The 60,948-nt window shown below is 32.9% G+C and overlaps 3 protein-coding genes across 16 annotated transcripts; 1 reads left to right on the top strand and 2 right to left on the bottom strand.

Annotated features, from left to right (window-relative positions):
- Positions 1 to 2,871: 2,871 nt before the first annotated feature.
- On the bottom strand, positions 2,872 to 34,727 carry LOC133202470 (protein hu-li tai shao-like). Of its 13 annotated transcripts, XM_061338300.1 has the most exons (22): positions 34,577 to 34,721; positions 29,738 to 29,800; positions 27,338 to 27,415; positions 22,969 to 23,220; positions 20,262 to 20,410; positions 19,612 to 19,842; positions 19,265 to 19,408; positions 18,987 to 19,085; positions 18,610 to 18,780; positions 17,028 to 17,173; positions 15,977 to 16,106; positions 15,289 to 15,402; positions 14,663 to 14,755; positions 14,209 to 14,223; positions 11,718 to 11,913; positions 11,269 to 11,412; positions 9,796 to 9,903; positions 8,774 to 8,878; positions 8,127 to 8,198; positions 7,878 to 7,937; positions 6,630 to 6,742; positions 2,872 to 5,192 (listed from the first exon to the last, which is right to left on the bottom strand). In XM_061338300.1, the coding sequence occupies exons 3-22, from the start codon at positions 27,396 to 27,398 to the stop codon at positions 5,073 to 5,075; spliced, it is 2,523 nt and encodes an 840-aa protein (XP_061194284.1). In that variant the 5' UTR covers positions 27,399 to 27,415; positions 29,738 to 29,800; positions 34,577 to 34,721; the 3' UTR covers positions 2,872 to 5,072. The 13 variants fall into 13 exon arrangements, with proteins under 13 accessions (XP_061194284.1, XP_061194283.1, XP_061194285.1 ...); XM_061338299.1 differs by lacking the exon at positions 29,738 to 29,800 and having other exon boundaries at positions 34,577 to 34,727; XM_061338301.1 differs by lacking the exons at positions 29,738 to 29,800; positions 34,577 to 34,721 and adding an exon at positions 28,707 to 28,731.
- An 8,335-nt stretch (positions 34,728 to 43,062) lies between these two features.
- Positions 43,063 to 56,296, bottom strand: LOC133202402 (mushroom body large-type Kenyon cell-specific protein 1-like). The gene is made up of 7 exons (XM_061338219.1): positions 56,165 to 56,296; positions 51,432 to 51,500; positions 50,902 to 50,981; positions 48,932 to 48,992; positions 45,127 to 45,316; positions 44,694 to 44,898; positions 43,063 to 44,485 (listed from the first exon to the last, which is right to left on the bottom strand). Exons 1-7 carry the CDS (start codon positions 56,256 to 56,258, stop codon positions 43,229 to 43,231), a joined length of 1,956 nt encoding a protein of 651 aa, XP_061194203.1. The 5' UTR covers positions 56,259 to 56,296; the 3' UTR covers positions 43,063 to 43,228.
- LOC133202403 (MORN repeat-containing protein 4-like) lies at positions 56,252 to 59,576 on the top strand. 2 transcript variants are annotated; one of them, XM_061338220.1, is made up of 4 exons: positions 56,252 to 56,364; positions 57,376 to 57,562; positions 58,853 to 58,962; positions 59,241 to 59,575. In XM_061338220.1, the coding sequence occupies exons 2-4, from the start codon at positions 57,390 to 57,392 to the stop codon at positions 59,393 to 59,395; spliced, it is 438 nt and encodes a 145-aa protein (XP_061194204.1). In that variant the 5' UTR covers positions 56,252 to 56,364; positions 57,376 to 57,389; the 3' UTR covers positions 59,396 to 59,575. The 2 variants fall into 2 exon arrangements, with proteins under 2 accessions (XP_061194204.1, XP_061194205.1); XM_061338221.1 differs by having other exon boundaries at positions 56,291 to 56,353; positions 57,354 to 57,562; positions 59,241 to 59,576.
- The last annotated feature ends 1,372 nt before the right edge of the window (positions 59,577 to 60,948 follow it).

Genomic DNA, 60,948 nt, shown 5'->3' with positions numbered 1-60,948 from the left:
GGTTATTACCTTGTTTCACTCCTCTATTTGCTAAAAATTCTTCACTCATTTGATTGTCCTTTTTACAGCAGTAATAAGTATTTGTATACATACATGTATTGTATAAAAGTTTTAAAAAAATGGCCACCAATGCCTTTTTTTATTAATTTTATATAAAAGTGCAGATCTCCAAACTGTGTCAAAGGCTTTGGAAAAGTCTACAAAGCAGGCAAATAGTTTCTTTTTTTTTTTAAATGTATATTTGCTAATAAGTGTTCTTAAGGTCAGACGACACGTTCCTCGAAAATATATAATTTTTCCCAAGAATTTGTCATTGAAGTATAGGTACTAAAACAAGTTTCCTAACAAAAAATTAAGGTACCTTACCAGGCATTTGGGCAAGATACCAGAAGGTGATATTTCTTATATAATCCTTATGAGTAATCTTTTGAATTGCCAATGTCACAATTTTTGGTATACTTATTTTATAAAACATATTGAAAACAATTTAGAAATCACAAGAGAATGACAATTATGAATAATTTTTGATATAATACCAAGGTATACAAAACATATCTTTGAGGAACGTGTCGTCTGACCTTAAAACAAAGACATTGTCCGTAGTTCTATGGTTTTTTTCTAAAACCAGACTGATATTGACTGAGAAGATTATTAGATTCAAGATAGTAATGTAAGCGTTGTTGTAAAATTCCAGTAAAGAGTTTCCCAAGACAACTTGTAACACTAAGACCTCTGTAATTGTTTGTATCGTTTGGATCACCATTTTTGTAAAGTGATGTAATAAGTGAAAGGCTCCAATCCTTGGGCATTAAACCCCATTTTTAAGTATAATATTGAACAATTTTGTGAGAACAGGCAAAAGTACATCACTACCTGCTTTTATAAATTCATTCAAAATCAGATCTGGACCTGGACTTTTACCATTTTTTAATTTCAGTATACTTTTTTTAACTTCATCTTGGGTGAACTCATAATCTAATGGATGGGGTTCTAGATTAAAATTCTCAAATTTGTACCTTTCATTTTCTTCAGGTGAATATTCTTTATTGAGCAGGCCTTTATAATGATCAACAAAATCTGAAGTGTTAATGGATTCTGCTTCTGTCATTTTAACTTTATTTTCTTTGATTTTATTCCAAAAATTTTGAGTTTTGTTTGGTGTTATTGAATTTATTTCTTCAGCAATTTTATTGTAATACTTCGATTTAAGATGTTTTCTCAGTCTGTTGTAATTTTTCCTAGCATTTGAAAAAGCATGCCGCAACTCAATGTTGTTAGGATATCGTGAAACTTTTTTGCCTAAATTTTGCACTTCTTTTCTTAGTAATAAACAGTCATAATTAATCCACTTTGGTTTTTGTTTATTTTTCTTTTGGAGGTTTTTCTTATTTTTGTAGTTTTTTAAAGGTACACTTTTGTTAGCTCCAGTAATAATAATATTAGTCATCTTGTCAATTAACTGATTTGTATCTCCTGTATTTTCTTTATTTGCATCATCAAGCATTTTGTTAAACATTGATAACTCCTTTGATATTTCTTTCCCAGAAAGATAATTTATGTACTGTATTTCATAGATGCTTGACCAGAGAAATTTCCCTTTCATAGTGTTCAAGTTATATTTTTCTTTACAAAACAAGTCTGTATTCATTAGTATTCTAGTGTTAATAAGGCAATGGTCAGAAAGCTCTGATGGAGGCAATATATTAAAGTGCTGAATTCTGTGGTATAAATGACTAGACGCCAACATATAATCAACTGTACTAGAGCCATTAACATTATGGAAAGTAAAATAGCCACAAGAGTCTCCAAGAAATCTTCCATTAAGTATGGATAATCCATAATTTTTGCATATGGTATTTAACAATTGTCCATGCAAGTTTGATTTTGTATCAAGTTGGTAACGTTTACATGATATTCCACTTTCATATATGTTCTTAAGTAAAGGACAATCAGAAAAGGTGTCAGTTATTGTATCATGTTTTATATAATCTTGAAGCCCTCCTGTCCTAGCATTAAAATCTCCATATATTAATACTTCACCTTTGCATCTAAATCTTGCAATTTCATTTTCTAGAGCTGCAAAAATTTCCTCTGATTTAGTTTTTGTTACATATGGTTTGATATAACAAAAGCAAAAATAGTGTGTTTTTATTTCTTGACTCTGATTTGAGATTTTTAAGTTAGTTTCAATCCATATGCTATTTTCACTTTGATGTACCTTTCTGAAATTTTTATAAATAGTAGGTTTAATGTATATGTGTAGACCACCTGAAAGTCTGCCTCTTTTCTTGAACTTTTTTGAGTTGAGCACAAAAGGTGGAGAAAAACCAGGAAGATTTCTTGACGAGTCTTTCAACATTGTTTCTTTTAATTAAAGGTCAGAGCAACATACTTTAAATGTGTGACACACCCTCTACCTAAGAAGTATCAGCTGACAAAGTTTGATAATCCTAGGCCTAATAGTATTAAAGTTATGAGCCGGACACGAAAAAGCTAACAGACGGACGGACGGACGGACATGAAGGCTATAACATAATACGTCCCGTCTTAAGACGAGCGTATAAAAAACTCTTCCAAGTCTGAAACAGACACCTTCAAATCAAGTAAAGTTTTGTGTGATGCACACTTAGAAGTGTAATTTAATCCACTGTAGACAGTATTCCCATAACACAGACTTTCAATTTGGATGGTTGCAAAAACTTAACCATATATCTTTGCCATAAGGCCCTATTCTTGTTGCATTCTAACTTCAAGCAAAATCTGGAAAGGTCCACATTTTTATTGTACCTTCTTTCATTGCATGACCATGAAATTCTGCAATTAATGTCATTTAAATTGAATAGCTTATTGAGAAGTAAAACAACACATAAAAAAGCTACCATAAATCTGTATTATTCTGTTCTACAGTCAAAATGAGAATGCACATACAGTATAATCAGTAAGTCATTGACATGATAGCAATAAGATATATCCACTTCTGCAGTAAGGCTCCTATACACATGGTTGTATTCATACAAAATGACTATATACATGGCATTGAACAAATTAAAAAAAATCACAGGCCTAATTTTGGTAAAAAGAAACACAAATAAACAAAAAACATTCAAAATCTGTAGGTCAGCCAATATCCCCTCTCTTTTTCTTTTTGTTCAGGAAAAACCCCTTAGTACAAGCTTAAGAAAACATAAAATATTAAGCAAGAAACTGGGAATGTTTTTGTTTCCAATATAGACCATAAGTTACAAAAGCTGGATAGCATGCTACATAAAGCTAGGGAGGACTCTTTCCAAGGGTATATTTACATGGATATTTCACGGACATTCTACAATCCTGCAATGAAAATCAAATTTGACAACCTGCCATTCATTTCAGACTGACACTATCCTGACCTACCAGTAACTTATAAATAACTTAGGGGGAAAAATAAATCATATTCATAATTTTCACTTTGTAAAAGCTTGAAAATATTAGTCAAATTATCAATAGCAGCTATTTTTTCTACAGTTAACATCTAATATTTTACAAAAATAATTATAATGTTGTGTACTTTATAAATCAGAAATAAAGTGACAGTGTTTACTGATATTTAATTAATCAGTGTTTAGTACACATATGTTTCAAGCTGTCCTATAAACTTAAATGTTTTTTTTTTAAAAAAGTGATATAACCTGATATGGTTTTCTATTTTAATGCCCAAATTACAAGTGTGGATTTTAACTGCAAGATACAGGCTCTGTTCTTTGATAGAATATTATGCTAAATTCACTAGAAAAGTAGGTTCATGACATTATTTTTTATGTGCATTACTTTTTTAAAATGTATGAAAATTGCATGGTCATTGTGTTGAGCAATTATATTTTAATCTGGGACTGAATATTTTTTCCATAAAAGCATCAGTACACTATGCTTTATTTAACATCAACCCTAAGCAGCATTTTGAAACCTGCCCTTGGTAATAAGAAAAGGGATTTGCACCAAGATGACCTACAACCTAATTCTATTGCAGTATCTTGCGAACACAGTGGTGAAAATAAAATTTTCCCATACACATTGCACAACACTCAAAGCATATAGCTAGGAAAAATCTATACTAAAGACTTGATAAACAAAAAAATGTAAAAATGTACATCAATTTTATGTTTTAAAATGTTTCCTCTATCTTAGTAGGATGTCTCTATAGGACAGATCCTACTGGAGAGCATTCCTACAACATGATACAGATAAAATGAGCAGACACAGCCTCTGAGAGCCAGCAATAAATATTCAGATCTTTGACAACAAGACGAGACATTACTCTTGTAAGTTAAAATGACATGTACAATTCAATATATGAATTTCCTAGTTCCAGTCCTAGCATAACATCCTTTCTAGACATGGGTTATATTTGTGAATAAGTTTACTCATGAAATCAGTAACTATTTGGATACTAAGAAAAAAATTAATATTACAAAGAGCATGCAATATTGCAATCGGTAATATAAAATGCTTCCTCGAAATAAAAAGCTCAAAATGGAGAAGATAAGCATAGCTTTGCATGAACATACACAAAAATTAAATATGTTAACCCACATTTAATGGCCCATGGGCTGTCACCCTCCCCACCGCCTCCAAAAGATCATAGCAATCCTGCTTTCTTCTCCAAAACTACATACTGAATATCGAAATTGATAACATGTCAAAGATCAAAAGCACATTTCCTTCACGGAAGCTCAATAAAAATACACATGCTGTCAAAGGCACAACATCTTAACCATCAGAATAAAAGATGCTAAAAACCACATAGCATAGGGGGTTTAAAGTATGGTATAGTTCAAAGATTATACATACAAATATTGCTTATATTGGTGGTCTTCAGTAGTACTACTATCTGCAAATGTTTTCACTTTAAAAATCAAAATGAATAAAGCAGGATATTGTTTGTAATGCATGTATCAATGCAGCCAATCACATTCTGTCAATGAACAAGCAAATCACTCAAGTGGCAAGTGTCTTGTTGTCTTGGTTTATTCCGCACCACGAAACCTCAGGATAAACTGTGTGGAAGGATGACGCTCTGGAATCATGGGATAGCTCTAGATGGTACTCTCTTTACTCTCCTTCTTTTTGGACTTGGAGAAAGATGGCATCCTGAATTTGTTCTTTTTCTTCTTCTTATCCTTGGTTGGAGACGGCTGATCTTTAGTTGGGGATCCCTGAGAAATAAAGAAGCAAGATTTAATAAAAATGAAAGAAACCATACCAAAGCTTCATAGCTACATATGGTTTAATCACTAGGGTCTTCTGTCTTCAGTGAAAGCACCTTCTGTTATTTAAGATTTTATTTCACCTCTATTATTTCCATTTTTTCTGATAATCTTAAAGTGGTTCTATGTTTATTCTTATTTTTTAGTCAAATTTAAGGTATCTGGTAATTTTCTGATTTTAGATACCCCTTTTCTCTACAATTTATCTAAGAAATAGTAGGAGATAACGAAAGCAAATATGTGAGATAATTTACTACACATATTGAAATATTTCAGAATGTTTTTCTGTACCTGCATAAAATTATGATTTTTTGAGGAGCATGCCACAAGTCCTTAGTCTGATTAACAAGACAGGAGTTATATCTACCTCTTCATTTAGGTCTGATTAAAAAGACAGGAGTGATATCTACCTCTTTACTTAAGTCTGATTAAGTGATATCTACCTCATAGTGATATCTACCTCTTTACTTAAGTCTGAGACAGGAGTGTTATCTACCTCTTTACTTAAGTCTGAGACAGGAGTGATATCTACCTCTTTACTTAAGTCTGATTAAGAAGACAGGAGTGATATCTACCTCTTTACTTAAGTCTGATTAAGAAGACAGGAGTGATATCTACCTCTTTACTTAAGTCTGATTAAGAAGACAGGAGTGATATCTACCTCTTTACTTAAGTCTGAGACAGGAGTGATATCTACCTCTTTACTTAAGTCTGATTAAGAAGACAGGAGTGATATCTACCTCTTTACTTAAGTCTGATTAAGAAGACAGGAGTGATATCTACCTCTTTACTTAAGTCTGATTAAGAAGACAGGAGTGATATCTACCTCTTTACTTAAGTCTGAGACAGGAGTGATATCTACCTCTTTACATTAGTCTGATTAAGAAGACAGGAGTGATATCTACCTCTTTACTTAAGTCTGATTAAGAAGACAGGAGTGATATCTACCTCTTTACTTAAGTCTGAGACAGGAGTGATATCTACCTCTTTACTTAAGTCTGAGACAGGTGTGATATCTACCTCTTTACTTAAGTCTGATTAAGAAGACAGGAGTGATATCTACCTCTTTACTCAAGTCTGATTAAGAAGACAGGAGTGATATCTACCTCTTTACTTAAGTCTGAGACAGGAGTGATATCTACCTCTTTACTTAAGTCTGATTAAGAAGACAGGAGTGATATCTACCTCTTTACTTAAGTCTGAGACAGGAGTGATATCTACCTCTTTACTTAAGTCTGATTAAGAAGACAGGAGTGATATCTACCTCTTTACTTAAGTCTGATTAAGAAGACAGGAGTGATATCTACCTCTTTACTTAAGTCTGAGACAGGAGTGATATCTACCTCTTTACTTAAGTCTGATTAAGAAGACAGGAGTGATATCTACCTCTTTACTGCTGTGATCCTCCAGGTTTTCCCCTCCACTGGCACTGTCTGTTGATTTCAGCGTGTCAGACTTCGAAGGAGATGCAGGCTTGTCATCACCATTGATCTTGTGATCTATAGATAATCAGGTGTATTGTCAAAAACCACCATATGTATTGATGCTTAAAGGTCTTACAGAATGATATTTCAAATGACATATTTAATAAAACTCTCTTGAATAAAATGTATCTAATAAATATATTTCTGCTAAAATTGATTAACAATGCTTGTAAAGATTTGAAAAGTAAACAATACCAAAACACCTGTTAAGTCTACAAAGTTTGTTTTTTTTTTAAATTAAAGCATTAAGCCGCTTGCTACCTAATAGAAGCCACAATCTTTGATGAAAATGAGTACATGTATAACATTAATTTATATAATAATACTATCATATATAATAGTACAGCTACCAAACAAATAAAAGTACTTTGTTCTTAGCACTGTCAGATTAACTATTTCCTCCTCAATCTATTAAAGTAATACTCAACTTTATGGTATGATATTCTGATCCAAAATGATTAATAATTGAAAATGTACGAGTTAATTTTCATTATACCTCAAGTAAATCTTTAAATATTTAAATTAGTAAAAAAAAAAAGAAAGAAAATAGATCACTACAGTAAAACTCGGTTAATGCGAAGTTCTAGGGACCTGAGAATTTACTTCACTATATCCGTAATTCGTAATATCCGGATAACAAATTCGTTTAAGTATACATTGCAACTTCGTAATATAGATTTTTTCCCCTTCATGTATGACTACCAAACATATTTAGGGAAGTTTAAAATACAAAATTTACCTTGGATTTCGAAAGTTTTTTGGATGAATAACTTTCTTAATACGAATATTTACAAAATCAATGTCAGTTCAATATCTTAAAAATTCGCTAAAAAAGATGTAAATTGTGTAATTTTTAATTTCTAGGGGACACGAAATCAGTTTGCTATAACCGTAAATTCGCTACATCCGAGTTCCTTATATCCATAATACCCCTTGGTATTTTACAAGGAATTGCTAAGAATTTTGCCAGTATTGTAAAAAACTTCACTATATCCGTAAATTCATTATATCGGTGTTCGTACTAAACGAGTTTTACTGTACCCTGTTTGTTATCATGTTAAATTTTAGAGTCATAAAAATAACATCTTGGAATGATACCTATATTAGTGCAAAGCATGCAGCAATCTGCTAGACGTGACTTAACACTTACCACGGGGCCAACGATCTGACTTAGATCGTTCAAAATTCTTCTTTTTTAACTCATCAATCACTAAGCAGAACAATTTGTAAAGTAAAAATGTGATTTTTTTCCCCCTTTTTCAGAATTTCATAATAGTCAAGAAATTTTAGTTCAATCATTTTTCTTTTATTTCAGAGATACCAAATAGTATTTCATCTTTGTTAATAACATACACAAGATTGGATACTAGTTTGGTTAACATGCATGAGAAATGCTTACATTCTGGACTACGGGGCGGCTCTCTAGCCGAGTCTGACCGCTGTAACTGGGATTTCTTAGACTCCTCAGACTCTGTTTACATGCAAAGCAAAACGGATACATACAACATCCAATATGTTAGCTACAAGAGTTATGTGTTATACATCACAACATACAAAGTTATAAATAACAGACTCTGCATCTATTGGATAAAATTTCTTCCTCTACCAAGACTGGCTGCAGAGGTTGGACACGTACATTATGCAAGACATCAGTGTCAATATTCAGAAAAATCAAAAGTGCAAAACAGAAATACACAAAATTATATATTCAAATGCAACTCTAATATTCTCAGTGCAAAACATGGACAAAGTATATTTCTTCCACAAAGAGATGGTGTGTAATATTAGGGTTATGCTGTTTCTGAGTTACACTGCCTTTGTGTGACTCATCTACTCCAAACAACAATGAACAGACAGGATCTTTGCTATGAACAGAAAAGTCCTCTACTCTGCTAAATTAATGTTGTTAATGTTATCATTTCCCCCAAAGAATGGATTGAAAGTCATTAGTCTCAGAGTTTTTCTTTCTGTTCACTACAGTTTGGATTATGCTCTTATCAATGAAACGATTAGGAACCATCAACCACCAGAAGTTTTGACACCAACCCTTGTTATTGCTAGGGCTCCTGTAGGAAGAGTTGAGTATGTCGTCCACATTTGTCTCTCTTGATGAACCAAGAGAGCTTCTAGAAGATCTTTTATTTCTGGTAACTATAAAAGCAGAAAATGCAAGGCATGCTAACATACATAGTATATAAAGCAAGTAAGGCTGAAAGTGTGAATAAAGCTATTTGGTTATAGAAAATGAAAATGACAAATACACATACAAATAAGGAATTATAGATATTCTGTATAGTTTGATCTTTTTAGAGGTCCGGCTTACTAAAATAAAGTTAATGTTCAACTGACTACCATCTACGCAACCTACATATAGTTCTGGTAAAAGTTGCAACCATAACAGTTGAATTCTTTCACAGAAAAGCCCAAATTCCCCCTCCCCCAATCCTTGTTTACAAGATGATTAGAAGTGCCCCCACTGTATGCAGATTCTTTTGATTTTTCCTAAATTCTGATGTAAATCTGAGGGAATGTTTAAAAGTAAAATTTACTCATGTTTCATAGTTGTACTTATATCGGATATGAATACTTCATTACATTCACAATGTACACTTTTCTGAGATACATATATTGCATTACAACAAATATTTAGTTTAAGAACAAGAAGGTAACAAGCTCTTGAGCAGACCAACCATAGTGTAAATATGAACATCCCAACTCAAATCCTATTCAAGTTATTGCATTCAAACCAAAAATTTACTTAACCAACAGAATCTATGCACCCTTGACCCTAAGAACAACCCCAAACAAGCTATTTAACAGATTAAGCTATGGGAAATATGAAGATCCTGAACTTAATCTTTCTCAAGTAATTCATCAGAAACCTAATTAAGTGGAACCAATAAACACGTCTATTGTACCCCCCCCCCCTTATTTTATACAGTGGGGGCAAAAAAATTTTTACATGTACATACACTGAAATGAGACAGGAAGAGGAAGTGGCATCCATTGCAATGAGATCTGTGCTTGCACATCTTGAAACCTACCTTGGAGAACTAATGACTACAAACCTTTGGCTGAACTATTAGTGGCAGGAGATAAAGGAACTGATGACTCATCAACAAAGACATCGTCGTCATCATCAGGTACAGGTTTGGGTGGTTCTACTTCATGTCTAACTACACAACAACAAAACATGCCAGGATATACACTACTACACCATTACCAAAGGCTTCATGCATTACAAGATCTTTGTACTGCTGCAGCTGTTTGAAATTACATCATATTTACTACACGGGAGAACTCTTTCCTTCAGTAATTTCTTTTGACAGGATGACACAGAACAGTACAAAAAACTTGAGAATAGATTGTGGTATTTTTTGCTGTAGCACACCAAAACCCATTAATCAATATAAAAGCAATGTTCTGTCAATGTAGAAGATTTGCAGGTAATAAGCCTTGAAATTAACCATTACATATATCTTCCCTTTACAATCTGTTTAATTATATTGGTAAAAAATCAGACCGACTCTGCAGCTTAAATTGTGTATCAACCAATCAGTGGTACTGTACAGTACATATATGATATTCTAGCCTGCAAAAATTTCAGATTGACAGATGTAAATACATCAGTTGGCATTGTTATTGGGAAATGGGTTTTATAATATAAGATTACACTGGATGACAACTCATTGTATATACTGCTAACTCTAATGGTAACTTGTGTAAGTATGCAGCACATACATGTATTAAGTATTGCAGTGCACAAAGCTTCTACCTAAACTTTCAAACAATGTCTCTTTATGATATAACAGTTTGGTTAATTTCTTTTTGTTCTATATACTATTATTATTATTGCATATTATCCTTGTGAATATATTTGTTTAATTTTTTATTCTATATACTTTTATTTGTAAGAAAAGCTAAATCCTAGTTTTCTGTTGGTTATATGTCAGTGGAAGGAATCAGTTTCCAACTGGACTGTGATTCAGTGATTCACTAGTCTATATACAAAATCTATTGCTATTTTTCCTGTTACACATAAACTTACCAATGCCATTCTAAATGGAGCATATAGACTGTGTCATGTTTTATTGAAAAATTGCATGATTTCTTTATCTAAATTGACGAGAATTTTCCAAGGAACAATAAAGGGTCCGAAAAATCTATGTTTGCATGAGTTTGATAGTTTTCTAGTCAGCTGTGATGGCAAGCTTCTATTAAAATTCAATCTAAAGGCATGCTCCTACAAATTGACACCACTACCAACCCTAGGCAAATTCAAACTGTTTCATGCACCATCAGCAACATATACCATGGACATTCATCACCCTTTCATCAACAAACCATTTCCACAGAATTTTTTTATAAAAAGATTTTGTTTAAAAAAGAACATTTTCAAGAAATCTTGGGGAGGAAAAATTTGTTGACAACAGGTACTTCATTTGTTCATTAATACTACATTAAAAGCCTCTAAGTTTTAAGAGCACTTTCCTCTCACTCCAACACTGCTAGGGAATAGATACACTGTGGAATCTCCCTACCTTCTACAGCAGGTTTGTTCTCTGGCTTTATCTCCGGAGTTGGCTCTGGTTGCTGTTGCTGCTGAATATTCTGCATCCTCTCCTCTGTTGAGATTAGTTTCCCATCAGGCCCTGGTTCTAGGGATTCCTCCACTGGAGTTGACACTGAAATATTTTGAGAATACAAGTAACACACTTCACAATTTTTGTCCATATCTTTTCTAATTCTTTCCATATCATAATAGGATAAAAATATTTTCCATCATAATGAAATAAACATACACTTTCTTAAAGTTCCTTATGTAGGCTAAATACGAGTATTCAAAATAGCATTTTTTTCAATTCCTTATGCAGAATAAGCGTTCAAAATGGCAATTTTTCAATCTCAAATTTTCGTGAGTAGATCATGTGAAACATTTTATATATCACAAACTTCCTTTCTGTCATCTTTTATCTGGTTCTCTACTTACCTGGTTCTCCTCTGGACTTTTTCTCCACCTCCACTTTGTATCGATCAATTTCATCCTGGGTCATGTTCTCAAATGGATTGGCTTGGTACTGTGATTTGTAGACTTGTACATTGTGCTGCTGGTCACGTTGTATGATGCCTTTGGAAGCCGCCCCAATCACAATCACACTGTCTCCAGCCATACTCAGTGTACCATCCTACATCAAAAGGCAGCCACATTATAATGTTCAAGAGAAAGAAGTTCACTATAGACAGAATGATGAGCTTTACAAGTAGGCGAACTAAAATACTGACTTTGAAATAAGGAAGAGATGACCATATTGAATTAAGAAGAAATGGTAAAACTGCAGAAGATAATTATTAAGTCAGGATTGGCATTTCGTACAGTATAAAAAAAAAAACATCAACAGTGACAAAATCACAAGGTGTAAATTCTGTTTTTCTGTAAAAATGTTTCTTTTTTTTTTTTTAAAGAGGCCCATGGGCCTTACCAGTAACTGTAGTTTCAGGAGCATTTCCATATACTCTCTAAAACACAAGTCAATCTAATAAAATTTTATGGTAAAATCAGAAACTGCGATTTTGTTTTTTTCTACTGGGTACATTAAAGTTTTATGTTTCTCTGTTATATGTATATCCTTAAAAAGTCACTTTATGTGGCTTGACTTTATCAATATGACAAAAAATCATTTATGTAAAAGATTCTTGGGTCAAAAGCATCCTCTCTGTGAACATCAAATATTCTCCATTTCTTAGATATCAGCCCGACAAAGTTTGTGATTAAAGAACAAGGTAATTCATATACTAAAACTTTAGACCATTAATTTTATGTTCAGAGGGTGTATTGTATAATGTATGTACACATACAACAATAATCTTTGAAAAACAGCCTTTGAAATTAAAAGATTAGTAATACTTTATTATTGTTTACATGATAGCCCCACCCTGGGGCCGTAGTCTCTGTCACACAGACAGGTATACTGCAACATTGGTAAAGGGCTCATTGCTCATTAAAATGAAAAAGTTTGCCTGCTAGGTGTGAAAAAGAGAGGTGAAGGTGAAACATAAGACCAATTTAATCTACCAAAGGGTCTGAACTCTAGACTCAGAGGTCCTGCAAACATGTGTTAGATGTAAACAATAATAAAGTCTCAATACTAAAGCCCTATCAATATTTGTTTAATTACCCTCATCCTTGAGCCCACACCCCGCCTTACTTTGGTATAGTCTACTTCTCATATGTAGCCATTTATGCAAGCTAAGGAGCTCAAATTTAGTTATATATTATATACCTGCAGACTTACAAGAAATTAATAACAAATTATTTTTTTTCAAACTGCTTTCTAGCAGGAAAACTAATCCTATTATCACCCAGTATGGCAGGCATAAGATAGAATTTGTCAGAGATAATCTTTAATTACAATTGTGCCATTGTAAACTCTAGAAATAACTTAAGTTGCAGTCCTAACCCTGTACATGTGCAGAATCTGCTTAGTGTACGAGTATGCTGCCTGTGTTATTTTGCAATAAGCTTGCTTGACACACCTTTAAAGTGTTAAATTGGACAATCTTTATGTGCTTCAAATATTCTATACAGATGTTATCTCACCTTGGAATATAATGCATAGCGTTGGAAGGTTTTAGAGAAATTACACGGATACAGTATAGAGAAAACATTTTAAATCATCAGAAAAAAAAAGCAAACACTTTTATCTAACGTAAGAAAAGCAACCTAGACACAAATTCTACCAAAAATCTGATTACATATTAATAATGAGATTTTGTAGGAAATTTTTCAATATCAGATATTTTCTCCATTCCTGTGGCTAATGTGTAAAGTGTGTTTTAAATTTCTCAATGATTGACAAGTTAAATGTTCCAGTCCTTGTAATCCTGATTCTGTGACTGAGTAATGTAAACGTTCAGGTTCGTGTGCATTAGTTCTTCATCTTAACCCATAAATGAAAAGAAAAAAAAAATAAGCTGCATCAGACACCATACCTCATATTTTCCAGCCTTAAAACAAAACATATAGCACATTAAATTAAAAAAATATATTAGAAATAAGAAGAATTCTAATGTAATTTACTGTTTATGTCCCACTGGATATTTCCTACTCTGTTTCTCAATTAAAAAAATTCCTTGTGGTCTTTTTTTAATTTGCACCCTATCCAATTCAAAATTGTGAACAGAGATCATTCAGTTTTGTGAAATGTCCTTTGCAAAAAGTCAATTTACTTTGAAATTATGCATTTTATCTTTTTATTTTAATTACGTTTCCCCAAAATTTGATCCAAATATCAAACTGATCCTTGTAGAGCTCAACTCATACAAATTACAGTATTAAAACATCTGGTATGTCAGTAAAATAAATATCAATTAACTACAGCTCCAACTGATCAGTAAATATGATGGTTTCTGATAAACATCATCAAGTTTAGTTTTCTGTGTTAGTACTATGAAAGTTAGTGATGAAGTAAATGATGACTTACTAGTTTGCCTTCCTCCTATGGTGAGAATAAAAAAAAGAAGCATGTCATATCACATCACAAAATTCAAAGCTAACAATAATTAATATTTTCATATGCAGAACAATAATTCAAGCTTATCACACAGGCATATAACACTGATGTTAGCAATCAGTATGGGCAACACAATAACACAATATATGTATTACAACTTCAAAACAATTGACACTTCATACAGAAACTTTTGAAGATTTTTTTTGATATATTGAAAATCAACAATTTTTTTTCATTGCCATTAAAGAATCTTTAGAGTAAAACATTTACAAAAAGCAGTGTGGGCAATTTTTTATGTGAAAGACATCGAAAGCTAACTGATGCATAAAAAAAACATTTTCTGAGTAAGTATGAAATTCTGATGTATTCATGCATTTTCAAGATCATAATCAATTAGTTTGGTCAATCAATATAGGATACACACCTGTAATTTCTGTGCCTCTTCCCATGTCAAGCCCTCCAGAACTCGGGACTGTGGCCCAGCAGTAACTTTGTCCTCATAGTAATCCTTCCTTATCTGTCACAACAAATCAGAAATCAGTTAAAACTCTGCTGAAGGCCAATAATTTTAGAAGCCTGCTTTCTGGGTTTATACTATAGAAAAATGACCTATACATATATTTTGCACAAAATGAATATAAACTGAACAATGAAAATGTTACATATTTTTTCTTATGGAAATGAATCACATTAACATCCACATCAACCACATGTAGACAAAGTTAAATATTTTACTGCAGTATAACCTGCAATTAATGGCTATCTATACTAGATAGCCAGGTCAGACAAGTCCTTGAAGAGGTCAGTAGCGACAGGCTTGATTGTAATAATACTAATAAATCTAAATGTATGGGTGAAAATATGATGCTTCAACATATATTGAACTGAGCAATGAATTACTAGCAATTTAAGTATTTCAACAATGAACTTTTTCATTAAATTTCAGGAATATATCTCAATAATTTCTTGATACAAAATGTGCATCACTTTTTCCTGCCCTTTTACATTCTTGTTATGATTGTGTAGAACTCTTTGCTACCTGTTACTTACATCTTTCTGTTTTTTCTTGAATTCTTTAGGATCTGATCCTTGTGGGGCAAACTGGTTGGGATTTTCCAGCTTTATAGGTGTACCTGAGTTTGATGGTGAACCCTCTTGTACCCACTGAAACAACAAATGTAAAGTCTATTGGTTCCATTAATTTTAGCTCTTCCTGACCCCACGGTCCTTAATTTAGAATAAAAAGCCTGAAAAGATTCCATAGTGTCCTATGTGAAAAGCAATAAAAAGTTTGGTCGGTTTTATTATAAATAAAATCCATTCTTTAAAACATGGATTAATAGTTGTTAATTTTAGAATTAATCTCATTAGCTGATATGATAAAAATTCCATATTTGTTGTACTTTAATATGTAGTATGGATACCACTGACAACTCAGGGCTCCGTTTTACAAAATAACTTAAGACAGTTCCCTCAATTTTAGATATTTTAGCAAAGTCCACCTTTGTAACTTTCTTTAAATTGCTCAACTCAAAACATCTTTTTTTCAAACTTTGGTATATAGGATTATAAATTTTGTCAAATTAATGAAATGAACAAAATAATTTGCAAAAATATATTTTCTAAGTCCTTATGTAAAACTGACCCCTGGTCTTATCTGCACATTTCACGGTAATCTTTCACTATTTATACCTCATTTACCTTTAAAGGACACCTGCTGAGGTATTTGATTGCATACCTTAGTGATCTTTTTAGGGTTGGTTGTTCCAGTTTCTTCCAGTTCTTTCTTGACATAGGTATTGGGAGAGTTTAACCATCCAGCCTTGTAGTGCTGCTTCTGTCTTTCAATGGCTACTTTAATTGGTGACCTGATAAAGAATTTTAACCACTCATTAACTTTTGACTGCTTTTTCATTTCTGTGAGTTAATTGTATACAAATCACATTTTATTCATTAAGATTTTATTTTCACAATTTTGTAATTTTTGATAATTACCCATTGTATGCATTTTCATGTAATGTTTGATAATTACCCATTGTATGCAGGATTTGCCAAAATAACATTTCGTGAGAAATTATAAATAGTCTCTTAAAATAAAGTCAGGCAAATACATTATTTACAGGATCCCTATTACATGATTTTAAAGCTGGGTTGATCATTTCAAAATCATCGTAAACCACAGCATATTTGAAGTGTTCCTAGTGTAGTGGGTTAAATATATAATTGGAGTGTTCATAGTGTAGTAGGTAACATTTATTTGGAGTGTTGATAGTGTAAGGGTTATCTTACATATATTTGGAGTATGCGTAGTGTAGTGGGTATCTTACATATATTTGGAATATTTTTGTTTTTTACATATATTTGGAATATGCGTAGTGTAGTGGGTATCTTACATATAATTGGAATATGCGTAGTGTAGTGGTTATCTTACATATACATGTATTTGGAGTTTTGATAGTGTAGTGGGTATTTTACATATATTTGGAATGTTGATCTTACATATATTTGGAGTGTTGAGAGTGTTGTGGGTATCTTACATATATTTGGAGTGTTGATCTTACACATATTTGGAGTGTTGATAGTGTAGTGGGTATCTTACATATATTTGGAGTGTTGATAGTGTAGTGGGTATCTTACACATATTTGGAGTGTTGATAGTGTAGTGGGTATCTTACATATATTTGGAGTGTTGATAGTGTAGTGGGTATCTTACATATATTTGGAGTGTTGATAGTGTAGTGGGTATCTTACATATATTTGGAGTGTTGATAGTGTAGTGGGTATCTTACATATATTTGGAGTGTTCGTAGTCTCCATCAAACACATAAGTAAATGAACTGGAGGCCGGTGGGATTTCTACATCATCATTGCATTTCTCTCGCTTGGCTTCCAACTTAATGATTGGTTGTCTGTATACAAAACCAGTCCTATAACCCTGTAAAAGACAAAGAAAATTGTGTGTGTATACAAAACCAGTCCTATAACCCTGTAAAGACAAATAAAATTGTGTCTGTATACAAAACCAGTCCTATAACCCTGTTAGGACAAAGAAAATTGTGTTTGTATACAAAACTAGTCCTATAACTTGTAAACAGAAAGAAACTTTTGTTTGTCAGCCCTATAACCATTAAGAGACAGCAAATTGTGCTGTCTGTAGACAAAACCAGTCTATAACCATGTAAGTGGGCAAAACCAGTCAAAAACTCAAAAAACAAAAGACTACACTCTTTTATACTAGGAATAGAGGTCAACAAGTTAACGATAAATATGTGTGTAACACTGCAAATGTAATTCTTTTACTATGTAACTATTCAACAATCATGTCTCCTGTTTTTCAAAATTTTCGGTATTCTCCATCTTGCAGACAACATCTGTGTAAAACATCTTACATGTAACTAAAATTTTATCAACTGGTTTAAAATGCAAATGTTTCAATATAGAAAATCTGGTGTTGAGTAAGATTTTGTGTAGCTGCAATAATGTAGCCCTCTCCAATTTTTTTTTTTTTTTTTTTTTTTTTTGGGAGAGGGCTACAACTCCTTAGGATCTCCGTAATGGTGCAAGTGCAGGAGTGATTCACTACCGCACAGATTTCGGCTCAAATTATCAGTAAGTGGGTATTTTATTAACATGTTTACTGACCTTGATCGATTTTATTTTGGGACAACCAATGAGAATTTGGGATCTAGGGGAGCGGATCTGTATGGAATTCCCTTATTATAAGCATAAATATCACTGTTTATGATAAAAAAAAATCACGTGGAATGCTTTTATTTATCGATGTTTAGTTATATCATACTACACAAACATTTATCAACACCGACATTTACATTATCAAGTGATTCTAAATTTCAAGCGCAAGTCTCAGTACATCACGCGAGAACTGTCATGGCTGCTGAGGTGAACGACTGGAAAACACGCAGATTTATTTTACTTGGTTTTCGCGTATAAAGGGCTATGATGTTGATAGTGAATAAAATTTCCGTCTTATTGGAAGTAAGTTGAATGCAAAAACAATTTATTTTGCCTGCAGTCGCCCGTATCTAAAAAATATATTTGCACCATTATGGAGATGCAGTGGAATTGTAGCCCTCTCCTGAAAATATCAGATTAAAAAAATCGGAGAGGGCTACATTATTGCAGCTAGATTTTGTGCAACAATACTCTGCTTTTTATTAATTAATCCAGGTTCTCATTGAATGTACTTCAATTTACCAATCCGACGGCCTGTACTGAAAGGAAACATTTTATTTTTTGACTGAATCAAACATCGAATCAAGGACCTTGAATCGTGGTTCAACTGCATCACAATTAATTGTTTCACCCCTATCTGGAAAGTATTGGGAGTGAACATATCATTATCGTTCTTACAGCATTATCCAGCTGCCTCATGAGTGCCTCAAACTCTAATTCCCCCGTCTTCCATTTCTTCCCACTGGTATCCACACCTCCACCTCCCTGACTTCCAACAGCAAATGTCTTCCTTCGGACTTCATCATCCACCAAAATTATGTTGTCTAAACCAGCTGGCAAAGCTTTAATCTACACAAATTAAAAGGTATAATTAATGATGAACTGATAATACTGCCTTTCTTATGCATGATTAAAATAGAAGTTTTCTGTTGAATCAACATCCTGTTTAAAAGCACTTGTAAAAATGAAGCAGTTTTAACCCTTTCAGTGCCTATGCATGATTTTGTGGGTTTTTAAACTTCATAATGTTTGTTTATCTTTACTTTTGTACCCACCTGTGATTCACAAGCTGCCATAACATTAAATGCGTAGTGGAAGGCTTCTTCTATTGTTGTACCACAGGCCACAACTCCATGATTTCTTAGAAACATAATCTATGAAAAAATTGTATATAGAAAAAAAAAGTATTAACTAAAAAACCTTCATTTCAATCTACTGTTGAGTCTTTCACTTTAATTTTGTATCATAGAAATGGAAATACACTGATATGATTGAACAACTCCTATATCATTTCTTTTTTATTTATTATACACTCTGTGGCAGTATTTCTTACTTTATTGTTTGGTCCTAGGTGACGCTGTAATGCGTCTCTTTCCTCTTGGTCGACTAGTATTCCATTATATTCATGGTAGCTGACTTCACCACAAATAAGGGCTTCCTGTGACATGGGCAGAAAACCGCATTTCAATGTAGAAACCTGAAATACAAAACCAAATGCAAAAACTGCCAACATTAAATCAAAATGCACCATTTTGATTATGAATTTTTCTACAGTAAGTTTTATAATACATGTAAGACTTTAATTGGCACATTCTTCTGATAAGTTTTATGACAGAATTTAGAAATCAGAGCAGGATTTGACTGCATTGGTTGTTGGCTATAGCAGGAAGACAGGCTTACAGCAACTGCTGCTGGGGTGTGGAGATGAATGACACATCTGAGGTCAGGACGTGCTTGGTGGATTGCAGAGTGAAGTGTGAAGCCAGCTTTGTTGATGCCTAATGTTGTCGTTCCTTTCTCAATCACATCACCCTGCATATCAACTTTTGCTAATGAAGAGGCAGTTATCTCCCCATAGTTCAATCCAAATGGGTTCAGCAGGAAGTGCTCTTGTTCTTGGTTTATTCTGACCTGTAAATAAAATAGCACACATTAAAAATACATGGAAAAAGAAATCTATGTCTTACAGAAAATGATATCTACAAAAAATAACATATTTAAACTTTTCTGCTTCAATTTTCCATGAATGAGCAAGAATAAATTTCAAAACTTGTCAAGAATCAGAAAGTTTTGATAGATATAAGCAACATCAGTACAAGGCTGTTGGTTTACTTACATTTTACACTGAAAGGCTGTTGATTTACTTACACTGACAAGGTTGTTGGTTTACTTAAACTGACAAGGCTGTTGGTTTACTTACATTGACAAGGCTGTTGGTTTACTTAAACTGACAAGGCTGTTGGTTTACTTACACTGACAAGGCTGTTGGTTTACTTACACTAAGTTGGCTGTTGATTTACTAACTCTGACAAGACTGTTAATTTACTTACACTTATATGGTTATAGATGCCATGTCCCCAGCCATACATATCCACCAATCTGTAGCAAGCTGCCAGCTTACATCGGAGGAGCTTCTCTCCCTTGGAGTACCCCAGGCCCTCTGTTCCTTTGATGTCATTGATGGGGATAACTGGGGCAGCTGGGAAAATTGACAGAGCAAGAAATATACAAGTCTGCATGAAGATGATAAAAATATCTAACCATATAAGAATGCCTATTATTTTTATTAGTCACACAATTTTTGGAAACATTTTTTAATAATAGTTATTTTATTTTTACTCGAATGTCAACTAATTTTAGAATATGTTTATGTGGGACAGAATTAAACACATAACAAACACTTCAATATCATGTGTTACCATGAACACTATACATATATTTTGCTTATAGAATTGAGATGTCATCTGAAAATATATTTTAAAAAAAGCCCAACCAGGGAATGAAAATATAGCCTGATTGGAGTAAATATTAAGATATGGGTAGCTTATATTTGTACAACTACACTCTTTACAGTGCTCTATCATTCACTATGAATAACTGTGCCTGCAGGTCAGAACCTTCTATTTTAGATCTGAACATCTCTGGGTGATAATTTAAGTTAATACAATTCAGCTCAAAAAATAACCACAATGATAGCACAATATTTTGGTTACTATCCCACACAAATGTAGTGAATCACCAACTACAAAAAAATCAAGTGTGTGTGTGTGTGTGTGTGCACCAAAATAGACAATTTAAGTCTTCCCTTATTTAGAAGTTGCTTCTAAAGCTGTTCAGTCTGGTGACATAATATTTTATTGATAGAGATCAATAAACAAACAGAAATACACATTCTTTGATCCAAAACCACATGCAAACCAACTAATGAATTATTCATATGAAATCAATATCTGAATGTTATGACCAGACAAAACAAGGAATTAGCCTACCACTTAAGGTGAAAGAATGCAAACAAGTTGCTGTGGAAACCAAATCTTCATAAATGAACACTGACTAAGTAATAAAGTCTTTTTAATACTTTACAATAAGCTCGCTCTTTTCAAGCTCTCTATTATTAGTCATGAAAATCTTATAAATTACATTACTTTCAGGGCCAGAAAAACATGCTTCAAAAGGATTTCACTCACGAAAATTTGAGTAAATTTGATAAATAGGATTTGACTATTTTCCTGGGCACGAAAAGAAAATGGCAACAGCTCACGTATCTTGTTTGCCCTGACATTACCTTTGTGACCAGATTACTACAGAAGATCTATACAGCAAATATCAACACCATAAAATATATGAGTTTACTGCACTACTCAAGTCTTAGTTTTGAGAGAGAGAGACTATGCCCACTAAAGACACATTTCCCGCTCTTTGGAACAATGGGAAACATATATCTGAGATGTCTTTTTATTTTCCTCTACTTAATTCTGGGTTAAATTTAAATGTTTACGTGCTAACAGACATAAATAACAAGAGATGGCAATTCTGAGATAAACAGCTTTATTTGCTCAAAATAAACTAGTCAAACATGTGCTGGGTGCAGCACTAATCTCTACTGGTTCTTATATATTAATATAAGTTATTTTAATTCTATGATGCATGGGTGTAGGACTTGTAAAGTTTTTAAATTATACATTGACTAAAAAAAGCAAGATAGGCAAGTATCTCATGTTGAGTTTAAAAGTCCTCCTTTCTTAATGTATATAAAAAAAGAAATTCATGAAAATAAAGCATTCTGAATAATTATAAGATTTAAAATGTTTTTCATTATTTCAGTATCTTTTACAATTCTAAACATCTAAGTGATTTAAATTGGCATAAAAAATTCACAGGTTGCAGAATAATGCAAGATTTCAAAGAGTTGCAAATCTCTGTTATTAATGTTTCTAATGCTTAAAAAAAGTCTCTAATGCTTTAAACCATTCAAATAGTGGAAGCATCATTATGTAGTCTGGTTACAGAGACTGCACTACTTTCCTTAACTGCCTATGGATCAAACTAATACTTGCTCCATCTGCCTATGGATCACACTAATACTTACTCCCTCTGCCTATGGATCACACAAATACTTATTCCCTCTGCCTATGGATCACACTAATACTTGCTCCCTCTGCCTATGGATCACACTAATACTTACTCCCTCTACCTATGAATCACACTAATACTTACTCCCTCTGCCTATGGATCACACTTATACTTATTCCCTCTGCCTATGGATTACACTAATACTTACTCCCTCTGCCTATGGATCACACTAATACTTACTCCCTCTGCCTATGGATCACACTAATACTTACTCCCTCTGCCTATGGATCACACTAATACTTGCTCCCTCTGCCTATGGATCACACTAATACTTACTCCCTCTGCCTATGGATCACACTTATACTTATTCCCTCTGCCTATGGATTACACTAATACTTACTCCCTCTGCCTATGGATCACACTACTACTCCCTCTGCCTATGGATCACACTAATACTTACTCCCTCTGCCTATGGATTACACTAATACTTACTCCCTCTGCCTATGGATCACACTAATACTTACTCCCTCTGCCTATGGATCACACCAATACCTACTCCCTCTGCCTATGGATCACACTAATACTTATTCCCTCTGCCTATGGATCACACTAACACTTATTCCCTCTGCCTATGAATCACACTAATACTTATTCCCTCTGTCTATAGATCACACTAATACTTACTCCCTCTGCCTATGAGTCCTGACTGACCCTTTGAGTGGGGCAGTAGCAGATCTGTGATTTGTTGGAGGGCCAGAAGACTAGCAGGGTGGGGACCAGACTTGATTGTTTCCTCCACAACTTCTTCCAGCTCCCGACGAAATGCTTCACTATTAAGGACCAGAGACACACGACTTCGGTCATTCATCTGACGAACATCTTCCTTCACCTCTGCTGGACGCATCATCTCTTTAAGGTATTCTGGGTCATCTGGATCTGTCAATAACAATTTTTATAGTATTACTAAAACATGTACATGAATTCATATAGTATTAATAATACATTAAGATGTTTTTCTGTCAATATCCCATAAACAATTAAATGTTTTAAACATGAAAATAATTTTTAACCCTCAAAAAAAATGCATGGGGATTAAGTAAGAACCCTTGCTATTTGCTAAATATAATATATGTAACTAGAGAAACATGCCTACTTATTTGAGGGTCAAAAGGTCTAAGTTCAAGGTCAAATCACTTTTGTTTCAGTTGACACAATATGTTAAAGATGAAACATGCTACAGATGTGATAGATGACAGCACTTACTTTATACCAACAATCAACAGATAATCAATGACTGGAACACTATCAGGCCAGAGAAATATGTAGCAAAATTTTAGCAATATCTTATTTTAAATCATCCAAAATTTTTCTTCTTTATCACAGAATATTTGTGTCTAGGTGGGGGTTCCTTGATAATCTTATTTCCATGAACTGGCCCTGACTGATTAAAGTACATTTATGAAATCTTCTTCATTCTATAAATAAATACACTTCTTTCTTTTTTAAATGTTCTAGGATGATTAAAATAATGACTTCATAGTGTTAAAATTATATGATCATGTCTAATAGTTTAGACATAAATGAGGGGGGAAAAAAAAGACTGCTTCACTTTTTGACATTGTAAATACATGCACTACAATTATAAAAAGATTACGTTTATGCATTATAATAAATCACAGATTTGTATTGTTTGTAGATTTTTTGAGATTGATCACTGCTTGTTATCTTCACCCTTTTCATAAATTTGTGCACAAGTCTTAATTAAAAGCTTTTTTAGAAGCACTGGCTTGCTTGAAAGTGACTTAGAAGCGGTGCCAGTTTTCTCATCTGACTCAGTAATGAATCCTTATTGATTATCAGCATCATTTATACATGTGGGTCATGTTTCAAAGGCCGACAGCTCCAAATAACATGAATATCAATATACAACACAGTCACTGGGAACCTAGAACAAATGTCTACTACTTCACTCTTTGCCAGCTACCAACCAGCCAAATGACCATAAGTTGATTTTTAAATATACAAGTTCTTTCTTATCTGAGGGACTCTAAATTAACAAATACACTGTTATACCCCTAAATATAGGTTCCTATCTAACTACATGAAAAAAGAGTGAATCATTTTAACTGTTCCAATGACTATTGGACTGGAACTGTTAAAGTAGACTGCTGATTGATGTGATGTTATATGGCACTAAAACAGGTTATCATTTACATTGAATGGCCAATGTATGCTTCACAGTTGCTTTAAGACTGATTTACACGATGCATCTTGACACATGTATGCATCTACATGCATGCATGCTTCTCTTTTGCCTCATGCATCTTGTTATTTTAAGTGTGTTTTCACATGGCATTTTTTGAATAATTTATATTAAATATTAAGTATTTTTTAAGTGAAAAGGATACAAAACATGAAAAAACAAAACCTTAACATTCTTTGTTTCAGATTTCTGATCTCATGGAGGAAATCATTCCAGGTTTTCTTTTTACAATAGGTCCGGGACGCTATACTGTAAAAGCACTTCTCCTTATAATGACAATCAATTAGTCTTCTAACTATGACTTTAATAAGTTAATTTCGATCTGCTTTGCTTTGTTCTTTTTGGATGCAATTTTTGCAACCACATTGAGGGAAATTAGGCCTAGGCTCTTATCTCAACTCTGGCCTTTCCTTTAATTGCCCAAGCTCTATTCCATCTGTCAAAATACAACACCTATAAAATCTGACATAAGGAGCTATTTACACTGTGAATTTAGGTGCATGCATCCAAGATGCACGTGTCAAGATGGAAAGTGTAAACTGGCCTTCAGGACAAGCAGAGACAACAAAAACTTTAAAAATGTTTGAAAACTATAGAAAAAAATACCGTAGTATCTGTCACTACTTCATGCATAAAAAAACTTCTACAAATGCAGTCATGTTTTTCAAGAAGGTGTACTCCATTATTTCAAATGTGGTCTTTTTAGATTACCAGTTTAATACTGTAAAAAAAAATTGTCATTTTTCACCCTTCTTCATAGTTAATTGAGGTCCAATGAAGGGCCATTCTGTGTCAGTGACATGTGAGAAGACTTGATGTATCATTTCAGATCTTCAGCGTAATAACATTCACAAGTCAAAGTCTGCCACTTTTTAATACCTCAACACATGACTTCAATGTACAAGTAAGGTAATCTCTGAAGTCTGACAAGTCTAAGGCTTTTGGTCAACAATGACAGGCTATTAACCTCCCACAAAACGTGTGACATCAATGATAAGGCAAGACAAGGGGCACAAGATATCTGATAACAGAGTTCTCCTGCTGTCTGAAGCCAACTAGGGTCAATCTCAAAATACTCTCTGCAATGTGGTTAAAACTAGTATTTGGGGATAAATTTCAATTACAGACAAGAGAGAAGTAATCATAAAACACAGTTCAAGCTGAGAGCTGGTAATAACAGCTGGCAAATAGATACAGCAGACTATAAGCATCAACAATCACTGTTACATCTAGCCTGCATTCCACACATAAGCTTCATTACTGATTACCAGAGGTGGATCAAGGAGTTTACTCATATAAGTTATGTTTTATTTTAAAGATATTCAGATCTTAACACCATTATGACTTGAGACATGTACCCAATACATTACATGTTCAAATAACATTGTTTTCTCTGGACTGAAAGTAGGAACATTAGTGGGGTTACATCGTGTTTTTTTTCCACTAACTCAAAGAGACAGCTAAATAGCTTTGTGTTTCGAGTGGCTTTAAAATGTCAGTGGCAACCCAGCAAGAGAAAGGGAGATAAATGTGTTAATTAGGCCTAGAGATGATATAACATGGTTCACATCAAACAGAGCTTCACAATGAAGTGAAATAGAGGCATGTTTTCCACTATAGTAAGAACACAAAGTCAACTAATGAACTTATAATGGGATGTCAGATCAACTTTATGCCTGGGAAATAAATACATTATCATGAATATCAAATTGGCTCTTTACTAAGGTTTTCATTTGCACTTAAGTGAACGGGATGAATGTGTCATCTAAAAATATCCAAAACTGATCTCTTCCTGCATGTTGTAAGAGACGTTAATTAATAGGAATCCCAGCTTTTAATACCTATCTGGCGATTAGGATAAACATGCAAATGAAAGGCAGTAAGAAATGTATGGCCCACTCAGTTTTTATTTTATTGCTTTTTTTTTTTTTAATTTATTCAATCAATTACTTATTTTTACTTTTTTCCCATCATCTACTTTTGACACATCCCAATTGTTGGGAATGTTTTATTAAGATATAAATTCCAGTTACATTTTTTTGAATCAGTTTACATTGTAACAGTACTCCAATGAAATTCTAACAGTGTCTTATTGCATTTAAATATCCTTACACAACCAAATTATCAGGAATCAAATACAAAACAGGACTGACATATTAAAGTCTACTTAACTCTGTCATATATTATCCAATTATTAACTAGAGCAGCTGCCATCACTCTTTTAAAAATTCTGTTATTTTATATGACTAATCGTGACCCTGCTGTTCTTCGTGTTCCTGAGAAGTTTTTAAAGATTGTTTCCTATATATTCCTCTGTAAAATTTTGATCTTTTGAATCTGCACGATGTCAGAAAGCTTTCACACAAATTTCTTGTTTTCTGGCCAGTGGTTCTTAAAAAAGAAGATTTTTAATATAATCCCACCCTATATTTGCCTTTTCTTGATTATCTCCCCTTGGATTTAGAGTGTGGTCCTTCATTTGAACAAACTTGAATTTCTTTCAACTAAAGATACTCTGTACCAAGTTTGGTTGAAATTGGTCCGGTGGTTCAAGAGAAGAAGATGAAAATGTGAATAAAAATGTGACGTTTACAATAATATGGATGCTGACAGACAATAGATGAATTTTGTTCAGAAAAGCTCACTTGAGCCATCAGCTTAGGTGAGCTAAAAACTATCCAGCATTCCATAGCTCTGTATCATAACATTATCATTGTGTGCACAGTGACAAATTCAAGGTCTTCTAAAACAGGGATGTGTCAACTGGTTGGGAAATCTTAGTAAGCTTACCTATGGTGTCTATATATTTCCCAGTGCTAGGTCCATTCATATGTGCTGTACCGTTAGACATCTTCTTGGGCTTAGCACCTGTCAAAATAAACAAATAATGTACATACTATACACAGTCATCAAATTCTGATGGTTGAATGTATCAAGATGTTTCAATATTCTAAATGACTTTTCTTAAGAAGTTGATAATGTTTAACTTGATTTAGCATTTATGTATAATCTATATTATGGCCTACTATCAGTAAACAAATTATTGAATGATTTCATTTCACTCCACCCTTAAGTGTTTTCAGATTATAGTATGACTAAATTCAGTTTTGTGACATTATTTTATGATATTAATACTCCAGAATCACTTCTGCAGATTATATCATACACAACAACTGTATGGTTTTCTTATGGAATAAAGGATAAATATTCAGTGGATGTAAATACAGACAATTATATATGACAAAATTTGTTTTAGAAAGTTTACTTTTCTTCAGTCTATCATTCCTACTAGATTGATAATGCTGCAGTCATTAAAAGTAATACACAACTCATTACAGCTCTAATATATATAATTCATCACCTGGTTGCTATACCATATCTATGTCTATATTAACATCAAATGATTACCAACACTAAATTGTAATTAAGAATGATCCTGTGGTTATTCTAACATCTGATTCAGAGTATTTGATAATCCAATTCATTAATATTCGCTGAAATAGATCAATAGCGCAGTTCATTTTAAATGATCAACACATCACCCACTAAAGACAAACACAATACATGTTGTCTGCCCTACTTAGACCTGACAGCTTCATTATTGATCAATATGTTTTTATAAAACCAATGACTCACACATCCTTTTTACAGCCTTGCTAAATCACCTCCTAAGCTCTTTTGCGACCATAAAATTATATTACAGCATATATTCAATTTATTTTAAAGTAATTTTTTTTTTATTATCATGCATTCACTAAACTTCACTTACTGAGTAATTTTTTTTTTATTATCATGCATTCACTAAATTTGATTGATTGTAAAAAATGACAAAAATCAAGATCTATCATAAACATATAGTTATTTAAGTTAAAGCCCCAGACATACAAGCAGCTAGTTACAACACAGGCATGTAATACTGATACCATGTACACACACAATTCACACTGCTGTAGTACTAAACCACATGTCTGCCTATGAATGTTTCACAGATGCTCCATAAACATAGCACATCTGATAGACAGTTTCAATCAACAATCTATTTATATGATATTACTGGTATCTACTTCTAACAAAAATTAAGTAAACTCTCCCATGTTGACTACACACAAAACATAACCCCTCCCTAGAATTAGAGCCCAATAACTCCTAAGAAACATACCTCACAGACGTGACCTCAATCTAATTACAGACATCCCTGGAATGCACCAGCTAAACACAATATCAGGATGCTGACTTTACCAGGAGAATCTTCACAGACATCGCCCAGTTTATACCAGCATACTTTATGGGAAAGCAAATGTCAAGTAGACTCCAAATTACTTAAATGGTCCATTTAATTACAAAAATTAACCACAGCTAAACGAAAAATTAACTTTGACCTAATCCTAGGTTTGCATAACATATACACAATGTGAAAATGCATGATTCTTGAAAACATTTTATCAATGGTATACTTCAACAAACATATTGTTTTTTTTAAATTTAGTAGCATGACATAGAAGAAGGCAATGTGTAATCCAGTGTTCCTTCCATCTGTAAAACTCACTTACAAGTAGCCTTTATTATCGCACACCAATGGCAAAAACCTTCTGATAAAACAAACATAATGGGGGCCTTTGAATTCTGACACCTGATAAAAAAAAACCCAACATTTTGGTAACAAACTTCTACCATTTTTTTCTTCCCCTTACAGCTGATTTTTCAATTCACTCTAAAAGCTACAAAACAGATACAAACTGCTTTCATTGACTTTGATGAAATGAGATTTTATATCTCTTATTCACATCTCTTATACATCCACTTGCTCTGAGTTGGATAGTATTAAATTTTTTCTTAAAGATCTGTCAATCTTTCATTAATTTTAGATAGATATTTTCAAACAAAAAAGAAATTTTATTTCATAAGACACAAGACCAACAAATCTGAATGTTTTACTTTACATTATATCATCAAATATATGATCCTAAATCATTACTAAACAATCTTCATTAACAACAGATTCACATATCTTAGAAAGCTGAATGTGTAAAAACTTATACATCAAGGGGGCTAACTACGTCAGGGGTAAACAACCACATGCAGAAAATAGCTGTAGATATTTTGTAAAAACAAACTCAATGACACTGACAAAGCATCTATAAAACTGCATTTGAATTTGATGCCAATGATGTGAAAATCATGATCACTTACCAATAGAAATATTTAAGAAAATATGACTCTAATTCAGCTGTTGACTGCTTCACTTAGCATGACCTATAATGAAAATTAGTATAAACTAAAATATGGGCAGGCACTGAAAAAGTCATGAAAGAAAACAACCAATAGCACACTACTTTATATACATGTATTAGTATGTACTGTTCATATGTCTTTATGTATATACATGTATAAGTATGTACCTGTTCATGTCTTTATAATTACTTAACCAACACACAATTTAACAATGTACTTCTCCCTCTTGCAAGTTAATGACAGAAATACTAATAGTGACATCCCCTAAATACCTTACACAAGCTTTCAACAAGTCCACACACTGAAAATATCTGAATGCATATATACTAAGATAGTGCTGATCAACATTATGATAAAATCTCTCATTTCTATACATATCTGTGCACTCTACAAGACCTGCATGTGCACAACTGAGATATCAATCAATGAAGTCTGTGTTTATATTCTGTATGTAAGCACACTTTAATTAAATCCCCAAGTCTAGGGTTCACACAGACCTTCATTATATAAAACAGAAATAACCAGTTCAGATTTTTACATTTATTCAAACAATCAGCCATGAGCTCAGATCAATCAAGTTTTCTGCTAAACAACAAATAAACCCCTGTTGGCCTGTATACAGAGATGTACACTGGATTTATTAAAAGCATATACTATCAAGAAGAAATATATATAAACTTTCTGAACTTTTTACTGACACCAAGATTAGAGTGTGAAAAATACATATTATTTTGAATTGTAGTTTACTCAACCTGTTAATACATAGATTTGTTTCTGTTTTGTGTCATGCTAAACACAGTAACTTTAATATGTGAAAAGAAGTCCAAATTTACCTTTATTTTATATGGCTTATTAGTACATGTACTACTGTATAAACAAAACTATAAAGCTTACAATACTGCTTCATCCCTACTTCCCATCAAGTACTGACAATTCTCACTCCTACACACCCCAATTAGAGACTGCACTAGACTGAGTAGAGAAGTACAGAGATTCTCATCTGTTTTCTTTCCTATTGATATTTGCATTGATCACATAAAAACATCATATGCAACAATGCTGAGGTACATGTAATTCTGTAATGTGCACTATTTCTGCTATATATATATTTTAATAATGATGACTGGGAGGAAAATTTGATAAAAGCTATATACATTATGCAACAAGTTAACAACATGTAATTGTGCTTTGTTAATACATCATAACACAAATATAAAGCCTTATTATATATACTTGACAAGTAAACTTTATAAGGAGTAGCATTTGAATGATTTTCACAGATTATTCTTTTTTATTTAGTAGACAATGACTGATTGAAACACTTATTCATCAAATTCTTAAACCAATTAATTAATAGAATTATGGGCCTTGGTAAAGGCTACTTAAGTACCATGTTTCGGTGAACTCAGTCCAACCCTTTGGGAGAATTATGTATCTTGATGTAGTCTACTTCTGTATTAAGCTTAATTAAAACCAGACAAAAACTGTTAGAGCTTATCACCACAGACAAGTAAAAATTTTGACTTTTTATCTTGTTTTCATTCTTTGCCTGACATGGACAAACTATCAAGCACCTAAAAATATGATGGAGAGTGTAATAGCACTCTCCCTCAGAGAGTGTAATAGCACTCTCCCTCAGAGTGTAATAGCACTCTCCCTCAGAGTGTAATAGCATGTGATGTTTAAGACTTCTTTAGCTATATAATAAACCCCATTTTCCTTACTTGGAAATTTTGGCTGTGGAAGTTTTGAATATGAAATTTGGAGTGTGATAAATAAGCAACACCATGTTATCTGTCCATTCCTGGTGTTTTCCAGGACATGTATAACTTTGTAAAAGAAGAACAAAGTCACTTGGCACAAAAGTTGCCCTGATCAGAACCCTAATCTATTGTCATTTGAGCAGTGTCATTTTAGTCACAAGGTTCTGAAGCTTAATTTTTTAATAAAAAGACCCATAACTTTGTACATGTAATGGAGAAAAAACAGTAGCTCGTATTTCTCACAAATATATGACACATTGGGTGTGTCAATGACTTAAGTACTTATGTTGTAAGTTCCTCTTGAGCAGAAATTGTGTTGAGACACACAGCTATACATACCATTGGGTCAAGTCAAAGGATTCATCAGAATATAAACTTTGTCAAGGTCATAATAGCTGCAATAATGTAGCCCTCTCCGATTTTTTTTTTTAACTGATATTTTCTGGAGAAAAAAAAAAAAATCGGAGAGGGCTACATTATTGCAGCTAAGGTCATAATAGTAATTTTACACAGAGGTTGCAGGAGACTGACTCAAAGGTTACTAAATGATTTGCGACTAGGATATATACTAATGAATCTGAGAGAAATCCAACACTCTAGATGTGGTAGTATAAATTTTTTGTGTCATATATTATCATACATACAAATATTCAAAATTGCACCAACCCTGCAGGAGTAGTAGTTCAGTAGGGCAGTTCTAAGCTCTAAAAATTTAAAATCTTCATCTCTTTTGATTAGTTTTCATCAGTAGATATCACATTTTAGTTTTAATTTATGTTAACAATAATTTATCTATTCACAAAAAAATCAGTTCTTGAATAGTTTACTACTTTGATATAGTCCATTTGAGAAAACCCCATTTTAATATAATGGATAATGGACTTTTTTAAGTTTTAATAATATTGTAACTTTTATGTATAAAGATTTATTTATAAGTTATACTACTTTGATATAGTCCCTTCAAAAAATTAATGGATATATTTTTTTGATTTATTGTAACCTTTCAATATTTAAGGCATATATTATTTTCTGAAGAGTAATAGTACGATATGGACGAGTGGTTAAGAATCTGCTCTTGCAGAAACAAGTGGTCATGGCATTTTTTCTCTATATGAATATATCAAAATAATTCCATTGTTAATTGTATTTCTACTGATTCATTCAGTAGCCAACTTGATAATCAGGTACTACTATAAGCGTCTGACTTTACATTAACTTAAAACAATCACCTATGTCCTTCATGTAAATGTCCCCACTGAGGCACTGACAAATACAGTGAAGGTCTTTAAGTGCTTTTCTCAATTAGCAAGTAACACATTTTACTCAAGTATCTTTTTCCTGAAATTTCTTCTGAAATGTATCTATATACAGAGTTGAAAACAAGAATTTAAAGCAATTAGGATGTACTTCATTACACAGATTAAAAAATAAAAAAAAAACATGATGTCAGGAAATCTTCAATATCAGGAAACACCTATAACTTTCTGCAACTACATCATTTTCTTTTATAGCCCTGTGATGCAAGTATTCCATAAAAATTCTCATCTCAACACTTCTGGGAATTCAGGCACAGTTAAAAAGTCCAACTCAACTGGCCAAATACTCTAAATAAATTCATTGGCAAAGGAAAGATCAAAGTCAAATGTTGAACAGCAACAAAATTGTCAAGTGTTTGGAGTCCGAGAAGTTACGATTGATAATCGATCTGGTCTCAGAATTTGTCCCAAAAAGTTAAGTTGTAAGGAAAATGAGTTGTGTCTAAGACTTTCAAATATTCAGTAATTTAGGGCCGTAACAGGAAAGGAGAAAATATGATGGATCAGACCCAGGATTCGAAGCTGGGCTCCCTGAATACTAGTTGGGTACCAACTGAGCTCTCTGGCCACCAGTGATCGAATCTACATGACCACCACAAGGACAAATAAAATTTTGACTGGGAGTGAATAGAAAATGATAGTTGAACATCACCTCCCTGATCTTCTTGTGGAAATTCACGTTATTGAATACATAAATCTCCTTCAAAGTGGGGTGCCCTGTTTGTTTACAAGATTTTGTTCCTTACCTTTAAAGTTTTAGCATTTTTATATATTTCAGTAGAGGGAAAATCTCTTAATGATAACAAAAATAGAAAATGATGCCACAGTCAGATATCAGAATGTAGGTATGAATTGTTATCCCATCTAAAAAAAAATCTCATCGGGGGGGGGGGGGGGGGGGGGGGGGGTTACAACATCCATACACCAGATGCATTTGATTCTTCCCAACCCCAATCCTTTTTTTATATTCAATATTCATTTCTGGCAACAGAGGGACTGGACCATGGCCTTTATGCCTCACATCAACTCATACATTTTTTTCTTCTAAATAACAGCTATAGGCCTAGTGAATATCGTCCGGACAAATTGTCATTATTTACTAGTGTATCATACATGTAATGTCAGATAATTTGCTTGGTTGCAGATGCATGGCAGCTAGTATGTTTTTATACTAATGCTCTCAGCATGACTTTGCATATGATATTTATGTACCTGTGTTTAAATTAATGAAGGAAAAAAATTTCATGAATTATCCTCCATCCCTTATGCTTACTCATGTTACTATTTCTATATCTAAATTCTTACTTTGAAGAGAGATAGCATTTCATAGTGAGTCTACAACTTGGCTCTGAACTGATAAAGTGAGCCAGCTACTGAGGCAGCGGAACGCTCCAACAAGCCCAGATAAACAACTCCCCGCTGAGAAAACTCGACCTTGCCTTGCTAGATTTTCGACTCGAATGCATGTATGCACTAAAGGGTTACACACTATCAGCTTTCCTTTTCATTTCATATTTACTGCATTGGTGTATATCGATACTCATATAACAGTTAAAAACAAACAAACCGATCAATCAATGAACTCAATCGATTGTCTGGCAGACAGGAAATCAAATCTCTGTTGAAAATCGCACAACACCGTGTCGCCGACAATGTTACGCCCAAATATTTTTCTTAAGGTAAATAAGAATATAAACATTTAAGCATCTAAAACTTACCCTCGGAATGATATCAGTCAGGTGATATATCTATATTTCTCGAAACATGCACAAGAACGGTACTATTCCTGCCAAAACTGACCCAGAAACAGCTTGGCTTTCCCGATTTTCACATCTATAATTAGCTTCTGTGGCTCTTCCAACAATTGAACAAACCTCTTTACTGAGTGTGAAGAGGTAGAATTAATGTTTGTCCACTGACAATTCTCTATTTAGAACTTTATAAATACGTCCATATATATTTGAAAAATATACACATGGAGGTCTTTGATAATCCTAGATTATTTTACCGGAAGTGCACTTGTTGTAAAAGCGGAAGTGCATACATTACATTATGACATCATCAATGTTATAACTCTGGGGACAGTTTCAAAATTAAAATGTAAATGATTAAGTGAGTAGGGGAGGGAGTGGGGAGGGGAGAATAAGGCCTTAATTTCCTTTTCCTGAAGAGTTTCATCCCTACACAAATCGTGCAATAAAAAAGGGGGACATACATGTATCAAATTGAATATTCCCAAACTCAATTAGCCTAAAAGAAAAGACTTTTCAGGAAAAGGGATTGTTAAATATATAAAAATGGTACACATTACATCGAAAATCTTCTTCATTTATAAATGAGGAGTACTTGCACAGAGACTATTGAAACACATTAATATATAAGAAAAAAACATTTTGTTAGAGATTGAGCTGCTAAACATTTGCTTAGATCAGGGACCTATATACTATTACATATAGGTCCCTGCTTAGATCAATTAATGTAATGTAATTTGCTAAATGAGGTAATTCTTCTAAATATTTTAATTAATTACTGAGGTTAGTAATGTTTTATCATAATAACATGACTGCCCTAATACACATGGAAATGATGCACGTTGCATTTGTGAAAACTTTCTCCATGTAATGAAAAGTATATTGCACAGGGAGTATTAAAATATAAAAGAAAAACAATTGATATATTGCTATCGCCTAGTAAATTCTATATAATTTTAATATATGTCATTGAATTTCAAGAAGAACAAATGATTGTATGCATGTGTATATACATATATTCAACACAAGGAGTATCTTCCATAAACCACATTTACAAATTAAGAAAACTCTAAACACTGCACACAAAAGAGTTCTACTTGTATGGTAGTTTTATGCAGTTTAAGTGATCTGCCCTTAGAAGTATGATTTAAAAAATATTCATTTACAGTTAATTACCCAATTTGTAATAGATTAAAATATTCTTAGCATTATATTAGACCAAGAATATGAAATTGAATTTATTATTTCAATTAATTTTGAATTCCGATGATGATTTTTTGCCAAGTCCAAAAAACACTTTTTATTGGTGTTTAGAGCTTCCTTTACTTAATTCTTTCATATTTGTATCTTAATGGTGAAATATTGCTATGGATTCTGTTCGTAAACTTAATTACTTCTTAGTATTTTCCACTTTTTCCCTGAAATGGCTGAACCAATTTTGACCAAATATGGTGTGAAAAATCTCTGGATGAGCAGATTAAAAAAAGATCATGAATCTCAACCCCCTGAACCCATGAGGACATTGTATGCAACCTTCAAAAATCTTCTTCCATACTCCTGGTGCATACAACCTGTTTGCATGATTATTATATAATAGCCCCAGGATGGCCCTAATTAAATTGGTCACATATGGTGAATTACATTTTTGGAAATGATCTTTTCTAATCAATTTAAAGGAGACAAATTTATTGGCAGGTTATTTGATAAAATACATCGTTCTTGTAATAGTAATGTAACAGGAGAGGAGAAAATGTATGGCTGGACTAGCTGGGAATCCTGGACCCCTGCATCACTAGTCAGGTGCTCTACCCAGTGAGCTTACCCAGGCCAATACCCACTGCCCAGGCCATTAGACATTACAATAAATCTACTCCCTCCTTAAATTGTCTTTGTCCTCAATGACACAACTCAATTAAGTTCTTATTTGCCCCTGGTAGGACTTTCACTTACAAGTCTAGGGGGTGGCCAACGGCATGACATTATGTCACAAGAAAGGAGAAAATCTATGACAGGAATCAAACCCCAATCCCTGCATCACTAGTCAGGCCAATATCCATGGTCCAAACCATTACAACTGAAGTAAATAGAAGAACTAAAGTACCGTACAAATATATAATACATGCAATTTTCTCCAAATGCCTGGATACCTATTATTTTTATCCTAATTTTGTTGATCAATTTTCAGTTGCAACATGCATAGTGGGTGCTTTTATTCTCATGTCCTGAAAATATATTTGAGATTTGATAATTTTCCCTTTATGATTAACTATAATGATTATTGGTAATTTGAAGAAATACCATGGGTAAATACACATTACTTTGAGAATTCAAAGACATTTTTATAATGTCTAGATAGCATCTAGATATAAAAAGTTTAGAGAAAGTGGGAGGGGGACTTAGTCTCATCATTTTTTTTTTAAATCTTAAAAAATTCTGTTTTCATGCAATTAATCCCTCCCCTCCCCATGAATGATGCAGTGCACTCTATCTTGTTCCACATAATAAAAATTTGTCAGAAAAGTTTTAACGGCCATTATCCCTCATAAATGACTTTTGTAAAGATCCATTATTCCTTGTTGCACCAAATGCAGTACCTCACAATATGTAAATTGTCATTTTAAGAAAAAAAAATAACCTTGTAAACAATTTTTTAATTTATTGAAGACGTAAACTTTCATTAAATATCTTGACAAACAAAAATACGGAATGTACGAGACATGTATATGAAACAATAAAAGGCACATGTACAGAAAACTTAGCAACATTCATAAAAAATACATTAAATATCTCAATAATTTTGGGAGAAGGAATGGGGGAGGGAAAATCTACCAAATGTTATGACTAGAAGTATGTCCATAGGACATGAATGCTCCACTTAAAGTATATTTGTAATGCAACATGAAAAGAAATGTACCTTGCTTCTTTGATCTAAGCATATCATAAAATATAATTTTCATATTTTTGTAAATACATAACTAAAACCTATAGTTCAGTGATGCCTTTGTGTAGCATAGTATGTATTGTTATTTATTTATCATATCTATATGTAACTAACTAAATGTGTTAAATTGCTCTCCTCAGTTTGTATGAAGTTTGATGAAAATCTTTAAACTAATGTAAGGCAGAATGAAGAAGTGAGATCAAGGTCATAGGGAAGGTCAAGGTCAGACAATTATGTCACAGTTGAATAGTTCTCACCAATTTGTATCAGTGTATGAAGTTTGATGAAAATATCTTAAACAGTTTCTTTGAAACTGAGGTACCTGGTAAATGCAAAATGAAGAAAAGAAACGAAAGGTCAACTTCAGGAAATGCTTACATTGTAGTACCCAGTCCAGTAGTTCTCGCCAATATACGAGACATCAACAGATGCAACAAAAAAGGCATCAAATTCAGACCTTTACTTGGCATTCAGTATGAGGCTTCTTTAGCATGCCAATGCCTGCCTTGCCTTATGGCATTCACTTTTGAGGTCTCTTTCAAAAAGACATGCAACTTTCACTTCAATAGTGTGGAGTGCTTGTAAAGGAACAGTTGCTACCTAATTTTCATTGGCTTGGGTTTGTCACGACCAGGGCAAGAATCCACTTTTTGACTACAAAGCAAGTAATCTATTGATTCAGCTACCATGGCAGTTCTAACCAATATGGATCAGTGTAGGAGTTTTGATAAAAATATCTTGAATAACTTCTTTAAAAAACAGTATTAAGCAGAAATAATGAGGTCAAGGTCATAGGGAAGGTCAAGATAAGGAAATTATGATACAGTATAATAACTCTTACCAATAAGTATATGTTTATGAATTTTGATAAAATATCTTGAACAATTTCTTTGAAACTGAGCTGAAGGACTGACAGACGGAAGATGGACATGACAAACACCATATGCCTTTGCCCTATTACTACTGGGCATAAAAATGTTGCATTGAGTGAACTCCAATTCAAAAATAAATACAGTGAATGTTTTTGTTCATACAAATATTGAAGAATGAAATATTAGTAGACAATCTGCATTTAATGCAAAACATCACTCTTTCCAAAATCACCATGAACACTCAATATTTTGTGTCATTAACTTAACTAAAAGCATACAAATAAAGCAATCCTTTCTCGCTAAGCGACCATGCCACTGTCTAAAGAACCACCACTCCTGCTTTCTTTACTCCAAATTGTAATGACACTTCAGATGCCAGTTAGGAAAAAACAAATTAACATTCACTGTAACAATTATAATGTATGCCATATATTACAACGCAAAAATCACTTTATCAAATCTTTAAGTTTATGATTCATAATAAAATATTTCACTCTTCTGCAAAGAGACAGATGACCATTTATAACATACAGTTGTTACATATATGTTGAGTATATATATGCATGTTTTACAGTGGCTCCCACAATATGGGGAAAAGAGTTATGTGATAAAATATGCACTCCCTACATGTATCTGAAGATAGAAGTAAGAACATTCATTTCTGCTGGCAAAACCAAATACCAGGCTGAGCAAATTTTGAATTTATGTAACAAGTTTCTTCTACATTACACAGTAGAACTGAACACATTCTTTACAGAGTAAACAGTTGGACTTTTCCTTGTTTATACCGTACCTCAATATACACTCATACACAGCTTAAATATTCATATACAACTTAAAAAAGATAATAAAAGTATAAGACTGTGAAAATAAAACAACAAAAATCAAAACAACAGAAAAGTTGTCACAAAGGGATGACAGTAAAAAGAAATATTGCACCACGTACGATAAGGAATAAATAATAAAGCAATTATCTGACTAGTTCACATCAACTGGAAAAACAGAATTGAATTCACCAATCTAAGTTCCTCTTGGCTTCTCGATACAAAACATGATCGAACTTTGGACAAAATACATTTCCCAGTTTCTGACTATCAAACAAAAATCAAGATGTAAAACACAAAAACATGGCTACTCAAGATTTTCTATTAAATCCCACTTAGAGTTTTTTCTCTTCTACAATGCAATTAATGAATGTTAACTTGTGCAAGTTAAGGTTAGAAATGGGCAATGAAAAGTAAGAACTTTTAAAAAACAACAAATGGCTGCTACCATATACAATTCTATTTGTGAGTTGTTTACTAGAAACTGACTGTACCTGACACAAATATGGGATAAAACATACAATTTTCCTCTGTATTATTGCCTTTGCTGTACAATCAGTCAGTTATACAACTTGAAAATGTCAATAACATTCCTTGCACCAAATATATGTATTGAAATTGCTTACTCCAGTTGACATCAATTGCTGGTGTGTGTGATGTCATCAAAGGCATACACAATACAATTTTCGTAAAGTTGACCGTAAAGAAATTGTGTGTAACCAATATGATTCCTTCACGATGGACTGACAAGCAATTAAATTCAAAAATATCAATTTCAATCACTGTATTATTTGGTTGCTGTTTGCAAATTACAATATAATTGACTTTCACTTACATGCAGACATAAAACAAATCTGGTATCCATTTCTTACTGAATAAGTTAGAGCAAGTCAAAAGATATTTGAATTTTAATTCAAAGGCACTGAAGAAGAAGCTTGGCTTTTCTTTACAAAAATTGTGTATCTTTTTATAAATCAATTACGACAGTGCCTCTTTGGTTTTATGTATGTAGTTTCAACAATTGCAGTAATAATTGTGACATGCTTTGATCTTGTTCATTTTCCTCTTCGATGTTGAGGATAGATGCTTCAAGATTTAAGTGATTGAAAAATGAGTGGACTTTATTTGTAATGAATGACCTCTTACGAATCCATACTTCCAGACATGCTGCTAATAGAATCAGGTAAGGTTTCCCAATTAAAATGGTTGTGATTAGTGATTAGACAACACCCACTTGTATTCTTTTCTTTTGTATAGAATAATTGAAAATAATAATACAAATACACATAACGACAGGGAAAGACATTAACTTTCAGATTCACTTGCCCTTCGGGCAAGTGATCTAAGACTTTGACTTGTCCGAATGCTAAGCTTGGTTACCCAAAATCAGGAAAGAACTTAAGAAAAAAATTAATTTCTGTAGACGTTATGATAAGAAAAAATGTGACCAAATTCACTACTGTCAATTTGGCTTGAGCTACCTGAAAAAATTTCGGTGCTGCATTTGCACATAAATGTATACCGCTGTACTTGTAAATTTAACCTGTTGACACACACTGCCATGCAGGAATAACCCTCCCTTTCCTTTTAATAAAATTCATATTTTTAAAAATTATTTTCAGTAGGATCCTTTTGTGATTCATGATTTTCAGAGATAACTGTGAAGCAATGCTTAAGGAAGATAGTTGCTACGAAACATACATCTTATCTTGATCAGGATACATCGTGTTACACTGTACTTAATATAATATACTCTGTGTATGAATAAATAATCTAATTTCCTAATAAGAAGTTAACAAAGTCTTGTTAGACGTAGAGCATATTTACTACAAAAGAAAATAACGAATCCGATTTTTAAATGAACGGTACAATCCAGAAACACTACCAGGAAATTTCAAATGCAAAAACAATGTCAGTCAGGTGTGTGACGGAAATTAACTGTTCATTTTATTGTTTTATTCATAAATTAATGTAAACTAATTAAATATGTGCATTAAAATGAATGAGAAAAATTTACTTGCCCGATCGGACAAGTACGTCGACAATTTCACTTGCCCGAACTGAGAATTTACTTGTCCCGGGCAATCGGACAACCGTTAATGTCGATCCCTGAACCACATTTTGCAAGTTATATTCATTTATATAAACAACACTCCACTATTCAACTTTACATTGAGCCATTATAATGTTGGGGTGGGGGGTTGGACTGTAAATGTGCTGATTAATGTTTTTCAATCTTGGGCCTCATTTAGTTGACAATGATTCCCTAATGGCAAACTGCAGCTGCATGTCTCCAAATAAGGTTGATGAAAAGCATCACTTTTCTAATATTTTAATTACTAGTGATATTTGCTATTTGTGTGTGTGTGTGTGGGGGGGGGGGGGTAGACAAATATTCAGGAGGTATACTTTAGTTAACCCAAATTCATTTTTTGGTAATAATTCACTTAGTTAACACAATGGTTTCCATCTCTCATCAGAAATATTAGTTGTACAAATTAGTCCTGCTCTTTCCACCATGTGAAACATACAAAAATGATACATCTCAACTATAACTATGGTACTGCAATCGTTGAAACCTCAAAGCACAAGTGGCACTATGGTAAAAGCTAGCAGACTGCAGCTGCACTTTTTCATATCAAGTCAATGATTACATATCATTTTTTTTTCACTATTAATACTAGTATATGACAGAAAAATATTCACAAAGCTCTTCAGATTTAACCTAAAAATTTGTACTCAATGCACTATTTTGGTATTATTCACTTAGCAAAAACAATACATGTATATGTGGTGTCCAATCGCTTATCAAAAATATCAATTGTGCAAATAAGTCCCACCCATTCATACATGAACCAAACATCAGAGAGTGAAACATACACGAATTAAATGTAACAACTATTGCAGCAATCATTTAAACTTAAATGACATATTACCTGAGCTCAGTGTAAAAAAAATATATATGCTTGAATCAAAAAAAAAAAAATCCTAAATCATTATTATTTGTTCTGAAATAAGAGATTTATGTTGTTTTAGAGAATAAAAAGAAATGTTACATTCTTCACTTAACAAAGCATACTCTTGAGGTAGAAAAGGGGGAATATTTAATGGGAATGATACCAATTTTACACCGCAAGCATAAATAGTCATGTCAAACAGTTTTACTGTGTATATTGACGAAAATAAAAGGGATGAAGTGAATATAACTTTCAATTGAGCAATCACTGACTAAGTCTAAAAGCTTTTCATAAAAGAGTAGCTATATATACTAATCCCTAATATATCATTACATTAACAAGCACACAAACAAATAGGAACGAATCACTGATCCCCAAAACAACAGCATACAAAATATTTAAGACTAGAAACGTATATCTGCAGCAAAATAAAAAGCACCATCACAATATAAAATATAACTTCATTTGCCATTAACACTGCACAATGTGATCAAGCACCTCTATGTGTAACTAGAGGCATTACCCACTTTTTATGAAGTACCTATTCATGTTTACATGTAGAAATCTAAATTTTTTTAAACACACAGGTACCCCTGAGCAAAGTTGCACAGCAACACTGGAAATATCTAGCAATGCTAGTACATGTGCCTACATTACAAGGATTTTAAAGAATTTTTTTAAAAAAGAAATATTTTGGGAACAACTATTTGTTTCCGTGTAAAACTATGTTTTAAATAATATATCTTTCACAGTTAAATGATTGCTTTCTTGCACAATGAGAATATCAAGAATGCAATCAAATACAGATTTTATGACCAGTATTCTGATCAGAAAAAAAACTTAATTTAAATAAATATATTTAAACATTGTAGCTACATGTCTAATTAAGTTCTTAAAGAAAAAAAAAATTCATTTCTAACTCAATACAACTGTTACATCAAAATTTTGTCCCCAAACATTCAATTCTTCATTCTGAGTCTATGGATGGAGAAAAAAAATAAAGGAAATATTCATGTAGATTCCACCTAATGTAGATATAGAAACCTATCTGAGAGAGTCCCTGGCTTTAAAAGTTGTTCATAATTTTCCTGATCACTGCCTCCTTTACTCTGCACCTTATGTTGAAGTTTTCTTAAGAGCTCTGATGCTGGAGTATTAAGTGCAAATCCAGAGGAGTTGTACAGACCCCCAAGACTAGCAAGGCCAGGTCCTCCTGGGAGATAGGGAGCTATCCATCCAGAGCCTCCTACACTTGTCTTCTTACTCCCTTCCTTTTCTTCTTTGGAATCCTGCTTTTTAGATTCCTTTTTCTCCGAGCTTGTTTTGCTATGTTCTGTTGACTTCTTTGTGTTGCTGGATACTGGACCTTGTTCTGCCTCCCTCTGCTCTCTTTGCTCCTTGATTTTCTTCTGCCTTAGAAGATGTCTCTCTTTGACCTTGTACTCCAGTGTAGAATGGGGAACTCCATAGTAACTCCCTGCTCGATGTACACTCATCTCTCCTCTCTGTACTGCTTTAACTGCCTCCATTAACAACTGGCTGTTGTACTTTCTGTACTGACCCCGTTTTGGCCGTGTTTTCTTTGTTGGACTGTCAATGGATTTTTTCTTGTCTCCATCCTCATGGCGACTTTTCTTGGCCGGTGACGGGGAGTTGACTTGAGAGAAGTCATCAGACTCCATGCTCCTGGCCAAACCCTGGCATAACTCGGAAAGAGCCTGAGACTTGAACTTAACTTTCTCTGAGATTGTCTTCACAATAATGTCTTTCAATGTCTCTCCAACAGCTGCATTTTCAATCTTATCTAGAGAACTCTGGAAATGATTATCAACCTTACTCTCCAGTTTATTGTGCATTGGCTGAAAGGACGGTATAATAATATCTGATGAGCTCTCCGAGGAATAGACATCCAAGTTTCCATTTCTTGAAGACATTCTTGGAGACAATATTTTCTTCCCATTAAACTCCTCTTGCTTACGAACTCTAAGAGCATTACGCTCCATTTCTATTCTTTCCTCTGCCAATTTTTTAATAATGGTTCTCAAGATTGGAAGTTTTAGTTCATGAGAGTGTTGAGCAAGAAAGTTCTCCTTTTTACGACTTAAATTATGCTTCTTACGAAGATATTCCAGTTTTTTCTCCTGCGATTCATAGTGATTTTCTAATTCAGCTCCCCAGTCTATAGCATAAGGCATAGGAAATGGCAGTAAAGCTATGCTGGCCCCAGGTATTAAATCTGTCCACTTCACTGTCAATTCTGTTTGTTCCTCCACTTCAGCTTGCTTTAGGAGAATAAGATAACAGTTAATCATTAAAATAATTAACATACTCTGTAGCTTTAATTTCACTGATCTTTATTTGAAAAATCTGTTTATACTCAATTTTGAATTTCTGTCCCTTTAACTACTCTTTCATTTCTTTTTTTTTTTACAGCATATCCCTAATATGTTTTGGTAAAACATGTTCAGAAATTGATTTACAAGTACTTACATGAATTGCTGAGTCCTGTTTATCAACTCCCATCTTGAAAATTTTGTTGCGGAGTGTTGATCTTGGAATTCCATACAAAACAGATGCTCGTCGTGTTCCGAGTTTTCCACTCTGAATCTCTGACACAGCAGCCAGCAGCTCCTCGTCTGTGTAGGATTTCTTACAATTGGTGTTTGTTGACTCTCTCTTCTTGGGTATACTAGAACTATCAAATCACATGACCATTAACATCTGTATGAACCTCTGATAGCCCAAAGAATATTTAACAAGAATTTACAGTTTTGACAATAACAGATGTATATAGCAGCATTTTAATGTCAAATTTGATCATAGCAGCATTTCAAATGTCAAATTTGAGGTCCAATTCAGAAAAGTTGCAAATCTTTTCATTTATTAAAGTAACAAGAATAACTAATGATGAATGAGTTATTACCAAGTGGGGGCCACAATATGAGGTATTTTCAGTTCTATGGGGTCCTGTGCATTACTGCCTGCTGTCTCTGTCTCAGTGTTATCCAAAGACTGAGTAGTGGTGGATCTAAGTTCTGCCAGTAGCTCTCTCCCCACACTGTCTGTATAGAACTGGGGGCAGTAAGGGAGTAACTCTTGAAGATACCTAAAGCCTAAAAAGAAAAAAAAATATTGTAAAATTGTTAACACAGTATACAATCATGTACAATGTACAGTTTGTACATACACCTTGTCATAAACGGGGTTTAATTTTATCTTGGAATAAATATATGTCTCAGAATTTAACAAATCTTTGGTAATTGATGTAGAAGACATCTGTAGATTGTAAACACAGATTTTCAATTAAAAATTGCTGTAGAAACCTTTTCTAAAACACTTAGAAATGATCAAATCATGATGAACTCTGTCTTTTCTTTTATAAATGAATTATGGCCCAAGGGCCATGAATTTCAGAATTTTGGAAGATGCATCCTTGCTCATCAAAATCATGCACTTAGTTTGCTTCATACACAGGGGTAGAGAAGTTTTTCAAAGAATCTGTTCATTTTCACTATATGATCAACAGAGCCCCACTGTAATTCTGGAGCCAGGAATTTCATTACCGGTACTTTAAATTGGTAGAGGACTCAAAGCTTATTACACTCATGTTAAAGGTTTGACCGCTTGATGTCCATGAGTAAAGAACAAGATTTTTAAAGATTGTAATAATTTTTTATTGTTTTAGCCTCATCCCTCAGACCCTGGGGGGATAGGGACCATGATATTCATATTTTTTCCCCTTTACCCATAGATGCTTTATGCTAAAATTGGTTGAAATTGGTTCAGCCATTCCAGAAAAGAAGCTGAAAATGTTCAAAAGTTTACAAATGACACAGGATGACAGATGAAAACAGATAGTAATAGGTCACATGAGAGACTCTGGTGACGTAACGATGAAAAGAACAAGAAGCCCAATTAAGGGCCTAAATCGATCTAATAAATTGTACAACCCTATCACTTCCATTCTAGACCACTTACTATCCTAAATATTTAGATTTAACGTAAATTCCAAAAGTAGGTCACCATGATGTTTTGAAGTTTGATGATTCTAAGCCTCTTATTATCACTCAATTGACCTAAGATGCATTGACTGACAAAATTTGATGATTTTAAGCCTCTTATTATCCTAAACATTGAGATGAAAATGTGAATTTCCAAAAATAGGTCATAAGGACCTAATTTTTGGTTGAAATACTCCAAGAACCCAAGATGCATCAACTGACAAAATATGATCATTCTAAGCCTCTTATTATCTGAAATATTTAGATACTGTTATAGCTATGAAATTCCAAAAGTAGTTCACCATGACCTGATTTTGATTAATATACTCCACAGACCCAAGATGCATCCATTGACAATATTTTATGATTCTAAGCCTCTTATTAGTTGAAATATTCAGATATAGCAGGTCACAGTGACTTACTTTTTGGTTGTCATAATACAAGAACCCAAGTGAGTCAACTTACAAAGTTTGATGATAATAAGCCTCAAGGTACCCTTAATACTGGGATACAACTATGAAATTCCAAAAGTTGGTCACTATAACCTACCTTCTAGTTAACACAGTCCATTGACCTAAGATGCATTAACTGACAGAATTTGATGATATAAAGCCTCTTATTATCCTAAATATTGAAATAAAAGTGTAAAATTCCAAAAATTGGTCATGGTAACCTACTTTTTGGTTAAAATACTACAAGGACCCAAGATACATAAACTGACAAAGTTTGATGATTTCTTGCTTCTTAGCACCCTGAATATTAAGATACAACTCTGAAATTCCAAAAGTAGGTTATGGTGACCTACTTTTTGGTTGACACACCAAGGACCCAAGATGTATCAACTAAGTTTGATGACTCTTAGCCAATTAATATCTGAAATATTTAAATACAGCCATGAAATTCCAAAAGTAGGTCAATGTGACCTTCTTTTTGGTTGACACACTCAGAGGACTCAAGATGCATCAACTGACAAAGTTTGATGATTCTGAGCCAATTAGTATCTGAAATATTTAAATATACCATTAAATTCCAAAAGTAGGCAGCTATGACCTACTATTTGGTTGATAGGTTTGAGGCCTTAGGATGCATCAACTGACAAGGTTTGTAGGTCCTATGTTTCCAAGTGTCCAAAATATATATGCATATAAAACAGTTTGAAAATAAATACCTGCAACCTGCAAAATTCAAAAGTAAGTTACTGTGACCTACTTTTTCATAAATACTGTATGTTTCAAAGCCTCAAGATGCATCAACTTCCACAGTTTGATGATTCTAAACCTCTTGGTATCCGAAATAATGAACTAAAATCTTATGAAAATGATTAGCCATAAAAAATTCCGAAAGTAGATCACAGTGACCTACATTTTAGTAGACGAATTTTATGGTCTTTTGATGCAGTAACTAACAAGTTTTGATGATCATAGGCTTCAATGTGTCTAAGATATGCACCAAATCAATTTGAAAATGAATAGCTGCAAAATTCAAAATATAGGCCACTGTGACCTACTTTTAAGTCAACATGATATGAGGTCCTAAGATACATCAACTGACAAGATTTGATAATCCTAGTCCTTAAAGTGGGCAAAATATCAAAGTTTTAACAAAACATAATTTTAGGTCAAATTTGCAGTGACCTTGAGACCACACACTTTGCCCTTGGGTGATGCCTTGAACAATTTTTAATCTCTATATATCCTCATCCTTATGCATAAGTTTGGTGATAATTTACCCAGTGCTTCTTGAGAAGAAGAGTTTTAGCAACCACTACTTTCATTTTTAATTTCCCTAATTATCTCCCCTAGTTTAAGGGTCAAATTCATATTTTTAATTTAAATGAAAGCCCTTGTGCCAAGGATACTCTGTGAAAAATTTGACAAAAATTGGCCAATGAGTTCTTGAGATATGGCCCACATTCCAAAAACTTGACGCACACCACACAAATGGCCATAACATTAGTTCTTTGAGCCTTTGGCTCAGAAGAGCTAATAATGATAGTAATGTTGACTTTTTTATTCATAAACCCCAAATCTGTGTCCTAAATAGGGTTGGATACTGTTAAAGATGAAATGGTATGATACTATACTGCTATTTTTGAGGGTTGGATACTGTTAAAGATGAAATGGTATGATACTATACTGCTATTTTTGAAATGATACTGTGCTTTTTAATGATACCTCAATATATCAATAATTTCTTTAAATAAGAAATCTACAAATTTAGAAAAAAACAATGATGTACAATTTAATTGGATTCACAAACAGCAATAAGATTGACAGAAACAGCTTCTCGAGGTTGCCCAGTCCAATGTTTCATAAAACTAATAGACAACACTATACAGTGTATAGTGCAGAAGGGGGTAATCATTTTCACTTTTTAGCATTCTAGTTCTTGATTTATACAAAATAAGTAATTGTTTCTGAAAGCAAAACAGAATAAACAATTCCAATGTACACTTTATTGAAAATAGTAATTGGCATTTATTAAAGTAAGGTCCAGTCTGCCTCATTTCATTAATCAGCATAACCTAACAGATAACATACAACACATCTTTGAAAAAATTCAGTCTCCTTGAATTAAATCAAATAAAGAAGGGGATTAAATACTGATACTGATATTGGTACCAGTATGAACTGAAACAGTATTTTCTGGATACTTTGAAGCAACTATTTGGTTTGGTACTGATAGAGAGTATCGATGTCAAACTCTAGTCCTGAAAGTCTAACTTACCTGGATTATCTTGTAGACTTTTGCCATCTTTTGCCTCTTTCATAAGCTGGGATACTGCCTCCTACAATACATAAAATTTGGTGTAACATGTCAGACAAACCAAATTTCAGTATTTTTCCATTTCAAACCTGCTAAGACAACTAAAAGTTACACTCTTTAACCAAAGAAGAACTTGTTGCATTCAATAAATTCATGCAGTTGACCCTCTTTTTTTTTGCTTTTAATATTTAGATGCATGAGAAGTTTAAGAGTATATATATATATTTTCTTTTATTAATTAAGAAATTATTTATAAGCTATAGAAGTTCTCTGGTAAATAAACTTGGAGTCATATGATCAAATCCTGTCAAGCCAAAAAGGCCTAAATTACTTTTTAAACTTGTTATTTATTATCTATATTCATATTGGAGTTGATCAGTTGTTCTGCTGGGAGGAACACATTACTGTGACATTGCAAGAATTTACAACTCATTAGGCCAGATAAATTAAATCTTAGATTCTCATCCAATTCTGCTTCTCTCAAAGTGTTTCGCCCCATTGTTTTTTTTATTTTAGATTCTAGTGATCAAAAGAAATTATTCTGTTTTACTACATACATGTAAAAACAAATGACATCAATCACAGGGACAGAATTAAAGATACCCCTTGATTGTATACTTTGATGAAAGCAAGGGGACATTAAATCTCATTCATCTGTCATTTTGTCAAAAAAACTTTAACCTAAGTCATAACTTTTGAATGAGAAAAGCTTAGGCTTTCATATTTCACAGGTACATTACCTGTGACAAGACCTTTCCAAATATACTTTGACTTTTGACTCCTGACCTTGAAGTTTGACCTAATTTTCAAAAATTCTAACATTGATTATAACTTTTGAATGAGAGAAGGTAGGATATTCATTTTTGACAAGTGCATTACCCGAGTCAAGACATTTTCAAACATGCTATGATTTTTGATCCTGTGACCCTGACCTTGAAGTTTCACCAAATTTTCAAAAATTTTAACTTAACTTTTACATTGTTCATACATTTTGAATGAGAAGAGAAAGGGCATTCAAATTTCATGTGTACTTTACCTGAGACAAAACCCTTCAAAATATACTCTGATTTTTTACCCTGTGACCTTGACTTTGAAGTTTAACCTAATTTTCAAAAAAAATAACATTGATTATAACTTTTGAATAAGAAAAGATAAGGTATTCATATTTTGACATGTGCATTACCTGTGATGTTTCCAAACATGCTATGATGTTTGACCCCTGACCTTGACCTTAAAGTTTAACCTAATTTTCAAAAATTTTAACATTGGTGATAACTTTTGAATGAGAGAAGATAGAGTGTTCATATTTGACAAGTGCATTACCTGTGACATTTCCCAATGTGCTATGATATCTAACCCAGTGACCTTGACCTTCAAGTTTGACCAAATTTTCAAAAATTTTATCATTGCTGATAACTTCTGAGGGAGAGAAGATAGGGCATTCATAATTGACATGTGCATTAACTGTGACAAGAGATTTCCAAATGTACTATGATTTTTAACTCCATGACCTTTGTCTTGAAGTTTAACCTAATTATCAAAAATTTTAATATTACTTATAACTTTTGAATGAGAGAAGAAAAAGAATTTATATTAGACATGTGCATTACAATATGCCATAAATGTCATAAATAATTGCTTCCTGACAATTCTTTGTTACACCTAATTGTAAATCACAAATTTAATTCTTTTTCATCTTGTTCATTATAAATTATATAATTTCTTATTGTAAGGAAGTATTTGGTCAAAGTTTTATTGAAAATGCCTTTTTTTAGTCTAGTGGAGGCACTTGGTCAAAGTGACAGAGTGCTATGGTATGATCACTTGATGCTCAACACTATAAAATATTATTACTTAAGAATCTGAAAGTAAATAAACTGGTCTTACTGAAATATAATACATAAATGTAAAATTCAAATTTATCTGCTCACAAAGAGGTTCTGTAGGCGAGATTCACAGAAGAAACATGTCTGCTCCTGCTTCCAGTCCTGTGTTATTCCAGCCTCTAGACCTAGGTAAAGTTAAAAGCAATTTACAGACTGATGATTTATTTATGCCATGATCAAATCAGGATCTTAAAAAATGAAAATTGAATGCCCGGTAACACCTTTCAAGAGCATTGCCTCATATCTTTTACGTTATAAATTTTGGTGACAATTGCAGATTTCCAAATAACCATACAAATGATACAGTTATGTTTCACATGTCCTATACAATATCACTATGGAAAAAAGCAGGAAAAAAACAAAAACTAACTCATTCTGTAGACGTTTACTGCCTTGATTCATTTTCGTTATAAATGAAAATAAAATAACATTGTTAGGTTCAAAAGCACTGAAATTCAAAAATCACACAAAAGAAATTTCAATTTATATTTTCAGCCTATACTCATGTAAAATATTCATTTCTTGTTCTTTATGGATTGGTGCAAAATCAAACTGATTCAGAGCAAATATCTTACAATTAAATGGTAACAAAAGTTCTGTAATGTTCTTTTTTCCACCAAACTCTTCTGCAATTCTTTCCAGCCCTGTTAGAACAGATAAGTATGTTAAACAGCTACTGTAAATCATTGTTCATTTGTGAGAACTTTATTTTCACATAATTACGCTAGTCTGCTCGTGAAAATAATAATATACTCACATATAATTATAATATTAAGGATTATATATAACAATAGCCACAGCTTGTGGAAAGAACAAGGTACGGTTTCAATACAAATCTTGCCCTGTATTTTTCTTTAAAATAAAAGTGATGTAAAAAATTAAAACTCATGCTTTTTGAATTATTGAAATTCCATGCAGAAAGATCATACAAATCTTTTTTCTCACATGACCTTCCAAATGCTAATTGTGACGTCATAAACTTGTGCGTTTTCCCGTATTTTCTTAAAAAGTTGCAGAAGACACCAATTTTCAATGGAATTTTCTTTCAGATAATATTGTCCACAGGCATCGCCCACAAAGATTTTGAGATATGTGATTTTTCAAAGAATTTTACACAACATATCTAAAAATTAACGTGGGCGACGGCTGTGGACACTATTTTCTTAAGGTAAATAACCCTTGAAATGGGTCATTTTGAGGCTCTTTCTGTTTAAAATAGAGAAATGCGTCAAATTAATGACGTCATATATCCAGAATGGTACTCCATCATGCTATATTGTTTCCTGATTTATTACAGTCATATACTCAACTAATATTTAAGCCAGTTTCAAAACTTTTTGAAAACATTAAATTTTTAGGGCACAATAAAGCTAAAACCATACCTTCTTCTTTTCTCTCACTTCTAAATACCAAATAGCTATCTCATGTAAATAAGGTACGTGTCACTAAAATATACTGATCTATATGAAAGAGTAATATTGTTTTGATGCCTTAAAACTTTGTTCTAATTAAAATCGAAAAGTAAACAATTTTTTACTAAAGAAATATAAATATAAGCTACTGTAAAAGGCAGTTGTAATTTTTTGCACTACTGACTTAAGGTTATGGTTATTTTAAAGAAAAGGCCCATGGACCACAATGCTCACCTGGGAAACCTTGGCCTTGCTGTTCCTAAACTATTAAAACGAGCCATCAACTTCTCAATAGAGAATAAGCCTGGTAGTGTGCATTCTTAGATGTATCATCCATGCAAGTTTGGTCAACATAGGGCTTATAGTTACTTAAAAATGAGACCTGCACCAAAATCTTTAACCTGTTCACTCATCCAGAAAAAATAGGTCAGATCCAGCATCCGAAGCAAGCCTGATAGTGTGCATCCTTAGATGTATCATCCATGCAAGTTTGGTCAACATAGGGCTTATAGTTACTTGGAAATGAGACCTGCATCAAAAACTTTAACCTGTTCACTCATCCGCAAAATGTAGGTCAGATCCAGCATCCAAAGCAAGTCTGGTAGTGTGCATCCTTAGATTATCGTCCATGCAAATTTGGTCAACATAGGGCTTATAGTTAATTGGAAATGAGACCTGCACCAAAAATTTTAACCTGCTCCTAAAACATTAACCTGGTCATTCCTTAGCTGAAATTGCAGCATCTGAAACCTTGACTGGTACAATGAAACACACTAGAAGCATCTTCCATGCATCTCTGATTTATGTAGGGCATAGAAGTACTTAAAAAGAAAACTGCTCCAAAAACTTTCAGGAGGCTGGGGAGTCAACAAATTAACCATCAGATATAACTTATTTTTTTTAGATATGATATCTTAAGCTGTCAACTATCATTTGGCAAAGAAAAAATTCATACATTTTAGTTTTAAAATTTTATCATTTTTGTATATCTGTATATGGAGCTCTTCTTCTAAAGGAGATCAATATAGTCTAAAAATGGCCACGACCACCCAGCCCTCTTAAGCTGGGACGCCGACGCTGAGGGTATCACATAAGCTCCCCCCAACTTCACTGTGGTGAGCTAATCAATAATGCAGCATCTGGAGCATGTGCAAGCATGTGCCATCCAAGTAAGACAATCTGTCACAGTTATATAGACTTACATCCACTGGAAAATGACCTTCTCCAACAATTTAAGGTTCATAGACTCCCTAATAAGAGGGATAATGCTCACTGAGATAAACTGCTATTAAGTAGTTAAGTCCTACATAAAATTTTCAAGTTAAAAGGCCATTTTGCAATAAAGCAAAATTTTATATGAGTGAACAAGGGATAATGTACCTTAAACTTGATAATCAATCTGTAAAATATAGGTCACAATTAAGCTATGTATTAAGGTTTCATATGGAATCACCACTCTTATCTGAACCCTAAGCAGAGATCAAAACTTCAATCTTCTTTACACCTACATGACAATTAAGGCCTATTTTATCCAAAATATTTTTTTCTTATTACTTAAAGTGGAGCAGGAGTTACAACTGCAAGATTAATTTTTAAACCACATTTGCTGGGGATCTTTGGGACCAAATAAAAATTCTAAAACTCCATCAAATACCTGGTCCAACCTTAAAAAAGTGTTTGGAATTGCTGCCTGAGGGATTTCAGGCCCAGTAGGGACTGAATTTTTTTTTTTTCAAAATTGAAGTTATATTAAAAACTGTTGATAAAAAACTCAATAGACAATGAACACATTATTTTCTTACTTTTGTAAAAGGTATCCCCCATCAACCAAGAACCCAGTTATTGCTTAGATTCAGTGCTAATTAAATATTTGGGTGGCTCATCTAATAACAGGCCAAGAAGTGATTAAAGAAAAAAAATCTTATTATTTTTGTTCAGAAACTTTTTTTTTCTGGAGGCGTCATTTCAATGAGGTGGAAGGCAATTCCAAACAGACAATAATTTTATTTTAGCCCTGCATATCAACATGTCCTGCCCTCATATGGAAAAGGCTACCTTTACAAGGGGTCCAGCCTAAATCCCTTTGCAAATGCGTATTTTCCTTTGCAACAAACAAAATGGCAGAGTTGAAGTGAGGATCGTCACGAAGGTCAGTAAACATTACAATATTTTTTATGATTCTTATATTAAAATCAGTACCAAAACCCAACCTTTCGGTGAAACATTTATTCTTCTATTTTGGAGACACTTTCTTAGATGTTCAAATCAAATACAATAAATTCTATTGAAATAAAACCACATGCCTTGCGAACTTGGATTGATACTGATGAGGGTACATGGTTTATTTTATTGCCGAATAAGTGCCAAGTTACAAATTAGAGAAACTCGTCACATAGACTACAACAAGAATTTTTATGGAAAGATTATTTTCTGTGACAAAACGACAATAATTTGTATAATTTTTCAAGATTAAGTTAGTTTATGAAATATTTTCAGCTTTACAAAAGGCAAATTCAGAGATGACAAGAAAGTGTGATAGACAGACAGACAGATTGATGAGGATAAAAACACTTTTCTTTAGAAAGTTAGGCATAAAAAAAGTTATCTCTCTTACCCATTAGAATCTCTTTAGTCTTATCGAATATTAGAATCATTTTAAATATTTTTCTGTGCATGATGCACAAATATATGTGTAAAAGGAAATAAGCTTGTTATATATAGTATAAATTTACAAAAAGAAATGATCAATCATTATAACCATATATGTACATGTACATGGCTCAATCTATCTGCATTAAATGTCTATGGTCAAATTAATTATTCCTTAATTTAAGATGCAAAGAAACATCAACAGGTCTAAATAATACCAAAATTTTAAATAAATCCTAATTTAATTTTTAGATGAAATAATCATTTTCTTAATTAAGTTCTGTTAACTTAGAATACACAGACTTACCCGGTACTCAAATGAATTAATAATAATAATAAAAAATAATAAGGAAGTTCACCAAAATATTAGTATCTATTTTTATTCCTGATTAAAACAGTATCATGGTGGTTTTAAATATCGCAGTAAGAGTCAGCTTCAATCAGATATTTTGAGTGTCACCTCTGTGACTGATCAATGACTACAAGGTTATGTCATAACCAGGCACTATTATAGTCTTAGATTTGAAGTTTAAAAAAAATAAAAATGTTAAGTCACTTTAAAAAAATTAAATATAGTCTGCCATTTAAGAGGGCAGATATTTTGAGTGTCACCACTGTCTAATCAATACTGGAATCCAGACCTGTTGAGAATGTATTAACATATGAACACAAGGATAAGACTCAATGCCAAGAGTCACCACAGCAACGAAAAAAAATCAATATTCCCCACAGCCGAAATTGAAAATGTCACATCAAGATGTCATAAAATACGACAAAAATTATCACCTGTTGATATTTAAAATATACAAAATAAGGAAATCTTAAGAAAAAAATAAATCAATAAACTTCTGATTTTCAGAACATTTGCAGGAAGATTTTCCATGAATCTTCCGAACAAGATAAATGCTTTCATTGTCAACGTCACCATCATCAGCCGAATTTGGGGTGACGATCGATCGAGAGCTTACCTGTTTAATTAAACACTAAATTAAAATTTCATTATTTGTATAACATACAAAAAGTATAATGCATGAAAAAAATCTCAAATAGTCTTACAAAGATAAAATCTTATCAAAATACAACGACTGATAAAATTTATTAACACACAAGGGGTGTGCTTACAACATGGAACAGCCTGGGAGCCTGAATTTTGACAATGAAATCGTTACCATTTACCGTAAATTAAAGGTAACCTACCTTGTCTCATACCTTTACCACAATTCTTTCATAAATTAATTGGTACTTACCAACTGCTATAGGTACTTTTTTGCTCCATGACAGCAGTTCTTTTCTAAAAGCCCGTCGTTCCTGGCTGCATCTTGAGTTCCCACAGTCAACCATGTTTCATTGTATATACTGTGACGTAGTACACATTCGGGAAGCACAGCTGTGACGTAGTTGGTACACAGGTGAAAACCCAAAGCAGGTACCCTCAGGTAAGATATCAGTGCCTTATTTGGTAAATTTGCGTTATCAAATCAAAATAATAGTAGATGTTCTGATGAGCATGGCAGACTAATTTCCGCAACATCTCTATTTGTCAGTGAGTAATTTTGCTTACTTTCACTTTCGCCTGGACTAAATTTAGAAAACATAAAACAAGTACATGTTCACGATGATGTAGGGAATAATCCTATTAAAGCTGAGTATTATTGGGTGTGGTGTTTTATTTATAAGTATATTAAACGTAATATAGCACACAGTTTTTTTCAGTCAATAAAATTATGTAGATCTATCAGAGTAGATTTTTTTTTATATTCATAATAAAGAGCTGTCTCTCTTCCATAAATAATATAATACACACACATATAATACACACACACAGATTTAATTATTTACTATATGTCTTGATTTATAAGTACATATACCTGGATTAAAATTATCATACTTCATGATGGTGATTACGTTCTAATCTAAAAATTGATGTCAGAAAAATTTTAGCATATGATTAATAGGGAGAGAGAGAGGCTCGATCATGCAGAATAATTGAGTTATAATGGATGTGCATCAGATGTACTTGAGGGGGGAATAGTCTAAATTGTAGCTCCTTATTGGGAGGGGATCAAGGGAAGGAGGGGGTTAAATGGTAAGAGGGGGATGACAGGAGTAGAAGAAGTGGGGGGGGGGAGTGTTTTGGATTGGAAGAAATGGGAGAAGGGGTGGGAGGTTGCTTTGGAGAGGAGGAGGAAGGATCAAGATCAGACAGGCAAAAAGAGGCATGAAAGATGGAGAAAGGGGGAGGAAGAGGGTACCTCCATCCATCCCAATATAGATTGGACTGACTTTTTGAAGAATTGTTGTGTACCACTAAAAATATATTGTATACTAAGTAAAGATTAAATTGAAGTTACACAATCAGATTAACTATAAATGTTTATACATGTATAAGTGTTCATTTTTGGCAAAGAGAATCTATTATCATGACATTTATTTTAGGACAGCAAAAAAAGAAAAAAAGAATCCACAAAAGATATGAAGGGAACATACCACTATCCAGATGGCAGTGAATACTCAGGTGACTGGCAGGAGGGACAACGTCATGGCTACGGAGTCATGAAGTTCCCCGATAGTTCTCAGTACTTCGGAATTTTTGATAATGGTCTCTGTCAAGGGACTGGGGTCATGATATTTTCAGACAAATCCAGGTAAATATTTATTTTAAATCACATCTTCAAATGTTTTTGTTTCATTGGTATTAAAGAGCTATATAATCCTTCCATAAAAATGGTGTAATTTTGTGTCTTCTGGGTTCAAGAATAGGCCCAAGAGTTGGTTCAGATTGGTCATACATACATATAAATGTATAATTTCTTTACTTTTAGGCATCCAGCAGGCAAACTGTTTACATAATGATAATGAAAAATATTAGTTCTCAAATCTCAACCTAAAATGTGAAATCCAAGTCCCTAGATCAGGATTTATACACCTGGGAGAGTCTAAATGGTGGTCATATATTGAAAATTCATAATAATACTTCAATTTTTCTTTATGCCTGAACATCCAGGAGACAAATTATTTTCATGGTACCTGAACTGATGAATAGTTAACTCTTTACTGAAATTGTAAAATTCAATTGTCTAATGGGGTTCAGGATTAAAGCATAAAGGGCTAAGTTAATCAGCATTATATTATGATTATATATTTATAAGGACAAACACAACATACTGGTAGTTTTGAACTTTATTTTCTTATTTCCTGTATAATTGAAAAGTTCCAATTCCTAAAAGACCTTTGTGTGACTTTTATAATGCCTAAATAGAATGATGATTTCCATCTCTTCTATTAAACAAATTTTGAGGAAATACCAGCTAAAACTATATTTCTGTTAATTTTTCTTTAAATAACACAAGGATTTTCATCATTTGATATCTAATCAAAATCCTTAGTAAAGTATGCTGATTTTTTGTCTAAGAACATCTGATGGAACTATATATAAGATTATCTTGAAAAGTTATCAATGGGTTAAGTACGTTGTAAGGTATACACAATTATGATCTTAAAAGAAAACTTTACTTCTGAACATCTACATTGTACATGTAGGAGACAAACTTCCATCATGCAGTGTGATAAAGAACAAAGGGTCATCTAAATTGTAAAATTCATGTTTCATGGATGACCAGAGTCTCTAAGTTTAAGTCCCATGTGGGACAGAGTTGGTCATAAATTGAGAAACTAACGATACCCAGGTGACGTCCAAGTGCTGTAGGCCTACTGAATTATATATGAGTCTTAAATTGTTTAGCAATGTTGAACTTTATGGAGTTCTATTGAAATTAAATCTAAATTTGTGTGGTTGACTAGCTATTTATGGAATAGCTATTTTTGGAATCCAACTTCTGTATTTGTTCTTAATGTAACCAGTATTACAAACTTCATAAATTCACTCTGGCAGTTATAAATGATCAGTATTTAAAATGAATTCTTTATTTTTGAAGGTATGAGGGTGAATTTCAAAATGGAAAGTTCAACGGTTATGGCATTTTTACACGATCTGATGGAATGAAGTATGAAGGACAATTTAAGAGTGGACAGATCTGTGGATATGGTGAGTTTAATTTCTTTGTGGATTATAAATAAATACAGTAAAACATGCTTATAGCGAACACTCTGATAATGAATTGACACTTACAGTGAAGCGATTTTCATTCCCTGTAGCTTTAAAATATATTGTGAACTTAACAGATATACTGGATTCTGGAATGTATTAATCAGGAGTTAATTTAAGGGATATAAATTTCCTTAAAAAAGCTAGGGGGATTGATATTTTTGCACACAACTTCGTATCAGAATTGATAAGACTAGGGACTTTATGACTCTTTGCAGGGCTGGTGACATTTGCTGACCAGAGTCATGGGCTCCCAAGGAATGAGGGATACTTTGAGGGAAACAAACTTATGAAAAGGGAGAAATGTGCAGGGGCCATCCAAAGGGCCAGACAAGCTTCTGAACAGGCCAAGTCACATCAAAGATTCTCCTGATTTAGGAGCACCTGTCCTGTATAGATTGTTAATTGTATACTTGTTATAGGATCCTCATTACTTATATTTATCATTTAATACATGTTAATACATGTAATACAAAGGAACCATATATTTTAGACAATGCATAGCTTGTACAATCTTTTAATATTTTATATAATATCATGTTTGTTTGTTTGTTTGTTTTTTACTGATTGTTATATATTTTGTACATTGGCATTTTTTCAAGTCTTTGATATTCTTCTGCATATGATTCTAACTTCATCAAGAAGTTCAAGATTACATGTATTTCTTTTATCTGCTGATGTACTAATTACATTGATTTTTGTACTTAATCAGTTTAAAGCTGTATATATATTATTGGGTTGAATAGACCCAATCAGAAACATCAAAGTATGTTAGTATATTTGACAATATTGTAAAAATTGATCACATGGTTATCCTAATCTATTATAAAGAGCTAGATTCACTTTATGGATAAAATGGCCTTGTCCTTATATCAATTAATTGACTATCACCCTCTGTCCCATTTCATATATCAAAATAAAGTAGAGACTTAGCGCTCTCATTTCCTGTAACAAAATTTCTTTTTAAGAATTCAGGTACTGGAAAACAGGCTATGTGAAAATGCAATGTTCTTGAATTTTGCCGAAAACAGGCATATTTGACTACATTCAGGAAAGAATTAAAATATGAGCACAGCCCTAAATCCAAAAAGGAAAACATTTTTTATGATCTTCAGAAACAGATCTTTCATTATGTAATTGCATATTTTAGATCAGAGGTTGTGCTCTATATGGAAGATTGAAAAAATACTCCAACTTTTGACCATTTTTAAAGGAATTTACAAGATATGGTAAAAATGACGCATTTCATTACGTCATAATGCATTGACTGTAGAGAAAATTACGTCATGTTCAATAGATACACGGTCACCAAGGGTCCAAGTGATAAATACTGCATTGTCAATCAAAATTTAGCAGTTTTGATTTTTCAGAAACTCACAGGGCCAAAAAAGGCCCTAAGTGGCCCTTGCTCTTTCTCATTGACAGTGTTATTTTTGTATAGATATATCCTGTGCTTTGTTAACCCATAAAAATTAATGCTGGCTGTTATAGCTGCATTTTAACTATATCAGATATATATGTCAATTCAAGATCTCTCCATGACAGCAAGCATAGAAAACTACACATTCTGAAGTTCACATTTCCTTTATTAAATATGTATGCATTTTAATTGAAAACTGCAAAAATTAATGCCATTATCATTTTTTAAGTATACATGATCTGGTGCTATTGAATGGTAAACTTTAATAGAAAAATTCTGAAATGATGAATAAATACTTTCCTAAAAACTTTACAAAGAGTTTGGATTTGTATTGTTTTTATTCTTATCATTTTTAGGGATCACTTAGGTAACAATAGGCTGAGGCCTCTAAAAAACTGTGCGAAATGCAGAAACTAATGACATCAAAAAGTACACAAATTTTTATTTTTACCCATTGTTTTAATTTTAAAGTTTGAAAAATTTCTCAATTTTGAAGGTTTAATTTG

Source organism: Saccostrea echinata, unplaced genomic scaffold (genome assembly GCF_033153115.1).
Source record: "Saccostrea echinata isolate AGI-Se365-2 ecotype Australia unplaced genomic scaffold, CSIRO_AGI_Sech_v1 ptg000047l, whole genome shotgun sequence".
Lineage (NCBI taxonomy): Eukaryota > Metazoa > Mollusca > Bivalvia > Ostreida > Ostreidae > Saccostrea > Saccostrea echinata.
This window is presented reverse-complemented; position numbering and strand designations above follow the sequence as displayed.

What these genes read in the sequence shown, in the direction of transcription:
- LOC133202470 (XM_061338299.1), bottom strand. Translation starts at nt 27,398, where the DNA reads ATGTCTAACGGTACAGCACATATGAATGGACCTAGCACTGGGAAATAT. An exon ending in AAAGTCCAGAGGAGAACCAG is followed by an intron (nt 11,413 to 11,717) that starts GTAAGTAGAGAA and finishes AAAATATTTCAG; the next exon opens with TGTCAACTCCAGTGGAGGAA. An exon ending in GAACAAACCTGCTGTAGAAG is followed by an intron (nt 9,904 to 11,268) that starts GTAGGGAGATTC and finishes GTTGTTGTGTAG; the next exon opens with TTAGACATGAAGTAGAACCA.
- LOC133202402 (XM_061338219.1), bottom strand. Translation starts at nt 56,258, where the DNA reads ATGGTTGACTGTGGGAACTCAAGATGCAGCCAGGAACGACGGGCTTTT. An exon ending in CATATTGTGGCCCCCACTTG is followed by an intron (nt 44,899 to 45,126) that starts GTAATAACTCAT and finishes GTGATTTGATAG; the next exon opens with TTCTAGTATACCCAAGAAGA. An exon ending in AACAGGACTCAGCAATTCAT is followed by an intron (nt 44,486 to 44,693) that starts GTAAGTACTTGT and finishes ATTCTCCTAAAG; the next exon opens with CAAGCTGAAGTGGAGGAACA.
- LOC133202403 (XM_061338221.1), top strand. Translation starts at nt 57,390, where the DNA reads ATGAAGGGAACATACCACTATCCAGATGGCAGTGAATACTCAGGTGAC. An exon ending in ATATTTTCAGACAAATCCAG is followed by an intron (nt 57,563 to 58,852) that starts GTAAATATTTAT and finishes TTATTTTTGAAG; the next exon opens with GTATGAGGGTGAATTTCAAA. An exon ending in TGGACAGATCTGTGGATATG is followed by an intron (nt 58,963 to 59,240) that starts GTGAGTTTAATT and finishes GACTCTTTGCAG; the next exon opens with GGCTGGTGACATTTGCTGAC.